The 72,089-nt window shown below is 37.0% G+C and overlaps 1 protein-coding gene across 1 annotated transcript; it reads right to left on the reverse strand.

The window, feature by feature from the left end:
- Positions 1-24,868: 24,868 nt before the first annotated feature.
- LOC137248279 (uncharacterized) lies at positions 24,869-59,863 on the reverse strand. Its single transcript, XM_067779151.1, has 3 exons — positions 59,333-59,863; positions 34,089-34,221; positions 24,869-25,185 (listed from the first exon to the last, which is right to left on the reverse strand). Exons 1-3 carry the CDS (start codon positions 59,577-59,579, stop codon positions 25,077-25,079), a joined length of 489 nt encoding a protein of 162 aa, XP_067635252.1. The 5' UTR covers positions 59,580-59,863; the 3' UTR covers positions 24,869-25,076.
- Between the last annotated feature and the right edge of the window lie 12,226 nt (positions 59,864-72,089).

Here is a 72,089-nt window from a genome sequence, read left to right on the forward strand (position 1 = left end):
GGATGGTGTAGTATTACCAGAATACGCTTTACTCACAATGCAGTCTTATGCATATCCAAATGCATATTCAAATTGACCACACACATTCAAGTTATAGCGACCTTAACTGTCTTGTGCATAGATGGTTACCCGGGTACCTTTTGCATATTCAAAAGCCATTTTTAAATAATCTACAAATAGAAACGAGTTAAAATTTTGTGGCATCGTATGGTATTAAGTTTTCTACAAAAAGGAGAGATATTTTTTGCCAATATAATTTCATAAAGATGATTTTTTTAATAAATTAGTTTTTTATTACTAGTTCTCATGGCTGGGATACCCAGGTACCACTAGTAGTTCTCACGTATGAACTGCCTTATGGTACCTGTGTACCCAGCCATGCGAACTAAGAAGAAAAATTATTCATGAACAGGACGGTTAATAAATTATATCGAACCCGGCATGAGTTTAACATCATTCGGACATGCCGACATACAATGCACATATCTGTTTACATTTGTCAACGCCAATTGTCACACTGACCAACACACTTATCGATCAGCGTGACTGATCGACATTGTCGGTTTGTCAATGGGACTGCCAAAATATTTCTCTTACATTATTCCTATAATTAGGTCGAAGTAATAATTGCTGACTTTACATGCATGTATTAGGAATGTAGGTACTTTTTAGTTTGTAAGTATTAGTGTAAACCCGCATTAGTCATAAAAGAATTTTTGTATAAAGGAGAAAGTATTTCTAAATAAAAATGAATGATATTCCAGACGCTAGCCACTGCGCGTCCTTCGCTTATTAAATTAAATTGTTTCAATAGTTTTTAAACAGGTCAATTACAAGTGAATCTAGAGAGTTAGACATAATCGATAAATGAGGGAACTATCCACATTGGTAGACATGAAACACATTGGTAGACATTGAGACCTTTAAAAGAAAGTGCATGAAGATCATGATCTATCATATACGTGACCACACTTGCTGGACCTGATAAGTACAACATAATTCCTGAAAACACTGAATTCTGCCGGTGGATGTGCTCGCAATCTAAAAAGGCGTATTGGCGATATAATTTATACACTCAAACAAAAAAAAGTACCACTATCAGTTTAATACCGGTTGTGTTAAAATGAAATTTTTAGCAGTATCATTTTTTTAGTATCAATGTAAAGATGAATCATATAAAAATGACAGTGAAAAGTATTACATCTATATCTTGGTTATTGAATTGCTGAGGAAAAATATTAATTTTACACCTCAAAAATGTCAAATTGAGACCAGTGTAATATCTTCAGTATTAATGTAGCAGCATAAATCATCGAATTGATCCTCAAAGATATTAGATTACAACTTAGCTTATTATTCTGATAACTAATTAATTCGATTTTATCCTCAACAATGTCAAATTGCTATTCACCTAATTATTTTAATAAGCAATAATATCAGATTGAAACTGTAAACGCATCACTGACTGTTCGAAAAGTCGAACTTCGCTGTTCGTACGTGACTCGATAGTTGTTCGGGGTTAATTATTTGTCGTTTGTTGACGTAAATAGTGTTGTCCTGATCGGTTGGTGTAAAAATAAAAAAATTAAAAATTGCCTGCAGGAATTACAACAAAACTGAAAAGGTGAGTAATAGTAAGTTTTGTTGCAAATAAAAAGTGATATACAAGTGTAAATGTTTGTGATAATTCCATTTTTGTTAAAAATTAGAATCAACACAATACTAACTGACATATGTACATATTTTTCAGATTGAAGAAGATTTTAAAGACATTTACCCTGAAAAACAATTCATATTAGCGTCGAAATGGGGTGAAGCATTACCATATCTTACTGCCTACTTTGAGCACAACGTAAAGGAAAAATACTTCAGGAATCTATTGACATCTGTAAAAGGCAAGGTCGACGAGTAAGTCCCATAATCTCCAATTTATAATGAAATACTCGTCTAAATTAATCTTTACTTTAGATTCAAGAAACTCCATTTATTTTATGCTACTACACACGATTTTAAAACCAACACACCGGTATATAATAAAAGAAGGAGATTTGAAAGTGCATTGTGAAGCACTCCATGAATAGTTCCATTTTACACATAGCAACGATAAATTATTTGCAACACCAAATAAAATTGCGTACTAAAAATTCCACCGAACCGAATCACCAATACAGTCGTTTATAATTGTAGTGGGTCTTGACCTTTTGAATTTAACAGATTTTTACGTGAGCTTTGGTTATCACAAATTTAAATTTAGCTCGTTCGTAGTTTCATTGGACATTTGCTTTAAAATTTATCAAATATTTTCCTTGAAATACACAGATTAATCCTATCAAGTATGGAGTTTCTTACAACATTTTTTTACGATATTTGGACTTCTTCCGATGTAAAAAACCCATGTGTAACTAATCTTATACGTAATTTAAGCCATTGTATGTAAATGCAGTAACACTGTTCAGTTTATTTGGGCAAAAATGTTTTGTTTTAAATGCCATAAAGATTTTGTTAACTTGAGAGATTTATACTCACATTTCAATTTATATCATGGGTTAAATGAAGTAGATATTTACAAATGTACTCACAAAAATTGTAATCAAGAATATGCAAGATTTAAAGTACCCATAAAAAGGCATATGAATTTAAAAGTATTCAAAAATACTAAAATCGTAAGCAATGCTGAGCTATTGAAAACTAATATTGACACCAGTGTAAAACATAAATATTCCAATAATAATTTTGAAAGAAAAATGTACTCCTGTAATGAGTCAGTAATCTGTTTTCAGACCACAACTAATAGTAGTGAAGATGATAATGATATTACTATATGTAAAGATGAAGTATTTTCAAAGTTTGAAAGTCTCATCACACAAGTTTGTCAAGATATTTTAATGATATTTTACGCAAGAGATAATTTTTGTAGAAAAGATGTTTTGTTTATATAAGAAAATATACACACTATAAATTTAACTATTGCAGGCGCTTTAAGACAAATTTTTTTTTTAAATCATCCCAGAAGAATTTCATATAAAAACAAAAAAAAACCTACATTTTTGCTCTAATCCTTTTACCAACATTGACAGCAAATACCAGTTATACAAAAAAAAAACCAAAAAAAAAAAAAAGTCAAAGTATAGAGAAGCCAAAATGTATTCCCGAAATGTTATGTGTACAAAGAATATTACATATTCGTTAAGTATAAAAGCTGATTTACAACATTTTTAGAACAATATGAAAATGGAATTTCGAATACATACCAGATCCTCCAAAAAAATATTGTAACATAGAAACGTCAGATTTTGCTTACGTACTGTCAAATATCAATATTTATTTTGAAAATACTACAATAACGCACTTAAATTATAATGGATTAATTTATAAAGAAGATTGCTTCTTAACTCTTAGAACAAATATGTTGACTTTGCACAAAATTAAACACATTCTGATAAGTCATAGTAATGAAATCTATATTTTAAGTCAACGTTATAATATAAAAGGTTTTAATGAGCACTACCAGTGCTACGAAGTTGGAATTAAAGAAAATGTTTCACAAATAAACAATATAACTGAATTCGAAGGACCATCTATTCACATTTACCAAAATGTAAAAGGAATTTTCTTTTTAAGAATAAAAAAATGTTAAACTGAAAAAAGTATTTTCTTTTTGGGAAATGGTAGAACAAAAAGTAAGTATCATATTAGAGCGCAAAAACTATCAATTTAATAAAAAAAAATTCAAACTGATACCAAAAATGTATCAATTGGATAAAAAAAAATTATCAAATGGATATTATGTTATGGCAGAAATAATAAGAGAGAGTATCAAGTTGATAACACATACAAAATATCGAATTGATAATTGTTAGTATCAAACCATAAAGTTCGAAAATATCAAATTGCCAATTTCGAAAATATCAATTGCATAACACGGTTGATGAAGAATAATTGATACTCGAAAGTAGCATATTGATATTTATTTAGCATCGCCTTGATACCAGCTTTTTTTTGAGTGTATATATATAGAGGGTTGTGGGTTTGTATGTAGCTTATGGATTCAAATATGCAGGACTATGAGCATTTTTTTTTCATTTGTTTCATTAGCCATTGAGTGCGCTTGAAGTCCCCAACTGAATAGTGAAATTTTCTTAAGACATAGATTCAAATTTATATCCCAAAGCAGGGATTTTGCAAAGCAAAATAAGGTGGCTCAACCCACAACCAATAATATAGAGCCCCCAGTTCTCACCTGCAATGAATACATACAAGGTGATACAGGTTCATAACGACCTCTCTCTAAAATAACACACATTCCACTAAAATAACCAATAATATATTTATAACAAAATAAAAATAAAACAAAACATATTTAAGCACTTCCTTTCTATAAACCTTTATATTTTTAATTCTCATAAATATTTTTGCAATTTCTACGTCAAAATTTAAAAGTCAAAGTTTAGCAAGAATATCTCTTTATATGAGGAGACATTTCTCTCTTATCTTTGTCCATTTATATAAAGGGAGTGCTTAAAATTTCTTATATTTTCTCGGTGTCTTAACTTATCTGTTGAGTTTTACCCTTGTAGCTCAATGAGAACTTACATAAAAATCAATCCCCAAATTCCCTCCGTTCCGTTTAATTTTTCTAAATACCTCAAGTCCGTGCGCCCTCTAGCTAAACTTTTCATGTTGAGTCATCGGCTGTAATGGTCCTCTAAATTAAGCTCTAAATTTTTAGCCTCTAACTCATCGAGAAGTTACTTAAAACCCGGTTTCAAATTTCCAAATTATTATCTAATTTTTTCGATCCGTGCGCCATGAAACGGAATTTTTACTCCTTTTCTTAAATTTTCTCGGCGTCTTATCTTATCTGTGAAGTTCTACTGTTGTAGCTCAATGACAAGTTACTTTAAAATCGATCCCAAAATTCCCTCCGTTTCGTAAGATTTTTCTAAATATCTCATCCCATGCGCCCCCTAGCGAATCTTTTTGTATCGTGTCATCGCCTGTCATATACCTCTGAATTAAGTTTGAGTCTCTAGCTGGTTTGAAAATTTTCAAATTCTTATCTAATTATTTCGATCCGTGCGCCACCTTACGGAGTTTTTCCTTTTGATGCATTGTCACGATGTTCTAACCTATGTGTAAAAGTTTCACGTTTCTACCTCAATGAGAAGTTACTTAAAAGTCGATTGCAAGATTTGTATGAAAAGCCGACAAACATTCAACCGACCAAATATAAAGAAAGTAAAAACTATTCGCCCGTCGAATCACCGAAGCTTAAACAGAGTGTACCTGTGAAGTGGGCCAAGGACCGATCTACTCGAATGAATTTTGCTCATGGTTCGATTTGCTTGAAATTTGATATATAGGTAACCCTTTGCATTCGTATTTACTGCACTTTTTCCGTGATGTGGATCAGGGACCGATCTATTTGAATAAATTCTGTGCAAGGTTCGATTAACCCGAAATTTGATACATTTGCTTAGATTTGTATTTACAAAACTTTATTCCGTGAAGTGGACCAGGGACCGATCTATTCGAACAAATGCTATTCATTGTTTGATTTGTTTGAAATTTGGTATATATGTAGCCCTTTGCTCAGTCTGGCATATACCACACCCTTTCTCCGTGAAGTGGATCAGGGACGGAACTATTTTTAACAAATTCTATGCATAGTTCGATTAACCTGAAATTTGATACATAGGAATCTCTTTGCCTACATTTGTATTTAAAAAAGTTTTTTTCCGGGAAATGCACCAGAAAACGCACGGAACTGGAACTGTGATTAGGACAAGGACTAGGATTGGGACTGGGACTTGGACTGGGACTGGGACTGGTACTGAACTAGGAATAAGTGATTGAGAAATATAAGAAGAACTACAGAGAAGAGGGATAACCGTTGTTTCAAATTCTTATAAGCTCTCGGGAAGAATTGTTCCACCAAAGCCAAAAGACATTTTGATACGAAAGCAACACAGCATTTGGAAATTTTTCGATAGGAATAGTAGTAGCCTGTATTCTAGCGATTAAACGATATTAGGGATTGGAAATACTTCTCTCAAATACAGATAAAAAATTTCAAACTGCAAATAGGCAAGTTAACACAGTCTGCATAACACCCCGAATTAAAAGGGTTATCTAAGGAGACCTACAAGCATCCTGATGTGCTGCTGAAAAGCGTAGGTGCAATCATCTTTGCCACTCAGTCCCATACTTGATATGGTTTATGTTGTGTGGAAAAATAAAAAAATAATCAGTTTAAAATCAAATTAAATTGTGCTATGACATCGCAGAAATTTAAAAATCATATGATACTCAAATCATATGCGTATCTTCTGCTTTGTCAATTGCACTCCTAATATTAGTATGTACATAGTTGTACGCATGTGTATCACTTTCGCTTTTCAGCTATATAAAACAACTATAAAAAAAACATCATGACAGTAAATCAAATAATAGAAATCAAGCTTTTGCATATAACTACTGCTCAAACTTAAATATTTATTCGTTTCTTCTGGGGATAACGATCCCGGGATACTATTATTGAGCTTTCCTCCTTCAAGGAGCCTGGCCCGCCGATGTTGGGCACTATTCGCATTAGGGCTCTACAACTTGAGAAACTTATTCTCCCACCGTCCTGAAATCCCCCTTAAAAGTTAGTTTTGAGTCAATATTTACTACTAAATATTTAAATTGAGGCTTATAATTTATTTGACTATCTGTTATGATTAGGACTTACTCAACTATCATACTTAAGCTCATCGAAACCACTTCTGTTTTATTGTTGTAATGCTTTTTTGGTTCCTCATCCATATAAAATGTCACTAAAATAACTACCAATAATTCATCGCAGATAAGCAGGTGTGCCAAAGTTTCTTAGCGCTGTCATTATCTGCATTCAGTTCGCTGTGTTAAACGCAAGGGTGTATGAGGATCTCTTGTCGGGCACCTTACCAAGTTTAAGCAAAAGAACCAGTCTTTTTCGTTTGCATGACCGGGGGAAGACGCCTTCCGGGATACAGGCGCTGAAGAAATCGGTAAATACTGATGTTCTAGACCTTATCGGCTATTCAAAGGCTATACTTGGCAGTCCATCGGGATCCGGCGGAGATATTCGTGTCTTCATTGCGAAAAAAATACCGGTTCTGCCTCAGCACTTAGAGTTCTTGAGCTATTCAAACCTAAATGTGCAATAAATATTTCTTTTTGGTACATTTGAAGTCATGTCTCTTCAAGAGTTTTTTTTAAGATCGTTTTTCCAAACGAAAACATTACTCTCACTCCTCTAAATCAATTAAGCATTTTTCGAAAATCTGAGAAATCGTTTAGATATTGTACCTGTGGTACAAGAAAATATGTTTCGTGCTTAGGATATGTGGTCAGAAGTAATAAGTGCCCAAGTCCCATGCCAAACGAAAAGACTTAGGCAATTACTCCTTGTGACTATAATAATGTAGGTAAACTTGTATATCCTTAAGAAATACCTGAAGGCAAAAAGTCTCGAAAACTGTCATCCCTAGCATGTACACACACATATTCGAGTATTTAATATGGTATTCAGCCACACGAACAGTCGTAGAGTAATGTAAAATAAGTTCTGAATGATTTCGCTATGTGTTCAGATCCGTAAATCCTATTGTTTATATTTGTGTCTTTAAATTATATATTGTCATTATTTATTCAAACAAACAATGTGTTACGCTCATATTTATAGATAGATACCCTACAGAAAATATGGGAGGCAATCACATAAAACGAATTTCTGGCATTGCAAGTTTAATGACTACCTAGGAAGTGTTGCTAGTCGAATACAAAATGGAACAAATCGTACGGATTTTTATAGTTTTCGACCTTAACTCTTTGATGTGTAAACATCTTTTCGTACATTGCAAATCCAGAACATAACCGTAAGCGTAGTGTAAGCATATGTGTAGGCTTTGGAAGTGGTATGAGGAAAACAGAATGGCTCAGTTGTTTTTGTTGTTGTACTAGTGCTTCGCCCCCGCCCGATTATGACGAAGTTAGAATAGCGATAATCAGATTTAAAAACAACAAGGCCTTGGGCGCTGATGGATTACCTGCGGAGCTATTCAAGTACGGCGGGGAGGAGTTGGTAAGGCGCATGCAGCAGCTTTTTAGCAAAATATGTGCGGACGAGTGCATGCCCGACGGTTGGAACCTAAGTGTTCTTTGCTCAGTCCACAAGAAGGGGGATACTGCAAAAGGCACCAACTATCGTGGAATCAGCCTTCTTAATATCGCATATAAGGTCCTTTCAAGTGTATTGTGCGAAAGGTTGAAGCCCACCGTGAACCGGCTGATTGGACCTAATCAGTGCAGCTTTAGACCTGGTTAATCTACCATTGACCAGATTTTCAAAATGCGCCAAATCTTGGAAAAAACCCGTGAAAAGAGAATCGACATACACCACCTCTTCGTCGACTTTAAAGCCGCCTTCGAGAGCACGAAAAGGAGCTGCCTATATGCCGCTATGTCTGAATTTGGTTTCCCCGCAAAACTTATACGGCTGTGCAAAATAACGTTGAGCAACACCATCAGCTCAGTCAGATTTGGGAAGGACCTCTCCTAGCCGTTCGAAACTAAACGAGGTTTCAGACAGGGTGATCCCCTATCGTGCGATTTCTTTAATTTGATGCTGGAGAAAATTATACTAGCTGCAGTACTTAACCACACTGGAACAATATACTATAAAAGCGTGCAATTACTGGCATATGCTGATGACATTGATATCATCGGCCTAAACACCCGCGCTGTTAGTTCTGCTTACTCCAAACTGGAAAAAGAAGCGGTAAAGATGGGTTTGATGGTGAATGAGGACAAAACGAAGTACCTGCTGTCATCGAGCAAAGAATCAGCGCATACGCGTCTTGGCAGCCACGCTACTGTTGGCAGCCATAATTTCGAAATAGTAAAAGACTTCGTTTATTTGGGAACCAGCATCAACACAAGCAAAAACATTATCACTGAAATCCAGCGAAGAATCAATATTGCCAATAAATGCTACTTTGGACTAGGTAGGCAACTGAAAAGTAAAGTCCTCTCTCGGCGAACGAAAATCATACTCTACAAGTCACTTATCGTACCCCTCCTGCTATATGGGGTAGAAGCATGGACCATGACAACAGCAGATGAAGCGACTTTGGGAGTGTTCGAGAGAAAAGTTCTTCGAAAGATTTATGGACCTCTACGCGTTGGCGATGGCGAGTACCGAAGAAGATTTAATGATGAGCTGTACGAGCTACACGCATACATCAACATAGTCCAGCGAATTAAAACGCAGCGGCTGCGCTGGCTAGGCCATGTTATGCGAATGAAAGATGATGCTCCGGTCAAGAAAGTGTTTCTATCAGAACCCGCCTATGGAAGCAGAGGTAGAGGGCGGGCCCACTCCGCTGGAAGGACCAGGTGGAAAACGATTTAAACTCCCTTGGTGTGATCAATTGGCGACGATTGGCGGAACAAAGGAGCGACTGGCACGCCTTGTTGGACGGCCATAACCGTTTAGACGGTTAAGCGCGAATTAAGTAAGTAAGTGCTTCGCCCCATTCAATAGGTGCGACTTCCCACTAAGACCGAGGAAACTTTTAGTTTCAACAGAGTTGGACCAGAGAGATAAGGGTGTTAGAGGTGTTGGTTCCACATTGCAACTGAAAAGATGGTTGGTTTCATGTCCGGACACAGTACAAACGCGATACATATGGTATGTCGGGGTTTACTTTGAATTAGTAAGTAAGAGTTTAATATTATGTTGGAGCCATGTTCGGGGTTAAATTGATGTGAGCGAAATTAGACAGCAAATCAAGACATTACACGGAAAAAAAGGAAACGAAACGAAAAGAAGAGAAAAGAAAGCAAGGAATTATTGGAAGTCAAAACCGAAGCCGGAACCAAGGCCAGGTGACGTGTTGTCAATTTGTTATCGAAATGTAAACGACTTGTTATCACCGAGATTTCGGTGATTTACAGATTGTAAATGGGTTACCGGTTTGCTATCAACGGAAATGGGCAATAATTTCTGATCGGCGAGCTATCGGCTTATGATCGGTGTGTTATCGCGCACATATTATTATCGATTTTTGTCAAAATGTTTCCATTCAACGATTTATAGGTTTGTTATCGATTTAAAATCGAAAAGTCGATTACTTATTGAAGATGTTATCACAAAGTTATAACCTGTATCCCGAAAGGCGTCTTCCCCCGGTCACGCAAACGAAAAAGACTGGTTCTTTTGCTTAAATGTGGTAAGATGCCCAACAAGAGATCCCCATACACCCTACTTTTATGTTGGATTCGATAGGAAAGATTATCGAGCGTATTATTAGTGAGGATCTACAACAGAGCATAAAAAGCTCAGTTGGCTTGCCTAATAGTCAGTTTGGATTGCAAAAATCAAAACCCACGATAGACGTAAACCGAACAGCTGTCAATATACCCCGTGAAGCCATAAATGGTGGCTAAAATATGAAGAAACTCAGTGCACTGAAAAACTTGGATTTTAGAAATGCGTTTAACACAGCGAACTGAATGCAGATAATGACAGCGCTAAGAAACTTTGGCACATCTGCTTATCTGCGATAAATTATTGGTAGTTATTTAGTGTTATTTTATATGGATGAGGAACCAAAAAAGCATTACCACACCGGCGACGTCCTTCATGGATCTATTCTAGGGCCAGCGCTATGTATTACGGTGTGCTCAGAATCGACCTTACCGAAGGCACGAAAGTTGTCCATATTGCGGATGATATTGTCGTGTAGCTGTGGCCAAGGATTTGGATCTGCTTCAAACCTTTAGTTATGGCGTTGTGGGAATAATAAAGGAATGGATTACGAATATAGGGCTGGAGATGGCAAGCAATAACACAGAAGTGATTTTGATGAGCTTAAGTATGATATATGAGTAAGTCCTAATCATACGAGATAGTCAAATAAATTCTAAGCCTCAATTTAAATATTTAGTAGTAAACATTGACTCAAAACTGACTTTTAAGGGTGGGAGAATAAGTTTCTCAAGTTGTAGAGCCCTAATGCGAATAATGCCCAACACCGGCGGGCCAGGCGAAGCTACGCGCGTTTGCCCAAATTATGCAGCTCGGTAATATTAAACACGAAGTTGAGTAAATCTTTCGGAGAACTTGAAGAAGAGTGTTGGACTGCTGTGAGTAAAATGGCATTTCAAGTTATAAAGCAATTGATGCATGCCGGGATGGAGCGCAAGGAAAATGCAAATGCGTAGATGCAGCGATTAAATCGCCTTTTCCCTTGTGACGTTATGTCCAACTGCGGTCCCACAGGGTGTGGACAAATGAACAGGATTATTCTGGTTTTATTAGGCCACTTGAGCCTAGTGCGCTGCCCCAACGTCTAAAAAAAGACACGAGCTTCTCGAACAATTTAGTAAATTTGTAAGATATGTATAATTTAAGATCTGCAATAAAAACCTGAATAATCCAATCCAAATCGTGCAACAGATATCTATTTTGTTCGCCAGTGTAAAGGGTATTTTGCTCCTTGAAGGATGAAAGCTCAATAATAGGATCCCGGGATCGTTATCCCCAGAAGAAACGAATAAATATTTAAGTTAGAGCTGTAGTTGTATGCAAAAGCTTTATTTCTATTATTTAATTTAGTGTCATGATGTTTTTTATATAGTTGTTTTATATAGCTGAAAAGCGAAAGTGATACACATGCGTACAACTATGTACATACTCATATTAGGAGTGCAATTGACAAAGCAGAAGATACGCATATGATTTGAGTATCATATGATTTTTAAATTTCTGCAATGTCATAGCACAATTTAATTTGATTTTAAACTGATTATTTTTTTTTTCCACACAACATAAACCATATCACGGCCTCAAAATTTAAAAATATAAAGCTTAGGCTATCGTTAAAGCAGGTTTTTTGTAGCTGACAAGAAAGCGGCGCTCAACAGCGTCCAAGTATGGGACTGAGTGGCATAGATGATTGCACCTACGCTTTTCAGCATCACATAATGATGCTTGTAGGTCTCTTTAGATAACCATTTTAATTCTGGGTGTTATGCAGACCGTGTTAACTTGACTATTTGCAGTTTGAAATGTTTTATCTGTATTTGAGAGAAGTATTCCCAATCCCTAATATCGTTTAATCGCTAGAATATAGGCTACTACTATTCCTATCGAAAAATTTCCAAATGCTGTGTTGCTTTCGTATTAAAATGTCTTTTGGCTTTGGTGGACCAATTCTTCCCGAAAGCTGATAAGAATTTGAAACAACGGTTACTTCTCTTCTCTAAAGTTCTTCTTATTCTTCTCCACCATTTATTCCTAGTTCAGTCCCAGTCCCAGTCACAGTCTCAGTCCAAGGCTACAGGGATAAATCTCCAAATCAGCACATATACAACTGACATTTTGGCCCAATTTAAAAAAAGGAAAACTGCATTATTACTCGCTCAACGTCATTGGATTTGCCTCTGTATTCTTTTTGCTTCTTTTAAACGAAAATTAGTTCAGAATAGAACCATATGTATATTGTAACGAATTTACTGCAAATCCTCTTATTTTCAACCTTCTGCTAAGTTCGAATCACTAAAATGTTGAATAAATAACTCCAATATTGTATAATGGAAAAATGGCCTTTATTAAAGTACTTCACAATAACACTTATACTTTGCAACTAGCTTGCTTAATAACCAAACTGACTGATAGCTTAAATGAAACTGATTCTCGCATCTACTGTGTCGCCTTTTTATACTGTCTGATTTCCTCGTTGCATATTTCTAGGCTTTTCTAATTACAGAACTTACTAGTTAGTTATATATTTCTCAGCTACAACTACAGATGTATAATTTCTATAGCTTCTCCCATACCCCATGCGCTTGTATTTGTGAGCGACACTTCCACAATTATAATTGCATACCTTTAGGAGCATCTCAGGTAAGATATCTGCATGTGTTTGTGCATCTCTTCTACGCTGCGTGTACGTTCATATGTGTAGACAAAATGATTAAATTATTGATGTGCATTCACGTCACTGCTTAGCATCGGTATAGAGATGGCAGTACCTCTTAGTGTTGCTAACATTCGTAACACTGGCCTCCACCTAAGTCTGATCGTCCCGATCCGAAAAATCTCTCGATATAAACGCTGCTAGCATCTCCAAATGAACCACCCTTCTACTTCGTGGTTTCCCAATTGTTTGTATGCGGTAGATGGTGTCACTGATCTTCTTCACAACTTTGTACAGACCTTCCCAACTGCACTGAAATTTGGATGGAACACCTTTCCGTCGGTGAGGGTTGTATAACAGTACCAAATCTCCCGCCAAGAAACCTTTCGAATTATTGTTCTCATCCTATCTGTGTTTCGTCGTACTACTCAATACCCTGGTTCGTTCCTTCACATTCTGTTGTTTGGCCAATGAACTACTTCGTAGAGCTTGCGGTTGACGGATTTGCTCTGCATAATCAGTATCGTTCCGACGCTTCACAACAGTAGTGTGCCCTGACTTGAAACCACCCTTTCATTCTTTCTGCGAAATTCTTTCCTTCGTTTTAGTACGTCTATTAGGGCTTACCAATGCCAGTCTTTCTCTCACAGGTACCTTCGGTTTTGATTTGTTTGGCCCATTCGTTCCATCAACCCTTGCCCGATCTGCTGCCTTTAACTTTTGCCGCTTTTGTCGGATCTCTTTCACCAGCACTCGATTACTGCTGAACCCTTCTTCCAAACTGATGGTAAGTGGCACATCCTGGTTCTCATGGCGCATAGTCTTCGTTGACATATCGATCCTGATGTCATGGTCAACTAAGAAGTCCACTCACAATACGACTTCATCAACGATCTCTGCCACAACGAATTTGTATAGAACCATGACCTTCCCAATTAGGACTTCACATATCACTTCTCCCTGGACTTGGTTATACTCGCCTGTGACCGTACGCAACCTTGCTCCAAGTAACTCTTTTACTCTCCTGTTGACTAAATCAGATCGAATCAAAGAATGAGATGCGCCCGTATCTACAGTCAGTACATGCTACTTGCCATCCACATTCCCTCTGACTGAAAGACTGCTTTATTTCCTTCCAATTTGCGACACAGATATCACAAGACATTCAATAGCTGGAGCTAGCTCTCGATTTTTACATCTGGCACGCTCTTGCTCATCTCCTCCAGCTTTGCGTTTCCGGCCACTCAAGTTGGAACTACCAGGAGCAAGATCGCAATGGCGTGCTATGTGACCGGGCTTCCCGCATTTGAAGCATTTGATAACTCCGCTTTTCCGATCCTTTTAGCGCCTCCAATATTGCATCTACCCACTCTGGCCTTTCTACTTCCACACGGCGTGCTTTGAAAATTGGCTTACACAGAAGCGACGCTGTTTCCTCAATCAGAGCATGTGATACCGTTTCTGCGAATGTTAGTTTTGGATTCGCATATGTAGCCCTCTTCGTTTCCACATCTCGTATGCCATTTATGAAACTATAGATTTTTACCCTTTCAGTGTATTCCACGGGTGCGTCCGCATTTGCAAGATGAGCCAATCTTTCAATATCTGAAGCAAACTCCTGTAATGTCTCATTTGCTTTTTGGTAGCGGTTTTGCAACTCTATTTGGAATATCTGTTTTCTATGCTCGCTTCCATAACGTCGTTCTACAGCAGCAATCAATGCTTCATAACTGTTCCGTTCATACTCTGGACTCGTCTGTAAGATTTCGCTGCAGGCCCTTTAAATGCCACGAACAGTGCAGAAACTTTATCTTCCGCATTCCAGTTGTTCACTGCTGCGGTCTTCTCAAATTGTAGCTTGAATACCTGCAAAGGAACAGAACCGTCAAAGGATGGTGTTTTTACCTTTGGATTACTTGTTGAAACTGCTGGGCGATTCAGTTGCAATTTCTCGATACGTCCTCTCGAAGCATCCACCTCGGCCTCGATTTTTTTCTCAAACTGTAAAATTTTTGTATCTTGCGCCTCCAACTTCGAGGAAATGCGTCCTTCTTGCTCTTCCAGTTGAGCAGAGATCTGCGATGATATCTGTGCTGAAATTTGCGCTGACATTTCCGATATTCGTGCCTCTTATGCTTCAATTTTCGCTGTTATACGGTTCTCCTGGGATTACAGTTGGGGTACCATATACGTCTTCTGTTCTTCCAATTGTGATGCCATACATGTCTTCTAAAGCAGCTAAAATCATGTTCAAGTCTGTGCTCGTAACTGTCTGTGGTGTTTCTTCCTTTTTTGTTGTTTCCTCGTCACCAAGATGAAAGTCATACTCTTCTACGTCAATTCCTTCTAATTCCATTGCCTGTCGTAGTCGTTCTTGAAGTTCTAGTTTAATGCCGGTTTTATTCAATGTAGGGCTCTCCAACTCCTTCAGTTGCTGGATCTTCAATTCACTTAACTTTGGTATGTCCAAGTTGTTTTTGAAATCTCCAGGATTTATTCAACAATTACTCTTGTGACACAAATTGTAACGAATTTACTGCAAATCCTCTTATTAGAAACCTTCTGCTAAGTTCGAATCACTAAACTATTGAGTAAATAACTCCAATATTAAATAATGGGAAAATGGCCTAGCTTGCTTAATAACCAAACTGACTGACAGCTTAAATGAAACTGATTCTCGCCTCTACTGTTGTCGCCTTTTTATACTGTCTGATTTCCTCGTTCTATATTTCTAGGCTTTTCTAATTCCAAAACTTACTAGTTAGTTATAAATTTCTCAGCTACAACTACAGATGTATAATTTCTATAGCTTCTCTCATACCCCATGCGCTTGTATGTGTGAGCGACACGTCCACACCTATAATTGCATACGTTTAGGAGCATCTCACATAAGATATCTGCATGTGTTTGTGCATCTCTTCTCCGCTACGTGCACGTACATAGGTGTAGACAAAATCATAAAATTATTGATGTGCATTCACGTCATTGCTTAGCATCGGCAAAGATATGGCAGTACCCCTTAGTGTTGCTAACATTCGTAACAATATGTATTGTTACGAATATTAGCAAAACTAAGGGGTGCTGCCATCTCTAGGCCGATGCTAAGCAGTGACGTGAATTCACATCAATATTTCAATCATTATGTATCTACATAAACGAATCAATAATTGCGTCTACACATACATATGTACGTATACGAGCAGCGGAGTGGCAATGCACAAACACATGCATATATCTTATCTGAGTTGTCACAAGAGAGGGCAATAATTTGTGCAAGTATTACTCAAATGATAAATTATACATCTGTAGTTGTTGCTGAGAAATTTATAACTAACTAAATAAAATTCTGGAAGCGCCTAGAAGATGCCACGAAGAAATCACAGAGTATAAAAGCATCAGCGGTAGAGGCGCTAGGGGCAGTTTGGATTAAGACGCTATCTAGCGAGCAATAGCAGTATTATTTTGAAAGTCAGTTTCATTTAAGCTATCAGGTTGGTTATTAAGCCAGCTAGTTACTACTTTAATAAAGGCCATTTTTCCATTATTCAATATTGGACTTATTTATTCAGTAGTTTAGTGATACGAACTTAGCAAAAGGGCAAATAAGAGGATTTGCAATTAAATTCGTTACAATTGGTGTCAGAAGAGGAATTGTTGAATAAATTCCAAAGTTGCAGAGCACAACGAGGACATGGCGAAGTTAAGTAATTTAAGGATCCAGCAACTGAAAATGAGTTGGAAGCTCGTGGAAGCAGAAGCAATTATCGTGGAAGAATATGTCTTTCATCTTGATGGCGACGAAACAACAACAAAAATTGAAGAGAAAAACGAAACATCGCAGACAGTTACCAGCACAGACTTGAACATGATTTTGGCTGCAATATCTGCACAAACATCGACAGTAACATCAATGTCGTCGCAAATGTCAGAAATGTCGTCAGAAATAACATCGAAGATTAAAGCACAAGAAACGGGTATGTCAGAAATGTCAACACAGATTACATCCAAGATGGAGAGTCAATTGGAAGAACAGAAAACGTATATGTTATCACATATGGAATCCCAAGAGACACGTATAACATCAAAGATTGAAGCACAAGAAACGCGTATTTCGGAAATCTCGGCACAAATTTCAGCACAGATATCATCTCAGATCTCCACGCAACTAGAAGAGCAGGAAGTTTGTATATCATCTAAACTTGAAGCGCATATGGAAGAAAAACTAACCCAGTTTAATGAAGGCTTCAGTGGTCGACAGGATAAAATCGAGGCCGAGGTGGATGCTTTGAGAGGACGTATCGAGCAGTTACAACTAAATCGTCCAGCAGTTTCAGCGAGTAATCCAAAGGTAAAAACACCATCCATTGACGGTTCTGTTCCTTTCGAGGTCTTTAAGCTACAATTTGAGAAGACCGCAACAGTGAACAACTGGAACGCTGAAGATAAAGTTGCTGCACTCTTCGTAGCATTGTAAGGACCACCTGCCGAAATCTTACAGACGATTCCAGAGTACGAACGGAACAGTTATGAGGCACTGATGGCTGCTGTAGAACGACGCTATGGAAGCGAGCATAGAAAACAGATATTCCAAATTGAGTTGCAAAACCGCTACCAAAAAGCAATTGAGACATTGCAGGAGTTTGCTTCAGATATTGAAAGATTGGCTCATCTTGCAAATGCGGACGCACCCGCAGAATACACTGAAAGGGTAAAAATCCAGAGATTCATAAATGGCAAATGAGATGTGGAAACGAAGCGGGCTACATATGTGAATCCAAAACTAATATTTGATGAAACGGTATCGTATGCGCTGACTCAAGAAACAGCCTCACTTTTGAGTAAGCCAGCGTACAAAGCTCATCGCGTGGAAGTGGAACGGTTACTGACTGTAGATACGGGTGCATCTCATTCCATCATTCGAGCGGATTTAATCAACAAAAAGATAAGACCATTGCTTGGAGCAAGATTACGTACAGCCACGGGGGAGGACACCCAGGTAATTGGAGAAGTAGAATGTGAAGCAGCAATTGGGAACGTCACGGTACTACACAATTTTATAGTGGCAGGTATTGTTGATGAAATTATAATTGGAGTGGACTTCTTAATCAACCAAGGCATAAAGATCGATATGCAAAGCAAGGCGATGCGATATAAGAACATGGATGTGCCACTTAATTTAGGCTACGACAGAGGCTACAGCAGTAAACGAGTGCTGGTGGAAGAGAGTCAGCAAATACCACCAAAATTCGAAGCAGTCATCTGGGCAAAGGTTGATAGAGATTGTGGACAAACAAATTGTGGATTGTCGAAGCAGCAAGCAAATGAACATACTTGTAGGAAAAACCCTGGCTATGACAAAACAAGATGGACGTATTCCGGTAAGAGTACTCAATGAGTTCAAGTCACCACTCAATTTGACCAAAGGAGCTATTTTGGGAAGATGCGAAGAGGCTGAAGTAGTTATTAACTGTGAACAGCTCCAGAAACACGTTCCATCTAGTAATACTGGTCTTTCAAATGACATCACGGCATGGACGCAGGGGCCGATGCTGAGCAGTGACGTGAATTCACATCAATAATTCAATCATTATGTATCTACATAAATGAATCAATAATTGCGTCTACACATATGTACGTATACGAGCAGCGGAGCGGCAATGCAAAAACACATGCATATATCTTATCTGAGTTGTCACAAGAGAGGGCAATAATTTGTGCAAGTATTACTCAAATGATAAATTATACATCTGTAGTTGTAGCTGAGAAATTTATAACTAACTAAGTAAAATTCTGGAAGCGCCTAGAAGATGCCACGAGGAAATCACAGAGTATAAAAGCATCAGCGGTAGAGGCGCTAGGGGCAGTTTCGATTAAGACGCTATCTAGCGAGCAATAGCAGTATTATTTTGAAAGTCAGTTTCATTTAAGCTATCAGTTTGGTTATTAAGCCAGCTAGTTGGAAAGTATAAGTGTTATTGTGAAATACTTTAATAAAGGCCATTTTTCCAATATTCAATATTGGACTTATTTATTCAACAGTTTAGTGATACGAACTTAGCAAAAGGGCAAATAAGAGGATTTGCAAGTAAATTCGTTAAAGTATGATTGCGCAGCCCTATAACACTATTAAACACACAAAACAAACAACAACAGCATTTCAAGTGTACACCTGGGTATGTAATGTTCGGTTTCACCCGAACTTAGACTTCCTTACGTGTTTTTTCTTCAAGTTGACACTAGTTTTAAATTCTTATTCTTTGGTAAAAGTGTCATTTGAAAGTTCTGCGAATGAACAAAATACGAACTAGTACCGCATCTTAATGCGATAGTTCTATGCTAGCTCGGAACTAGCGCGATTAGCTAGAGTACATGGTATACCTAAGGGTGAGGTATTCTTTGATTCTCTGAAATGGTTTCATTTTAGAACTTATAATTAAAAAATAAAATACAAACAAAAACAAATTATCAGTGACAATTGAAATGACATTGAATATGGGGTTTATGCCATTGAGGGGTTAGTAGCAATTTTTTGTTTAAATTTCAATACATAAAAGCCATAATATTGCTTGAAAATACGTCACATCTATCGCAGAGCAATAAGCACGATATGTGGAGAGTGATGTGAGTCCATAATGTTACCTGAAGTTTCTTTAATGACCACAATGAAAAAACCCAATCAAAACCCAGATAGACACCTGCTTCTCCCGATATGCGAGCTTATTCCCTTCAATATAGAAGTTGACGCCGCTGCAGTTTAAGCTATTTTCTGCCAGTGTTTCTTCTTCGTTGGTCACGGCTACTACTTTTGTCAGAAAAACATTAAATTGATCTGGCAGTTTCTAGAATATGGGCGAGAAGATTGGTGGGTACGTATGGTGGTCCCGGCTGTGGCTTGTCGGAGTTGAGGCGAGGTTTTTACCCCCTTACATGACGCACAGTCACAAAACCTAATTATAAATATCATAACTAGCTCGGAAAGAGAGAGGAACCTGTAAGAGCTAGAAAAAGAAATAAATAAAAACACGTAAGGAAGGCTAAGTTCGGGTGTAACCGAATATTACATACTCAGCTGAGAGCTTTGTAGACAAAATAAGATAGAAGGTATTAAAGAGTATTTTAAAAGGGAGTTGGCCTCAGTTCTATAGGTGGACGCCTTTTCGAGATATCACCATAAAGGTGGACCTGGGTTGACTCTAGAATATGTTTGTACGATATGGGTATCAAATTAAATGTATTAATGGGGGTTTTAAAAGGGAGTGGCCCTTAGTTGTATATGTGAAGGCGTTTTCAAGATATCGACCAAAATGTGGACCAGGGTAACCCAGAAAATCATCTGTCGGGTACCGCTAATTTATTTATATATGTAAAATACCACGAACAGTATTCCTGCCAAAATTCCAAGGGCTTTTGATTTCGCCCTGCACTACCTTTTCATTTTCTTCTACTTAATATGGTAGGTGCCACACCCGTTTTACAAAGTTTTTTCTGAAGTTATATTTTGCGTCAATAAACCAATCCAATTATGTACCATGTTTCATCCCTTTTTCATATTTGGTATAAAATTATGGCATTTTTTTCCTTTTTCGTAATTTTCGGTATCGAAAAAGTGGGCGTGGTTATAGTCCGATTTCATTTTAAATAGCGATCTGAGATGACGGCCCAGGAAAGTACATACCAAATTTCATCAAGATACCTCAAAATTTACTCAATTTATCGTGTTTACGGACAGACGGACGGCTGGACGTGGCTAAATGAATTTCTTTTTTCGACCAGATCATTTTGACATATAGAAGTATATATGTATATATCTCGATTTGCTTATGCCGTTACGTATTACCGTTATGCGAACAAAATTAATATACTCTGTGAGCTCTGCTCAGCTGAGTATAAAAATAGATGTAAGCGCGAATAATTTCCGTTGAGGTTTTAGGCCGAGCTTCTCTTCCAACTTGCGTTGTGCTCCTTCTAATTTTTCCTACAAATTGGAAGACCAGCACCTACTACCTTTCATGTCGATTCCGAATTACTTTATATTGCATTTTATTAGAACCCAAGCAATGTTCAAAGTTTCATTGTCTGGGTTACCGAAAAGTAACTTATAACTTGGACGCAACAATTCTCAAATTCCTGACGCGAACTAGCGATACTTTTTTTCCCTCTCTCTCATTCCCTTTCCCAGTATTAGTTCCTCTTCTACTACCTCTCTCCCATCTAAATTACTTCATATATGGAATCTACATACCAAATTTTGATACCCTTTTCAAAGAGGCATTGGTAATAAAACTTTTCTTTCATTCACACTTTCACTCATGCCCCCACTTTTACGATTTCTACCTCTATCACCAAATTACCTTATACATGGAATCAACCCTTTCACGGCGTCGTACCTCTCCCACCTAAATTACTCTATACATAGAATATATTTATATAATCTAGATATATACCAAATATAGCATAGTCCTTCAAATAATTAAGGAGATATATGGGTGATTCTCCGCGAGCTTACAGTTTTGTGTCTTTTCGAAATTTGAAATATATTAAAGCATTTTTTATGAATTGAATTATGTAATTGAGTTAAAATTATGTTTCTTTTAAAGTTTCAGGTTGAATTTTATTAACTGGTCATCAGTTTTATGAAGTTATATTTCATAATACCCTAAAAATGTCACAACCGTGGCATGTCCACAACCACATTTTTCATAACATTTTAGGTGGTAACTTTTTTAAGCTTTAATTAAACGAGTAATAAAATGTCATTGTATTAAATACTTGACTTAATCTGCAATACTAAATGTTGTTTTAATAATAACATTTCTGTTTTCGCTTTGTAATTTGATTTTGAAAAGTGTCCATAAGTTTTTGAGTAAAAAATGTTATTCAAATCGTTAGGTTGGTACTGCTTTATTGTAAACTGGTTTGTGACATGTGAGTGTGAATTTTGATCAGCAAATGTCCCCGCATATTCCCATGTTAATGTTTGCAGTCTTAAAATAACTAATATCCATTTTTAAACACTGAAGAACTGGAAAACGTTACGTATCAAAAAATTGTGTCACAACCGTGGCACTTGTATCTTTGTAGTTTTAAGTTAAGTACCGTCTATTGTACCATTTATCTTCAAAGTTTGCTGACATAACCTTAAAATTTTACGGAAAATCTTGCGACTCATACTAGATTTTTTTAATGAGCAATTTATTGTCAAAATATTACAACCGTGGCAGGTTTCAGTATCAAGAACAGAAATTAAAAGCTGTAGCTCGTCCACTTTGGCAATGTTTTTTAGCTATAAAAACTCACAGAAAGATGATTGAAAATATTTGAAAACCGAATATTTGTTTCCCAAAATTTTGGGTTAGTAAAACTGGGAGCTCGTAGAGATTCGCCCATATAGCGAATTTGAATATTTGTTCCAATCGCAATCTCATTTCCCCTAAGACACGCGTTTCCACTCCCAAGCCCACAACCTCTTCCACCTGAATAACCTTATATATAGAATTTATTTATTAGATATTGTTTACCTCCTTATATAGGGCCTTTAACTATTTGTTGTACTTCTACCCTGACGCTCATAAGTCACACACACACACGCCACATTTATTATACTCAGATGAGCAGAGCTCACAGAGTATATTAATTTTGTTCGCATAACGGTATCCCATAACGGCATAGCCTAATCGAGATAGATATAGACTTCTATAAATCAAAATGATCTGGGCGAAAAAAGAAATTCATTTAGCCATGTCCTTGATTAATTTTTGAGGTATCTTAATGAAATTTGGTATGTAAGTTCCTGGGCACTCTTCTCAGAGCATTATTTAAAATGAACGAAAACGCCTACTTTTGCGATATCGAAAATTTCGAAAAACCGAAAAAGTGCGATAATTCATTACCAAAAACGTATAAAGCGATGAAACTTGGTAGGTGGGTTGACCTTATGATGCAGAACAGAAAGTTAGTAAAGTGTTGGACAAAGGGCGTGTGCACCGTCCACTTTTAAAAGAAAGTAATTTAAAAGTTTTGCCAGCTGTAATTTGGCAGCTGAGTATGTAATGTTCGGTTACACCCGAACTTAGCCTTTCTTACTTGTTTTAATTTATAATAGGAAAAATACTTATACATTCATTTCTTTGCAAAACATATATTGTACCTCCGGGCCATTGTGCGATCATCTCTAGCGCTCATCGGAGACTAAACCGATGTGAATGACAGATATACATATAAGTGGGCGTGGCACCGCCAACTTTTCCAAAATATTTATATACTCAGCTATCAATGGTTTGAGGAAAATAGGCTAGGATTTACGACAAAATGAAATTTTTATTGGCTGTGGACATGACACCATCCACTTTTCAAAAAACTGTATATAGCCTGAAAATTTTCGGGTGACCACGTGAGCGTGCCTTGAAAAGGTTGTGAAGATTGGTTGTGTACTTTGGACGCCAATAAAACGCACACAAACATCACTTTATAAGATATATATTTATTAAGGTGCGGACAAAGCAACATCAAAAATTAAGAAACAACTCATTTACGCTGCAGATACCGTTCGGAGTCGGCGTAAAACATGTAGCTTCCGTCCCGCCAATTTGTAAAATATTAAAAAGAGCACGACGCAAATTGGAAGAGAAACTCAACCCAAATCTGTTCGAAGGTATATTGCGCCTTGTATATATATATATTTTTTCATTTTTATTTTATCCCAAAATATATTGAACTTTAAATGGATGGAAAGAAAATTACTCACTGAAAGCCTTAGTAACGGCTAACCACGTAAATAAATTACAGCACTAATCTCGCATAGCACATCATCTAAATGCGTGTTAGAGTGTAAGGACAGGGAGAAGCATACATCTATATTCGGTACCAAGGCATATGGGAATAGATGGGAACGAAAAAGCAGATGAACTAGCTGAAAAATAGACGTCCCAATTAGACTGGGCAAGATTAAGGGAGGCAAGAGGTGCATATGATCGACCAAGCGGAAAAGGCGTGGGTTTAAGCGCGGGGCTGTAAACTATCGAAGATTATGTGTCGGTCTTACAAACTTAGACTAACAAAGTTGCTTCCATCATTAAAAAGAGAGGACTGTAGACTCATGACGAGTATTCTGACTGGACACTGCCTTTTGACGTCACATGCCTTTAAATTAGGCTTGTTCAGTGCTAGAAGATATAGGAAGTGCGGGTTGGATGAGGAAATAATCGAGCACGTTTTGTGCTCGTGCCCCGATCTTGTCAGGCTAAGACTTCAGCTAATAGGAGTGAGACAGCTGTCAAATCTAGAAGCAGCAAATGGCTTAAGTACTAGAAAGCTTCTAGTATTTGCCAAGAGGACGGAGTTATTTATTATTTTTTTTTTTTTATTTTTTTTTTTTGGGTTTTTCAGTTTGGTCGTTAAAACAAACTTCTAGAAACACTACGGACTCATTCAGTCTATGTGAGGTCCTCATGGACCGGCCACTTCAACCTAACCTAACCACGTATATATGTATAGTCGGAATATGGAACGAACTTAAGCATAAAATGTTTTTAAGGAATTGGATCAACCAAGTAATTATTTCTTGTTGCTCAGGAGACATGGTGCTAGAAATATGGACAAAAAAAACCGCTCTCTAAATGATAAAAAGTTTGAGCTAAAATCTGATATACTCCATGGCGATATAGCCAAGCTAGATTAAAAGTTTGGACTCTGCCAGTTTTCGCGAATCTGTGTTTAAATTTTAAAGCGTTAATGCCTATTCTTGTAGAGAACTTGGTCTAAGTTCCAAGCCTGGGGGTCTATTTTTTATTAAAAAAAAAAAATTTATGTGCGGTCTTCCGCTCTACCCAAACCGAAAAATGGTTTAAATTTTAGGCTCAAATTTGTAACCGTATTGTTCTTCAATGTAGTATAATGTATTTGTTAGCATAAGAGTGTTTTTTTTTATTTTTTTATGTTTTTTTCGCATGTTGTATTTAATTTAATTTATTTTATAAAATTAACATTTAATTTACAACTAATTAAAACATTTACAAAAAATTCCTTACGTAATATTTGTTAAACAATCGTTTAATTGTTAATAATACATATACATACGTCTTTAATTAATCTATGAATATCTATATCTATATAGTTCAACTATTTTAAATTTTATGTAAAAAAGTTTAAAAGCGTACATTTTACCGCAGTACAGTCCGGCAGTGATGTAAATAAGTAGCAGGAAAGTTTGTAGTCATAAATGAACTCACATGTGGGAAAGCTGGAAAGAGATTAAATTCGAAATATATAATGTAATGTGAAATATATAATTTTTTTTAGTATTAAATTAAAAAAAAACTTCATAATTCTACGTTGGTTGAGGTCGTACTCGACCCGATTGTATTTTATATTGATAACCCTGTTTTTATACTCAGTTGAGCAGAGCTCACAGAGTATATTAAGTTTGATTGGATAACGGTTGGTTGTACATATATAAAGGAATCGAGATAGATATAGACTTCCATATATCAAAATAATCAGGATCGAAAAACAATTTGATTGAGCCATGTCCGTCCGTCCGTCCGTCCGTCCGTCCGTCCGTCCGTCCGTTAACACGATAACTTGAGTAAATTTTGAGGTAACTTGATGAAATTTGGTATGTAGGTTCCTGAGCACTTATCTCAGATCGCTATTTAAAATCAACGATATCGGACGATAACCACGCCCACTTTTTCGATATCGAAAATTTCGTAAAACCGAAAAAGTGCGATAATTCATTACCAAAGACAGATAAAGCGACGAAACTTGGTAGATGAGTTGAATTTATGACGCAGAATAGAAAACTAGTAAAATTTTGGACAATGGGCGTGGCACCGCCCACTTTTAAAAGAAGGTAATTTAAAATTTTTGCAAGCTGTAATTTCTCAGTCATTGAAGATATCATGATGAAATTTGGCAGGGACGTTACTCCTATTACTATATGTACGCCTAATAAAAATTAGCAAAATCGGAGAAAGACCACGCCCACTTTTAAAAAAAAATTTTTTTTAAGTAAAATTTTAACAAAAAATTTAATATCTTTACAGTATATAAGTAAATTATGTCAACATTCAACTCCAGTAATGACATGGTACAACAAAATACAAAAATAAAAGAAAATTTCAAAATGGGCGTGGCTCCGCCCTTTTTCATTTAATTTGTCTAGGATACTTTTAACGCCATAAGTCGAACAAAAATTAACCAATCCTTTTGAAATTTGGTAGGGGCATAGATTTTATGATGTTAACTGTTTTCTGTAAAAACGGGCGAAATCGGTTGATGCCACGCCCAGTTTTTATACACAGTCGTCCGTCTGTCCTTCCGCATGGCCATTAACACGATAACTTGAGTAAATTTTGAGGTATCTTGATGAAATTTGGTATGTGGGTTCCTGAGTACTCACCTCAGATCGCTATTTAAAATGAACAATATCGGACTATAACCACGCCCACTTTTTCGATATCGAAAATTTCGTAAAACCGAAAAAGTGCGATAATTCATTACCAAAGACAGATAAAGCGACGAAACTTGGTAGATGAGTTGAATTTATAACGCAGAGTGGAAAATAATAAAATTTTGGACAATGGGCGTGGCACCGCCCACTTTTAAAAGAAGGTAATTTAAAATTTTGCAAGCTGTAATTTGTCAGTCGTTGAAGATATCATGATGAAATTTGGCAGGGACGTTACTCCTATTACTATATGTACGCCTAATAAAAATTAACAAAATCGGAGAAGGAGAACGCCTACATTTAAAAAAAAATTTTTTTTTAAGTAAAATTTTAACAAAAAATTTAATATCTTTACAGTATAAAGTAAATTATGTCAACATTCAACTCCAGTAATGACATGGTGCAACAAAATACAAAAATAAAAGAAAATTTCAAAATGGGCGTGGCTCCGCCCTTTTTCATTTAATTTGTCTAGAATACTTTTAACGCCATAAGTCGAACAAAAATTAACCAATCCTTTTGAAATTTGGTATGGGCATAGACTTTATGATGATAACTGTTTTCTGTGAAAACGGGCGAAATCGGTTGATGCCACGCCCAGTTTTTATACACTGTCGTTCGTCTGTCCTTCCGCATGGCCGTTAACACGATAACTTCAGCAAAAATCGACATATCTTTAATGAACTTAGTTCAGGTACTTACTTGAACTCACTTTATTTTGGTATGAAAAATGAACGAAATCCGACAATGACCACGCCCACTTTTTCGATATCGAAAATTACGAAAAATGAAAAAAATGCCATAATTCTATACCAAATACGAAAAAAGGGATGAAACATGGTGAGGTAATTGGATTGGTTTATTGACACGAAATATAACTTTAGAAAAAACTTTATAAAATGGTTGTGACACCTACCATATTAAGTAGAAGAAAATGAAAAAGTTCCGCAGGGCGAAATAAAAAACCCTTAAAATCTTGGCAGGTATTACATATATAAATAAATTAGCGGTATCCAACAGATGATGTTCTGGGTCACCCTGGTCCACATTTTGGTCGCGATCTGGAAAAAGCCTTCACATATACAACTACCACCACTCCCTTTTAAAACTCTCATTAATACCTTTAATTTGATACCCATATCGTACAAACAAATTCTAGGGTCACACCTGGTACACCTTTATGGCGATATCTCGAAACGGTGTCCACCTCTGGAACTAAGCATCACTCCCTTTTAAAATACTCATTAACACCTTTCTTTTGATACCCATATTATACAAACAAATTCTAGGGTCACCCCTGGTCCACCTTTATGGCGATATCTCGAAACGGCGTCCACCTATGGAACTAAGCATCACTCCCTTTTAAAATACTCATTAACACCTTTCTTTTGATACCAATATTGTACAAATAAATTCTAGGGTCACACCTGGTCCACCTTTGTGGCCATATCTCGAAACGGTGTCTACCTGTGGAACTAAGGATTACTCCCTTTTAAAATAATCATTAACACCTTTCTTTTGATACCCATATTGTACAAACAAATTCTAGGGTCACCTCTGGTCCACCTTTATGGCGATATCTCGAAACGGCGTCCACCTATGGAACTAAGGATTACTCCGTTTTAAAATACTCATTAGCACCTTTCATTTGATACCCAAATCGTACAAACGCATTCTAGAGTCACCCCTGGTCAACCTTTATGGCGATATCCCGAAAAGGCGACCACCTAAACAACTACCACCACTCCCTTTTAAAACCCTCCTTAATACCTTTAATTTGATACGCATATCGTACAAACAAATTCTAGGGTCGCCCCTGGTCCACCTTTATGGCGATATCTCGAAACGGCGTCCACCTATGGAACTAAGGATTGCTCCCTTTTAAAATACTCATTAACACCTTTCTTTTGATACCCATATTGTACAAACAAATTCTAGGGTCACCCCTGGTCCACCTTTATGGCGGTATCTCGAAACGGCGTCCACCTATGGAACTAAGGATATATCCCTTTTAATATACTCATTAACATCTTTCATTTGATACCCATATCGTACAAACGCATTCTAGAGTCAACCCTGATCCACCTTTATGGCTATATCCCTAAATAGCGTCCACCTATAGAACTATGGCCCACTCCCTCATAAAATACTCTTTAAGACCTTTCATTTGATATCCATATTGTACAAACAAATTCTAGAGTCAACCCTGATCCACCTTTATGGCGATATCCCTAAATGGCGTCCACCTATAGAACTATGGCCCACTCCTTCATAAAATACTCTTTAATGCCTTTCATTTGATACACATGTCATACAAACACATTCCAGGGTTTCCCTCGGTTCATTTTCCTACATGGTTATTTTCCCTTATGTTGTCACCATAGCTCTCAACTGAGTATGTAATGTTCGGTTACACCCGAACTTAACCTTCCTTACTTGTTTATATTGATAACCCCTAAGATTAAAAGTTGTGGATTTTTGTTTGCAATATATGAATCCAGCACGCTTCAGAACAGCATATTCTGGTACTAGGCCGTCTGCCACGGAGCCCATCTATTCTCTGACATATTTTGGTAAATAGTAATTTGGTAACATCAGTAATACATCAAGAATTCAACTGTCAAGAGTTTGTGGAGTAATTTCTGATCAAGTTTGTATAACATATTAGAAAAACATATGTTTTACTTCCGACCCAATGGCAAATCAAGAAAGCAGTTGGAACTTTGTACGTCCATTTTTTTTTTTTTTTTTTTTTTTTTAATGAAAAACAAAGGTTTGGGAGTCCATAAGCGCATACAAACATACATCTTTCTTTATACATATAGAGACAGATAGACCAAATCTGCTTAGAGAACAAACATTACCGAAAAATAGAACTCTTGTATACCAATTTTAACGAAATGTTTAAAGGTTTTAACGAAAGAGTGTTTTTCAAGAGATATATGCATTCTTATGTTGCATTAACCTGGCAACACGCATAAATATGTATGTATGTCAAGGTGATATGAAATGAAAATACAGACATACATCTATACCAGGGCTGTGAACTGCATCCTCATTTTTCAACTTTCCGGATAAACGGGATATTCGAATAACCGTATAGCTAAGAAAAAAATCCTGCTCTCCGGATATCCGGATTCATAAATGGGAAATCCGGATATCTGCTGTTCGGCTATCCGGATACGTAAAAGGAAAATCCGGATATCCGTATGTCCGGATACTGGAATATATAAGTTGAATATCTACATATCAGAATTGAACGAAGCAAACATCGAAAAATTATTCAAAAAATATGTTTGTAGATAATTAAATTAACGTCAAAAATTAAAAAGCTACCATTTTACAAACAAGTGAAAATAAAAACAGTGTTTATATTGTGAAATAAAATAATTAAAAAAAAATGTTTAAGTTAAACGGTTTTATTGAAAACAATACTTACATGAAATAATAAAAATACGAAAAGCTAGAAAATAATTAGGTAGGTCCTAGGTACTAGTAATCACACTCCTCATCAATCTAGGGCGTTGATCAGACAATTAAATAAAAACGTTGGACGCGTGAAATTTCTAAAAATGTGAGGCGTAGCATAACCTGATTAAGGTTCAGTTGGTTTTACTTATGACTATCAATAGAAATATGACGCGTCCAACGATTTTATTTAATTGTCTGATCAACGCCCTAGATTGATAAGGAGTGTGATGACTAGTACCTAGGACCTACCTAATTATTTTTTAGCTTTTCGTATTTTTATTATTTCATGTAAGTATTGTTTTCAATAAAACCGTTTAACTTAAAAATTTTTTTTAAGTTATTTTATTTTCAAGTTTTTAGTCTTTATTTAATTGCCTATTATTTCTCATTCTATTTAGTTCATTTTGTGACTCATTATTACAAGGACTCTTTCCTGACAATTTGTAACAACCTAAGTCCTCAATACATAATCCTTCCAAAGACTTTACTCGACTCTGCGTCACGTATGCTTGTCCCTCCTCCAACTCAAAAATATTTTGATGTCACTTCTACTGGACTGTATGCAATATTTGTTCCAAATATGAGCCAAATCGGACCACAAATAAGATTTTTGTGAATATCTCGATCCATGCGCCACCTAGCGGCGATTTTTTCACAGGTCGATTTCTATTCTTGCATGTATTATGTGTTCCAAATATGAGCCAAATCGGACCACAAATTCGAATTTTGCGAATATCTCGATCCATGCGCCACCTAGCGGCGATTTTTTCACAGGTCGATTTCTATTCTTGCATGTATTATGTGTTCCAAATATGAGCCAAATCGGAGCACAAATGTGAATTTTGCGAATATCTCGATCCTTGCGCCACCTAGCGGCGATTTTTTTCTTATTATTGCATTGTCATCGGGTTCTGAACTATATTCCAAGTTTCAAGCTTGTAGCTTATCGGGAAGTTACTTAAATTTCAATTACAAGATTCGTTCACAACGGCCGTGCATGCGGCCGTGCAGCCTGTCAACTCAAGCTAAATAAAACCGTTTAAAAACGCTGTTAATTGATTTAAATGCCCTACGGATTTATTGATATTAATGTTAAATAAACATATATGGTACATCAATTTGTTGCTTTCACTGCACTGAAAGAAATGGTGCTAGTAAAATCAACCAATCGGTTCTCTTGTTCTTGACTTAACGGAGATTCGGTGAAATTGATCGAATTATGGTTAATTCGACCGAGTTCTTTGTCAAGCGAACAAATTAGTTTAGTCATTTCAACAGAAGAGAAATTTTCGCTCTTAAGTTAACAAAATTCTGTAAAATTTACAGATTTCTAATCAATCTAACTGATTTTTTTGTTAACACAACTGATCTCACTGCTCATTTTAACAGCGATCAGCAGTCAATACATGAGCAAATTTCGAAGAGAATTTTACGCTCACTGCGCTCTCTACTTTGTACTTATGTATGCTGTGTACTATATGTATGCACATATTTACGTATGTATATGGCGGCCGTCGTGGTGCGATGGTAGCGTGCTCCGCCTACCACAACGAAGACCCTGGGTTCACACCCCGGGCAAAGCAACATAAAAATTTTAGAAATAAGGTTTTTCAATTAGAAGAAAATTTTCCTAAGCGGGGTCGCCCCTCGGCACTGTTCGGCAAACACTCCGAGTGTATTTCTGCCATGAAAAGATCTCAGTGAAAACTCACCTGCCTTGCAAATGCCGCAACATAGGTACTTTCGCACAAAGCTGTCGCAACAACTTTTTTGTTCATTTGACTATTAAAACGGTCAATTACGAATCAGCGATTTGTGCGCAGTTGATTCAAGACCTTGTTGCGATGGATAAAAATTGACAGAAATTTCGGTTGAATTGACCGGTATTTCAGTTGATTTTACCAGTTTTTTCTTTCAGTGTGGATATCCAAAAATAGGGTTATTAACCGGATCTTCATAAATACGGATAGCTTCACAAACGAATATTAACCGGCTATCCATGCCGTCCGGATTTTATCCGTATGGATATCCGGATATTCGAATATGCGGATAATCCCAGCCCTAATCCATACCTATGTACCTACAATTTTACTATCGAAGTTAAATAACGCTAGCGAATCTTGGCCTTTTTCGCCATTCAATCTAATTCTACACATGAATATGTATGTGAAACATAATGATATGTGGTGGAAGCCCCACTCAAAGCAAGTTTGCTCGAGATGCGTGTCTTTGTATAGAAGAAATGTTAAAACCGATCTATCCGTTTTTGAAATTTAGCTTTGTAAACGAAAATTATATGACTTTTAATATATCTTGGATATTTTTCTTCGCCTCTGTAATATATCCCTTCGACTTATATTATAATATATATCTCAAGAAGCCAAGCTTTCAAATTCAAAAAACCGTTTTAAAATCGGAACATTTTGTGTAAAGTGATGGTCGTTCAACGCCATTTAGTGACTTCATTTTATAAGATTTATTTATATATATAAGTTTTTTTTTTTTTTTCAGATTTATTGAGGAATAAAAATTATTTGATGCGAGTCCTGCTTACGAAATAGATAACCGAAGCTAAATATATTTGATTTGCGTTATCTTTGCAACGCCCAGACACATGTAGATATGTAGCAAATAGAGAAAAAAAGAGCTTATTTGCTTCTATCAAACCGAATGGGTGTGTATTGATAAGCAGAAAAAACAACACACCCTGCAAAAAATGCGACTAGTCTAGGATGAATCCGGTATGAATCGCAAAGGAGTATGCGAATATAGCCAGTTCTGAAATCTTTATATGGGTTGGAGATGTCCCTTTTGTTTGGGCATGTCCTATGGAGAGACTAATTGTACCTGTTTATGCCTGAACGGGTAGTGTCGGACTGGTCCTACGGGTACTGTGGGACAAATCTTTTCTGTACTCTTTGTACCATTATGGGAAGTGTCCGACAGGCCCTTTTTGTATCCATACGGGTAGTGTCGAACAAATTCTCTTCGTGCCTATGGGTACTGTCTGACAAGTCCTCTTTCTTTTTTACGGATTTTATAATTTTTTAAACTCTATTACATATTCATATTACATACATATATTCTTAATTTTTTTCGTATTGGTGTTGTAGAATAATAGTAACAAAATAAATATTACAATAATGGCCCTAGTATTTTAGATGAGGTATAGAGCTCCGCATTTTTCCTAAATAATGCTATTCAATCACACACGATAACTTGAGTAAATATTGAGATATCTTCACCGAATTTGGTACACGAGCTTATCTGGACCCAATAATAGATTGGTGTTTAAAATGAGCGAAATCGGATGATAACTACGCCCACTTTATATATATAACACATTTTGGAAAACACAAAAAACCTAATTATTTAGTAAATAATACATCTGGAATGTTGAAATTTGATGTGTGGGCTGATATTGAGACTCGTGATAAAAATTAGAAAAAAAAATGTTTAAAATTGGCGTGGCACCGCCCGCTTGTGATAAAACAATTTTACAAATATTACTAATCAAAAATCGTTAAACCTATCGTAACAAAATTCGGCAGAGAAGTTGCCTTTACTATAAGGAATGCTTTAAAGAAAAATTAACGAAATCAGTTAAGGACCACTTTTATATAAAAGATTTTTAAAAGGTTCGTGGACGAATAAAATAAGTTATATCTTTGCAAAGAAGAACTTTATATCAATAGTATTTTATTTCTCAAGTGCATTTATAACAATAAATAGGACAAACTTCAAATCTAAAAAAATGGGCGTGGCACCGACCCATTATGACTAAGCAATTTTCTATGTTTCGGGAGCTATAACTCGAAGAAAAATTAGTTCAGAATAGAGCCATATGTATATGTAGTACATGAATTTCAAAATGAATGATGCCAAATATAACCAAAAGGGACTATAGGGGATCAGTTATACCCCAATGTGGACAAAAGAGATCAATCGCAGACTGCTCTCTTTAGGGATATATCGCATGATTTTTTTTCAGGGGTTTAAAGCGACATTATTTATGTATGTGTGCATTTCTGTGGGATTTTAAAGCCTTGTAACTCCTTTCATACTTAACTTTGAACAATTTTTTTTGCACAATATCCTGATTGAAATCTATGTTCATCGAAATTAGTAAAGCCGTTCAGCAGTTTTGCCCTGTTACCTTTTGGGTACTTCATTTTATAATATTAATAGATATATTTATATATGCATTTGAATTTCTCATTTACCTTATTGTAAAAAACCAGGTACATTTAAAATTGCACAATATGCCATAAGGCTTCTTCATTTGCTCTTTCTTATTCACCACTGTGCTTTGTAAATTATAGCCATCATATCGCCGCCAACAGTGATTGAGGTCGCCTAAAAAATAAATTAAATAATTATAACAAAAATAAACGTTACATCGAGCCAGTAAAAGGTCCTTAAGAGAAAAATTGTTTGATAAATAATTTTACAAACATAAAAAACCTAATGTCAGATCTCCTGCAATTCACTTCCGGGCAGAAAGATCTTGCTACCCTGCAAGAGTTGGTGTCCGCCCAACGTTTTCTGAGCTGACTCGTGGCCCATCTATGCAGGAGCAGACCACAAGTCGCCAGAGGAATCCTAAAATCCCTACAGCCATCTTTATCCTTTTCAATTGTACCGTTGTGGGCTAAGATATCCGCTTGACAGTTGCACGGGATAACACTATGGCCCGGGACCCAGATCAGGTCAGTCACTCCCAGACCGTCCTAAAGTTGAGCTGAAGGCTTTGATAACCACTTGGCTATCAAAGTTAATTTTAAACCCTTTAATCGTAGTAGCATTGGATAGCATTTCATCCATCGCATCCTCAATAACGGCAACTTCCGCTTGGAAGACGCAACTTAAACTTACGGCTTACATTTAGCTCACGAAAAAAGCCCGTAGCCCACATCACGAAGTCTGACCAACGGCGGGCCTCGGCCGCTTTTCCCGCAATATCTTCTGCATGTATGTTCAGCACGACATTCAATGCCAAAGTCGGTGTTGTCCAAAGATCGCTGCTGATACCAATCAGTGTAGTCCGTTGCGGTGAAACCAATATTTTGGTGGCGTTCGCGGTGTTCAGTACATTCAACCAGACCAGTACCCCATAGAGCAGAATCGGTTTGACTACGCTCTATTAAAGGCAATTTACTACTCTTGGCGAGAGCCCCCATCCCTTGCCGATAGACCCCAATCGGCAGTACAATGCAAACACGGCTCCTGGCCCAGTATTCCACATTGGGTCTCCAGACAGTTTCTTCTCCAAAACTACCAGCAAATATTTAATCCCATTAGAAAGTACCAACGAAAGTTCTGAAAGGGGACATCATATCTAAATCCTCAAAAAAAAAACAAGTTCTGTTTTCCCAGATTGACCGCTAGTTCATATGTTTCAGCGGACCTAGTCACAGTGACCAGATAGCCATGCAGAACATTGCGCAGGGTGCCCAGAAAGATGCCCCTGACAAGGATAGCCAAGTCATCTGCGTAGGGAACGACCCGACAGACATTGGCTTCCAGCTTTAGATGCTCGTTGAATTCCATTACTCAGAGCAGAGGTGATAGAACACCCTTTTTGGCGTTTCTTAATCATTCAGTCATGGGTGCTATGATATCTTAAAATTGTAGGTATAAGCTAAAAAGTATTTACGTCGGTTTGTTCTAATAACCAAAAAAAAAAGCTTCGTTATTGGCTACTGTAACCAAAAAAACTTTTGGTTAATATATTGCTTATATATAACCAAATATAGTTTTGGTGGTTGGTAATGATTATGGATGACCATAATGAATTTTATTACGATGATTTTTGAAAATTCCCCAAAAAATTGTATCCTTTTTTTTTTTAACAGTATGGACACAATCAGTTATATGTGGGATCTGGGTTACCCCCTTTATCCCCAAAATCTAAATCCCCAAATCAAAATTCCCAAATCAAAATCCCCAAAATGAAAATCCAATAATCAGAATCCCCAAAATGAAAATCCCATAATCAAAAACCCCAACACGAAATCCCCATTCGCGGTGATTTTAAACCTAATTTGAATGTTTTTCGCACAGAAAAAGGATAGTTATGTTTATTCTATTTCCAAACTAACACTTCAATATTGATGATTTCACAAATATTTAATGGGCACATTAAAGAAAATACAGTGCAACGCAATAAATTATAAATACAATTAATACAGTATTTACATGACAAAAAAATTCAAAATTCATTGCATTGTGGATAAACAACAGAATATTTTTTTTTTTTGTTTTTACAAATTATAAATATATATGTACATACATATATTTTTATCGTCTGTCGCCAAGAAGTAACTAATTCGATACATTTTAAAGCTAATAAGGGGATAGAAATTCATTTGAGAAACAAAACTTTTACTCTAACGGAATTTTTTCTCCAAGAAGATATTTAGGCGATGGAACTCTGTAATACTGTTTTCACACAGATACTTAATGATCTCATTTCACCTTCTAATGAAATCGTAAATTGTTTGCTTTCACACAGAAGTAACTGCTCGATTAGTATGAAGGATGAAATGTCAAGCGAATAAAATGACAATGCTATATGACAGACAATCATGGCGGAACGATACAAGGTGGCAGCATGCAGACATACCTATAAACATAAAAAAGTCTATGTACTTGTAAATTCGATGGACAAATGTCAAAATCGTACTGCGCCGGTAGTTGATGTATCAAATCAAATAAAAAAGGTTATGATCAGCTGTTCGATGCGGCCACCTTGTATCGTTCCGCCATGTAGACAATGACATTTACTTTGACAAATGACATTTTTAAGCACTGAACACACCAAAAACTAACAAACGGAAACGGAAGCGGAACGGTGCCAACAGAGTTGCATTGTGCTTTTGACTTCATTAGGCATTCGATTAGCTACTAATGAAATAATTATAGATTCGAATTTTGTAGGGAAGATTGAGCTCAATAAGCGTCTTAATGTAGAAAACTGCTTTTATTATTCAATAAGCCGTCTGTGTGGAAACAGTATAACGTTTTAAATTTTCCTTTTTTCAATTATTTTGAGAACTTTTGCAGTTGTTTTCGTAGTTTCCTTCTATTCTATATTAATGATATTATGCAAATTTTGCAATATTTTCTCATCGTGGGTTCACTACCAGATCTAGGTTTTTCATTTAAATTTTTTAATAACGGGACTCATGAAAGCATATAAACTTATAAGGTGTAAAATTATATCCATTTACACACACTGTTATATGAACGCACCTAGTAATATTCTTGATAAACTTGATTGCTGTATTATTGCCAAACAAAATTTTTTTGATTGTTATACAAATTAAAAAATGCCAAGATTAAGCGCAAAAATCAAAACTAAAACGTCTTTACTGGCTGATGTTGGAGATTTCTGATGAAAATACCTGCTGTAATGTCTGCAAGGTTGCATTCCTTTTAGTTTACAGCGTTTACACAATGAAATGTGCGCGTAAATTTATGCAAATTGTGTAAATGGTTTTTATACTCAGCTGAGCAGAGCTCACAGAGTATATTAACTTTGTTCGCATAACGGTAATCCGTAACGGCATAAACTAATCGAGTTAGATATAGACTTCTGGGTGAAAAAAGAAATTCATTTAGACATGTCCGTCCGTCTGTCCGTCCGTCTTTAAACACGATAACTTGAGTAAATTTTGAGGTATCTTGATGAAATTTAGTATGTAGGTTCCTGGGCGCTCATCTCAGATCGCTATTTAAAATGAACGAAATCTGATTACAACCATGCCCACTTTTTCGATATCGGAATTTTCGAAAAACCGAAAAAGTGCGATAATTCATTACCAAAGACGGATAAAGCGATGAAATTTGGTAGGTGCGTTGAACTTATGACGCAAAATAAAAAAATTAGAAAAATTTTGGACAATGGGCGTGGCACCGCCCACTTTTAGAAGAAGGTAATTTAAAAGTTTTGCAAGCTGTAATTTGGCAATCGTTGAAGATATCATGATGAAATTTGGTAGACACGTTACTCCTATTACCATGTGTGCGCTAAATAAAAATTGGCGAAATCGGATGACGAACACGCCCACTTAAAAAAAAATTTTTTTTTAAAGTCAAATTTTAACAAAAAATTTAATATCTTTACAGTACAAAAGTATATTATGTCAACATTCGACTCCAGCAATGATATGGTGCAACAAAATACAAAGATAAAAGAAAATTTCAAAATGGGCGTAACTCCGCCCTTTTTCATTTAATTCGTCTAGAATACTTTTAATGCCATAAGTCGAACAAAAATTTACCAATCCTTGTGAAATTTGGTAGGGACAGAGTCTATGTCTATGACGATAACTGTTTACTGTGAAAATGGGCGAAATCGGTTGAAACCACGCCCAGTTTTTATACACAGTCGACCATCTGTCCTTCCGCTCGGCCGTTAACACGATAACTTGCGCAAAAAACGATATATCTTTACTAAACTTAGTTTACGTACTTATCTGAAGTCACTTTATCTAGGTGTAAAATATGGCCGAAATCCGACTATCACCACGCCCACTGTTCCGATATCGAAAATTACGAAAAATGAAAAAACTGCCATAATTCTGTACCAAACATGAAAAAAGAGAATAAAACACGGTAGTTGGATTGGTTTATTGACGCAAAATATAACTTTAGAAAAAACTTTGTAAAATAGGTGTGACAACTACCATATTAAGTAGAAAAAATGTAAAAGTTCTGAAGAGCGAAATCAAAACCCTTGGAATCTTGGCAGGAATACTGTTCGTGGTATGATATATATAAATGAAGTAACGGTATCCGACAGAAGATGTTCTGGGTCACCCTGGTCAACATTTTGGTTGATATCTCGAAAACGCCTTCACATATACAACTAAGGGCTACTCCCTTTTAAAACCCTCATTAATACTTTTAGTTTGATACCCATATCGTACAAACACATTCTAGAGTCACCCCTGGTCAACCCTTATTGCGATATCTCGAAAAGGCATCCACCTATAGAACTAAGGCCCACTACGTTTTAAATAATCATTAACACCTTTCATTTGATACCCATGTCAAACAAACACATTCCAGGGTTACCCTAGGTTCATTTTGCTAAATTGTGATTTTCCCTTATTTTGTCTCCAAACCTCTCAGCTGAGTATGTAATGTTCGGCTACACCCGAATTTAGCCTTCCTTACTTGTTCATACAAAATTTGACAGCTCATTTACGTACTAGATAAATTTATACGTTTACACACTTTATAAGGCATTTATAAGGTTACATGAGTCCCCCTAATATTTTTTCACAGTATTTTTAATAATAAATTTATAAACCAAAATTAAATTAATATAAAATTAAATTTAAATACGTGATCTGGCATTGAACTGACGACTTTTGCAAGGTAGTTGAAGACCTAAGCCTCTGAGCCTCTGATGTAAATAAGAAGTTGTTGTCAAATTCGTAATATAACATCGATATGGTTAGAAGGGAAAGAAGATATGAAAACACAATGCAAATAGAATGTGTACCGTTAGGTTATTCCCCATCATTTTACTTTATGCTTATAGTCATACTTATATATATATAAATTCGTAATTATGTTTATGCGCGTCAGAACTTTACTTTATGATTTAATTAAAATTTTTGTGATTTTGTGTTCGAGGTTTTATAATATTTCCTCAAAAAAGGTTTGGGGATTTAGCCCCAAAAAGATGCGGGATTTTGTGTTGGGGATTTTGGTGATGCGATTTTAAATTTGGGGATTATGTATTTGGGATTTTTTTTTACCTGGGTATACTGTATCTGGGGATTTCTTTTTTTGGGATTTAGGGGCACTGCCGTGGGATGTTTAATGATAACGATTACTTTCCGTCTCTGAAAAAAGTTACGTTAAACCGGTTTTCATCTTTTCGTATGGTACGGACATGGCTGCTTTAAATTAATTCGGTTCGTTTTTAAAAATTCAACGTGCTTATTTATAAAACGGACTTCGTGTAGATCATTTCCGCTGATCGCAGGGCGTTGGTATTATTTTTTATTTGCAGCTAAAAATAGGCGGTGACCAATGGTCTTTGAATAATTTGTACGAAATTGGTAAGAGCATAACTTTGGGTCTTACAAAATATTGTTCACTGCTCACTGTACAAAGCTTATTGGACCTTATGAGTACGGCTTCAGACCTGGTAAATCTACCATCCAGCAGATGTTTGCAATTCTCCAAATCTTGGAAAAAACTGCGCGAAAAAAGAAGGCACATCACCTCTTCACCGATTTCCAAGTCGCCTTCGGCAGCACGTAAGGAGCTGCCTCTATGCCGCTATGCCTGAATTTGATTTCCCCGCAATCTTATACGGCTGTGCAAAATGACGTTGAGCAACACCATCAGCTCAGTCAGAATTGGGAACGACCTCTCGTAGAGTTAGAAATTAAACGAAGTTTCAGACAGGGTGACCCCCTATCGTGTGATTTCTTCAATTTGATGCTGGAGAAAATTATACTAGCTGCAGAACTTAACCGCTCTGGAACAATATTCTATAAAAACATGCAATTACTGTTGGACGAGCAAGTGGGCTTTTCCACTTGCCTTTGCTCAAAGGGAATTGAAACACTAAAACAAACTGATTGATTTTAAATAACTGATTTATTGGCGTATCCCTGGTGGGTGTACGCTAGTGCATATTTAGTGGACTGATGATGATTCAAAATTCTGTACTCTTTATATGCGCATTTGATTTTAATAATTTCTACTTTACCTTGCCCTTGAAATTTACATACTTGATTTCATGTACGTACGTTTGTGAGCTATGTTTGACCAGTGACCCACATCATATTACCGTTGAGAAGTTCTTTGTTTTGTTATCAGCCGAGCCGCTGCTGCCATACAGCTACCGATCTATCGACTGAGCTGTTTTGAGAGACGGTCAATGCTGCCTTTACCTACCGTTTCTTTAGATGTTACTTTGTATGAAATGCAACAGTCGGTGCAGCTGCAGCGTAACTATTGTATGCATGTAGGAATATATGTACATATTGTTACGAATATTAGCAAAACTAAGGGGTGATGCTATCGTCTCTAAGCCGATGCTATGCAGTGACGTGAATTCACATCCATAGATCAATCATTATGTATCTACATAAACGAAACAATAATTGCGTCTACACATATGTACCATGTACATATACGAGCAGCGGAGAGTCAATACACAAACACATGCATATATCTGAGATACTCCTGAAAGTATGCAATGAGTAAATCTATAAAATCATGCAATTGTAGTTACAGCTGAGAAGTTTGAGAGCTGCTGTACTAGTAGATTCTGGAAGCGCCTAGAAGATGCGAACGTTGAAATCCGAGAGTATAAAAGGCGGCAATTTTAGAGGCGCTGGAATTCAGTTTGTTTTGAGATTTCGATTAAGACGCTATCTAGCGAGCAAGAGCAGCATAATTTTGAATAGCAGAGTTTCATTTGAGCCAACAATCAGTTTGGTTATTAAGCAAGCTATTCGTTGCAAAGGTTGAGTGTTATTGTTATGTACTTTAATAAATGTCATTTTGCATTATTAAATATTGGAGTCATTTATTCAACAGTTTAGTGATTCCAACTTAGCAGAGGGTTGCAAATAAGAGGATTTGCAAGTAAATTCATTACAATATTTATGTTGGATCCTCAAGTGTAAATTTGTATGTTGTATGTAAAATTTAGGAAACAGCGTCGCTTCTGTGTAAGCCAGTTTTCAAAGCACGCCGTGTGGAAGTAGAAAGGCCAGAATGGTTAGACGCAATATTGGAGGCGCTGAAAGGATCGCAAAGGCGGAGTGAAAAAGTTATCAAATGCTTCAAATGCGGGAAGTCCGGTCACATTGCACGTCATTGCGATCTTGGTCCTAACAGTTCCAACAATGTGGGTGGCCGTAAACGCAAAGCTGGAGGAAATGAGCAAGAGCGTGTTGGATGTAAAGAACGAAAACTTGCCCGGCTATTGAATGTCCTGTGATATCTGTGTCGCAAATTGGAAGGAAATCAAGCATTCTTACCGTCAGAGGGAATGTGGATGGCAAGGAGCGTGTACTGACTGTAGATACGGGCGCATCTCTTTCCTTGACCCGATCTAACTTGGTCAACAGGAGAGAAAAACCGTTACCTGGAGCAAGATTGCGTACGGTCACTGGCGTGTATAACCAAGTCCAAGGGGAAGTGGTATGTGAGGTATTAATTGGAAAGGTCATGGTTATACACAAATTCATTGTGGCGGAGATTGTTGATGAAGTCATATTGGAAGTGGACTTCTTAGTTGACCATGACATCAGGATCGATATGCGGAGAAAGATTATGCACTATAAGAACCAGGATATACCACTTAACTTCAGTTTGGAAAAAGGGTTCAGCAGTAAGCGAGTGCTGGTGGAGGAGATTCGACAGAGACCACGAAAGTCAAAAGAAAAGGTTGATGGATCGAATGGGCCAAATAAAGAGAAATTAAAAATACCTGCGAGAAAAAGACCGGCATCAAAAAACCCTAATGGACGCACTAATATAACTGAAAGAATTTTTCAGAAAGAATGCAAGGGTGGTTTCAAGCCAGCGCGCATTACTGTTGTGAAACGTCCAGAAGATAATGATGATGCAAAGTCAATCCGTCAAGTGCAAGCTCTGCGAAGAAGTTCATTGGCCAAACAACAGAGTTTGAAGGAACGAACCAGGGTATTGAGTAGTACGATGAAACACAGGTACCATGAGAACAATAATTCGAAAGGTTTCTTGGCGGGAGATTTGGTACTGTTATGCAACCCTCGCCGGCGGAAAGGTGTTCCATCCAAATTTCGGTGCAGTTGGGGATGGCCCGTACAAAGTTGTGAAGAAGATCAGTGACACCATCTACCGCGTACAAACCATTGGGAAACCACGAAGTAGAAGAGTGGTACATTTGGAGATGCTGGCAGCGTTTAGATCGAGAGATTTGCCTGATCGGGACGATCAGACTTAGGTTGAGAACAGTGTTACGATTATTAGCAAAACTAAGGGGTGATGCTATCGTCTCTAAGCCGATGCTAAGCAGTGACGTGAATTCACATCCATAGATCATTCATTATATATCTACATAAACGAAACAGTAATTGCGTCTACACATATGTACCATGTACATATACGAGCAGCGGAGAGTCAATACACAAACACATGCATATATCTGAGATACTCCTGAAAGTATGCAATGAGCAAAACTATAAAATCATGCAATTGTAGTTACAGCTGAGAAGTTTGAGAGCTGCTGGACTAAAAGATTCTGGAAGCGCCTAGAAGATGTGAACGTTGAAATCCGAGAGTATAAAAGGCGGCAATTGTAGAGGCGCTGGAATTCAGTTTGATTTGAGATTTCGATTAAGACGCTATCTAACGAGCAAGAGCAGTATTATTTTGAATAGCAGAGTTTCATTTGAGCTATCAATCAATTTGGTTATTAAAGAAGCTATTCGTTGCACAGGTTGAGTGTTATTGTGATGTACTTTAATAAAGGCCATTTTGCATTATTAAATATTGGAGTCATTTATTCAACAGTTTAGTGATTCGAACTTAGCAGAGGGTTGCAAATAAGAGGATTTGCAAGTAAATTCATTACAATATTTATGTTGAATTCTCAAGTGTAAATTTGTATGTTGTATGTAAAATATGACTTGCGATCAGGTGATGTTTTCTAGAAAATTGGTTGCTTAATAAATCCAACGTTTGGAGTGATATGTGCTCCAACAACTGTCATATGCTGATGACATTGATATCATCGGCCTAAACACCTGCGCTGTTAGTTCTGCTTACTTCAAACTGGCAAAAAAAGCGGTAAAACGGGGTTTGATGGTGAATGAGGGCAAAACGAAGTACCTGCTGCCATCAGGCAAAGAGTCAGCGAATATGCGGCTTGGCAACCACGCTACTGTTGGCAGCCATAATTTCGAAACAGTAAAAGACTTCGTTCATTTGGGAACCAGCATCAACACTAGCAACAACATCAGCTCTGAAATTCAGCGAAGAATCACTCTTGCCCTTAAATGCTAGTTTGGAATAGATAGGCAATTGAAAAGTAAATTCCTCTCTCGGCAAACGAAAATCATACTCTTACAAGTCACTTATCGTACCCGTCGTACTGTATCGTGCAGAAGCATGGACCATGACCTGGAAGGAAAACGATTTAAACTGCCTTTTTGTGACCAATTAGCGCCAGTTGGTGGAGACAAGTAGCGACTGGTGGCCTTGTTGGACGGCCATAACCGTTTAAACGGTTAAGCGTCAGTTAAGTAAGTGAGTACAAAGTTTAGCATTTCATAACAACACTTCAACTGTCCACGATTCATCTTTCAATAGTTTATTTTTTTTACCACCGAAACGGAAATGCCGCGTAAATCTGTAGCAACATAATACGTTAACACGTAGCAACTTCCCAGAAATTGTGCAATTTCCAAGAATACGAAATATTACTAGTTTTATAAGGAACAATATTTCTTAGGAACTGAAGCTTTACCAACTCAGGAATCTGCGCACATGGCCGAAGCACACCTTGTAACCAGTTTTACCTTTTAATTCAAATTATTAAATTAAACTTCTTATAATGAAGTTCAGTAAAATGTATGTTTGCCAAGCCACTTTTCCGAAACGTGCGATGGTTACTTTCATCATAAAAACTGCTACTGTTTAGTACTGTTATTTTTAACTTTTTTAATTAATTCATTTTTTTATACACAGCGTGCTTTGCACATCGAGTATATTAACTTTGATTGGATAACGGTTGGTTGTACAGGTATAAAGGAATCGAGATAGATATAGATTTACATATATCAAAATCATCAGTATCGAAAAAAATTTGATTGAGCCATGTCCGTCCGTCAGTCCGTCTGTCCGTTAACATGAAAACTTGAGTAAATATTAAGATATCTTCACCAAATTTGGTACACGAGCTTATCTGGACCCAGAATAGATTGCTATTGAAAATGAGCGAAATAGGATGATAACCACGCCCACTTTTTATATGTATAACAGTTTGGAAAACACAAAAAACATGATTATTTAGTAAATAATACATCTAGAATGTTGAAATTTGACGTGTGGGCTGATATTGAGACTCGATAAAAATTTGAAAGAAAATTTTAAAATGGACGTGGCACCGACCACTTGTGATAAAATCAATTTTACAAATATTATTAATCATAAATCAAACATCGTTAAACCTATCGTAACAAAATTCGGCATAGGGGTTGCCTTTACTATAAGGAATGCTTTCAAGAAAAATTGACGAAATCGGTTAAGGACAACGCCGACTTTTATATAAAAGATTTTTAAAAGGGTCGTGGACAAATAAAATAAGCTATATTTCAATTTCAATTTATTTAAAAAAATTGGTTAGACAGAGTCTTTTATAGCATATCCGCGAATATACATTGCAAAATAATTACCAATTAAGCCAAAATTCTTATAAGACAAATACTAACAATAACTATAAATTTAACGAATAGAAAGTATCATCAATTTTATGGGATGAAGCAGAGTCAAGTTGACTGTAAAAGAGCTCTGAGTACGTTATGTGTGGAAGGATCGGCTGTATAGCTAGTTTTTTCCTAGTCTCTAGGGGAGTAAACGAAGCAGACATTTTCAATCTACGTAAAACAGAAAAAACATTACTCACAACTTTATTTACATGGTCGACACAGTTTAGTTTTGAGTTAATCACAAAGCTCAGATTTTTTATTTTGCTAGTAAACGAAAGCACGTTTTCGCCAACGAACAGTTTTGGAATATCTTCAGTATGCACAACACTATTGCTAATAGGCAAAACATATGACTTTTTGGCATTCAAGAACAGACCGTTTTCACAAGTCCATTTCGCGATAGCAGACAAGTCGCTATTTATTTTATAACACAAATCATTAACAAGACCAACACGATTAGATACATACAATTGAATGTCATCATCATATGCATGTGCATTAATATACTGGCACCTAGCGAACACATCATTGATAAAAAGAGTAAACAGATGAGGACCAAGGACAGAGCCTTGCGGTTCACCAGAAGAGACAATACATGACCTAGATGCAGAACCTTTGCATACAACTTTCTGAGTCCTTTCTGCAAGGTAGCTGGCCATAAGGTTAACTGATGTAACTGAAAACCCAAAAAAACATTTGAGCTTTTCACAAAGAAGTCTATGACTAACTAAGTCAAATGCCTTGCAAAAATCCAGGAGGCAAAGGAGAGTTAGGTCACCTTTATCAAAATTAATTCTTATGTCGTCCAGTATTTTCAACATAGCTGTAGAACAACTGTGCTTAGGACGAAACCCAGATTGTAGTGGATTGAGCAGATTATGTTCTTGAACGTATGATGAAATTTGAGTTGCCATCAAGGACTCACACACTTTAGCGAATGCTGGAATAATGCTGATTGGCCTGTAATCACAAGGTGTTGTTGCTGCATTTTTTTGGCGACAGGAACAATCACAGCCTTTTTCCATTCCACTGGGAAACACGAAGTTGTAAAGCAATGATTGATTATGTGTGTAAGGGTTTCTAGCACGAAAGGCAGTACAATTTTCACAAACTTCAAGGATATCCCGTCCTCCCCAATAGCATCGGACTTGATTCTCTTAAGGGATTCAAGAACATATTTTTCACTTACTGCGCTAAATTGAAATGTTTGTTCTAGGTACTCAGCTCTGTCCTGAACAATACCCGAACTACTAAAATAATCGTTAAAAGTATTAGGATTAATGTGACACTCAATCGTCTGTTTACCATGGACGTAGAGATTCTTTAAGTTGCGCAATAAATCTTTAGATGGTAGTGCTGGATTAACTTTCGGTGACAGTATATTTGCTTTGCTTGCCTAGTGATGTAGGTGCCCTGGTTGCGAGCGATTTTATACTGCGACCAAGCAATTCCAGTGTTGGTCTATTTCCACTTCGTGTACAGCTTATTGCATAGTTTAATAGCAGATCTAACTTTGCTATTGTACCAAGGACAAGAGTTTTTTATAATTCGGACTTCACGTAACGGTACGTGGACATCAAATAGATTGCAGAGGGTGTTATTTAAAAATCAAGCTTCTCATCCACGGTAGCTAGAAACCAATATGAGGCCCAATCGACATATGAAAAATCAACAAACAACTCATCTAAATTTAGAGAATTAAAATCACGATAAACAAAAGTAACGGTATCAGCTGAACAATTAACGTAACATCTAAAAAAAAAAAAAATAAGATCATGATCGGAGATGAAGCTAATTTGTTGAAATTTTAAAATGTTGTCAGGGCCTGACGTTATAATGATGTCCAGCAGGCTTGGAGTTGAATTATGTGAATATCTTTTTGGTACAATATTGTTAACAACGGTAAGACCAGCGCCTGCGACATGATCAAGTAGTTTTATAGTGTAAGCACCATTACACAAAAGATTTGCGTTAAAGTCCCCACAAATTACAAAACGCTCAAAATCAATTAAAAACTGGGATAACTCCTCAAAATATGAATCTAACAAATTACACCTATGGGGGTTGTACACGCAAGATACCAAAACTTTTTTCGCGTTGTCCGATATTTCGGCAATGATAAACTACGTGTCACTATTTTTTGATTTTGCCAAGACACTAATTTTCAAGTTGGACTTATACTGTTTTCACACAGACGGCTTATTGAACAATAAAGGCAGTTTTCTACATTAAGACGATTATTGAGCTCAATCTTCCCTACAAAATTCGAATCTATAATTATTTCATTAGTAGCTAATCGAATGCCTAATGAAGTCAAAAGCACAATGCAACTCTGTTGGCAGCGTTCCGCTTCCGTTTCCGCTTCTTAGTTTCTGGTGTGTTCAGTGCTTAAAAATGTCATTTGTCCAAGTAAATGTCATTGTCTACATGGCGGAACGATACAAGGTGGCCGCATCGAACAGCTGATTATAACCTTTTTTATTTGATTTGATACATCAACTACCGGCGCAGTACGATTTTGACATTTGGCCATCACTAGTGAACCAGGTTTCCGTGACCCAAATAAGATCAACATTAGAATCAGAAAATACATCCCTAACATAGTCCAGCTTATCATTATTTATACTGCGGGCGTTGAAGTGTTCTACATTAAGTCCATCAGATTGCTTACACAAGATATCTATTAATACCTTGTTGCTATCACTAATGCTGAAGGCGGATTTCTTACAGGGGTCTAAGTCCATTAGAGGTGAAGGAACGACTATAAAAGGTATGATACACATAAAAACCACAGGAGTGATGCAAATATATGTGACTTCAAAAATATAAAGCTCAAAGAGAAAAACAGCAGAAAAAAAATGAGTATGACTGAAATTAAAGCTAAACAAAATAAGAACGAAAAAATAGACGAGTTAAAAGAATTGAGCATAAAGAGAAAAGTTCACAGCATAGATCAGATTGAAAGGAAGAGCTTAGGTTTAACATACACATATACATAAACATTCTAAAAATTATTTGTTTAATATTGTAATTGCGCTCAAGTACCAACAACAGCATCCACCTTGGCGATGCTGCCAACGAATTCGGGCTCTTCGTCACTCTTAAGCCGAACAAATACTCTGCTTCGATTGGAAAACGCCGACGCTAACTTTTTTTGCCACCTAAGCTCAGATGCACGCGTCATCACCTCCCGCAATCTCCTAGGCAGACTTTCATGAATATTCGCCGACCCATAGCCAGTCAAATCAATGTCAGAGGGCGTCAGTGATCTCTTTATAGGCTTTCAAAATACAGCAACGATTTTAGCAACTGATTGTGGTCAAATGCAGATAACAACTTTATAACAATGGGAGGGGAAGTGTTGGGCTTGTTTTGTTTATTATTATTCCCACTGCTTCGCAATCGGAACGCATCGCGCAATGGTGTTGCTTTGCTATCAGTCACTCTGCAGATCTTCGAAAATAGCTCAGGTAAACACTCACTTTCTGCATGTGGGACGCCAGTAATTATTAAGTCAGTGGCAACTGCGCTGGCTTCGAATGCATTAATGTTGCCTTGAGCTGCAATCAACTCATTTCGCACCAAGAGAACATCAGAGCACGCGTTCTCAACTGCACCAACTCTCTTCTCGACTGCAGTAATGCGGATTTTCAAATTTGCAGTTTCAGCAGCCAACTCACCAAATTTCTGCATTATACGCTCTTCGGTTTTCCTTAATTCTGCAGTCAGTTCTTTGACAATTGATTGTCTCTGTACCTCCAGTTGCTTCGCTAATACAGTTGATGAAAGTGTGAGAGGAGTTATTGGGGGGAAACCGTTCCTCTTGCTGGGTATCTTTTAGCCATTGTTGTTGTTATAAACACCCGCTCGTTTAAAATTTAATTGTTTATTGCTTTTATTATTATCGTTCTTAACTCACTGATTTAGTTAGCATTTTTCTGACTAATATCAATTATCAGGAGCTCTTTTCAACTCAAAACAAAGAATTAACACAAAAATAGTTCACACGAGCAACAGCAACACAAAAGCTTTGGAAAATTTCAATATTTTACCGAGGTAAACAAAAATTATATTGGAGCGCACAAAAACACGTCCTATTCAGCCAAATGTTATATCTTTGCAAAAAAGAGTTTTATATCAATGGTATTTCATTTCCCAAGTGGATTTGTAACAGTAAAAAGGAAAACCTTCAAATTATTATTTACTAAAATATGTCAGGGGATATAATAGCCTCGCGGCAGTCGGCCTAGAATCAGAAGATGCTGATCCGATCGAGCCGGATTCATATATTCTAAATTACAATCCATAACTGAAATATCCCTCTTATCTTGTGTTCTGATTTTTAGGGCAAAACAACAAAAATGAGTAACAGTTTTTTGTAACTACATTTATAAATCCGTTGTTTTAGCGAATTTTTTACATAAATAATGTGTAATACGACAGTTTTGATATTCTTGATGCGGTAATAACAAAACATTTCTCGAAAGTATTGACCAGAGCAGCTCAACCCCTATACACTTGTAGCACTTTTGTTTTGCCCTGAATCATAGGCACAGATTCAAATTCACACTTTGAATATAAAAAAAAATATTCATAGCACTCCCATATGCCCTCATATATAATTTCGAATCATAGGAAAATGTTTGAATTTCTTATGAAAGTGCCAAGAAAAAGCATTCCCGTATGAAGCTTAGGCACTTGTATATGATAAAAAAATTTACACTAATAATTTGACAACTAAAATTATTCAAAAACATTATAGCACTGAAAAAAATTTGTAATCAAAATTGATTCATATATTAAGTTAAAATAGATAATTGACCGCGGAGCTGAAACATATGGTGCATATGGCCAAAGAATGTAAGCAAAACTGTACCAAAACAAGAGGAGCCTATTCTAACTTCATACGGTATCAGTTAAGTACCCTCAAGGGAAGTCAGTAACTAGTGATACAAAATTCTGGTTCCGAACTAGACCTAGAGTGCCAAATAAGTATTAGTTCGTTAATAGATTTTCAGTTACAAAATCGACAAAAAACTCCTACCAGCTTTAATGAGCTGCTGCTACAAATGAGTATGCCTCTTTCTCAACACTATTCCGCCAGTACGTAACTATCGAAAAAGTGCCAAAAAGAAATTTGTGTATGGTTAGGAACTAGTGAAAAATTAAAGCAGTGGGGACAATTTCCACCGCGTAGGACATCGCCATATTAAATTCGCCAATTGAAAACATGTAAAAGAGATAGATGGCGAACTATTAGTGGTTCAGAATGCAGTAGAAATACTCTTATTTTGACCTATTATTTCAATTCGATATATTATTTTTCTTGGTTATGAGACATTTTTTGACTGGAAGTGGGAACACAAATTTAAACAAACCACGCTGAGCCCTCTAATTAAGCATTTCAAAAGTTTTAAAATTCAATTAGCGGAAATCTCTACCATTAACTTTTAGTACAATTATTGAAACCCAAATTCTGACGATAAATGTATATATAATATGTTCCCACAAAGCTTTAGGCTAGAGGCAGGCCCGACGAGAGGGAAGGGGGGGGGGGGGGGGGGGGGGGGGATTCCCCCGGGCCCGGTGTTTCTCAGGGGCCTGCGATTTAGATGCACTAAGACATTTTTTTTAATTCAGGACAGTCTTTAGTTGTTTCATGTGCAAATTTTAAGCCGAATTTCTAAAGCAACGAATATTGATAATGATTTTTTGCCTTGGCCTTCGAGCAGTGAGGAGACAATAAAACCATCAAACAAAAAAATATTTTTACAACAAAAATGTATGTTTTAATCCGAAATCGTAAAGTTTTCGTGGTGACACTGATGAAGGTTCATCTTCAAAAAGTCTTCCAATAATACCAACAACTCTGTATCAAAATCCAGATTATTTAAACGACTTCGATATCGGTACCGTGAATAATTAGTTTTTGCGATCTGAAGAAGTCAAAGAAATAATTCGTCGAGGTCATCAAAAGTGGCCTCTTATTATTCCACGTGATTTTCATGATGAGGCATTTCCTACCTCGTTGTTAAACAGAATCTTGCCAAATGGAGAGAAAGTGGAGCGTGACTGGTTAGTGTGGTGTGCCAGTAGCAATGCTTTTTGTTGCCTACGATGTCGCCTGTTAAGCAACAATACTTTAAATCGACTTAAATTTGTTGCGCGGATATTCGAATTCCAGGTATGGAAGAAGCTATACGATAAACTGCCATCACACGAAAATACTCAAGATCACATTAAATGTTATATTCAATTGCGATCTTTACAAAATCTTATTCAAAAGGAGGCTACAAATGATACTTATGAACAGGTAATCACTAAAACTCAAAAGTGGAAAGAAATGTTATATAGAATTTTGGACACTATTTTATTTTTGGGTGAAAAAGGCCTAGCTTTCAAAGGCGAAAGTATATATCTTGGTGAACGAAATAATGGATATTTTTTCGGCATCTAAGGTCTCATAAGACATTATGATCCGATATTTAGAGATCATTTGGAGAAAGATAGGATTTCACAACAGCAGCACAAATGTTTACAAGTTCACTATATTTCCCCAGACATTCAGAACGAGTTTATAGAAATTTGTGCAAAGCACGTGAGGGAAACTATATTAGATTACGGCAAGAAAGCCAAGTATTTTGCTATTATCGTTGATGCTAAGCCTGATGCTAGTCACGTTGACTACGTTCATTTTGCGCTAACTCCATTTCAATTCGAAAGCAACAAATTTTACAATTGAAGAACGGTTTTAGGCTTTCGTGAATTGTCTGGTCAGAAAATCGCTCATCTAATTTGCCGTACTCTAGGTAAACATGAAATTCCATTAAAAGATTGTCGTGCACAAGGGTTCGATAACGGTGGCAATATGAAAGGAGCTTGCAACGGAGAACTACGTCACATTCTCGACAAAAAAATGTTGATTACTCGCCTTGTGCAACCCACAGTCTCAATTTATGTGGTGTTGATGCTGCAGAATGTTGTACGGCTGCAATTACTTTCTTCGGAGTCGTACGAAAATGTTTTACTATTTTCAGCAGCACTCCACAACGATCGGACACCCTCAAAAAAGATGTAGCGACCTCTCTGCATAGTCTTTCATAGTCTTTCAGCCAAATTTGACTGCGCAAGCATACGGCGATGTTACCGACATTCTCAAGTACATCAACAAGTTAGAATGTATCTTGCTGTCCTCAATTTGGTTCAAAATACCGACTACCATTAATGAAAGAAACGTGGTCCTCCAATCTAGAGACGTCACCATAGATGTTGAGGTGCGACATCTAGATGCCTTACTAGCTGATTTGATGTTGATCAGAAACCAATGGGAAACAATTTTAAACGAATGCAAAACAGTTGCTATTCAATTGAACATCTCGCCAAAGTTTCCGGACATTCGAAAGAGAAAACCCAAAAGAGGTTTTGAATATAATTTAAATGAGATGATTACGGATGATCCAGAGTCTGATTTTAAAAACAATACATTCTTGGTAATCGTCGATTCGGTAATCACTGCACTACTGAACGATTTGCAGCTACGCGAAATTTGAACGAGACGTTTTCCTTGTTGTAGCAATTTGAAGACATGGATGAAACTACGGTTGGGGCAAGTGCAGCAAAATGTGTCGAAAAATACAAGTCGGACATTTCTCAATGATTAGAATGCGAAATAATTCACTTGAAACACATTTACGAAGTAAATTTTGATAAAGGTCTGTCACCATTGGAATTGCTAAATGCCGTCTATGTTCAAAATCTGTATACGATTTTCCCCAACATTTGTATTGTTTTATGTATCTTTTGCACTATACCTGTCACTGTAGCTAGTGCAGAACGTTCCTTCAGCGTCCTTTCAAGAATCAAAAACTTTCAAAGATCGTGTTCATCTCAAGAGCGAGTTTCAGGACTTGCCACGCTTTGTGTTGAATCCGTTTTGGCAAGACAGTAAAATTTTGATATCATTATAAAAATGTTGCAGCGAATAAAGCAAGTTAAGCAACTTTTTGATATCCGAACTTTCTATATTGAATAATTATTTATAATCATCATTAAATTTATCAGAAATGTATTAAAATGTTACCAAATAACTACAGAGAACAGTTTATTTGGAACAATATGTGGCTGTTAGAAGGGAATTTTATTTCTACGTTACAATAAAATAGTTTAAAAAGTAGATATTCTGTGTTAATTTTATTGGCAACTCTTAGTCCAAAAATCATTTAGTTGATGTGGCAAATATTTTTTTGATGTAATCCATCAATAATGATTGATGAATGAGACGTCATTAATTCAAGTTAATCAAATGTATTAGTGGATTTTTTATAGGCGGCCCGTAAATTGTTTAGTCCCGGGCCCGGATTTTCTCTCTACGGCCCTGGCTAGAGGTCAATGTAATTTGTCGCTACTTTCAGAATTAAATTTATTGGCTCTTCTATGTTGGTGACATAACTATTGACGTAATATTTTAAGCAAATATTTTGTAATATGGAACCAAATATTCAACTTTTTCCGACCTCAAACAATTAAAATTTTTTAAATATACTTTTTTAAATACAAAAAAGTTTCAACGCACATGCAATTTTGTACATGTATTGTGATTCGCACTTCCATATAAAAAATGTTGAGCAGCACTAGTCTTCACTAGCGCTGCACAGGCGAAAAACCTTGTTCGATATGACTTGAATACAAATAGTTTGTTTTACCAAAGACCTCTTTCAATTTTTTTTGGAACAAATTAAACATATATATAATGGAAACATCAACAATATGACAATATATAATAGTTTAGCACGGCCCTACTTATGGAAGCCAAGACCAAAGATGCCCAAATGATGAATATCTGTAATTAAAACCAGTAAAGGTCTTTCGCTATTCACCAACTGGTTTATGTGAAAAAAGTACTAAAACTACCATATTTTACTCCTGAAAAATTAAAAAAATAACACTTTTTCGGGGACAACATTGGTGAAAAATTTTCAGATAGCCGAATGACAGAAAAATGAAGAATTTAGAGCGGGACAATTTACGGCTTACTTCAAAGGTTATTCCACCAGGTGTTGATGATACAAAAAATGGAGGTAGTTCCATTTAGTGTGACGTTAGCCAATTGACTTTTGCGGGGACTATGACAATTTTACCAAGCTACCATATTGAAATATGTTACGAATTTTCTAATTATAATGGATTTCATATTAACGGGTACGACTAATTTATTTCCATAGTTATTTCAAATAAAAAAGAAAAAAAAAAATGATCCGTTGGAAATATTTCAATACGAAATATCAACCTAGAAAAGAAGGTTTTTAATAAGTTTCTTGAGCTCCCGAAAATTGCTTTGGCGGAAGAAACATGGATCGAAGTATACAAAGCAACGGAATATAGCCTTCTTAAGTGTCCATACGTTTTCTCAGAACATGTTGACTAAACATACACGCTTGCCAATTGATTGCCAAAGGAGGCCCTTATAAACCGACACCGCAATTTCCAAAGAGTTAAGCATACTTGAACGCAATTTTTATGAAATTTTATGGTGATAAATTGGCTACAAGTCCACATTTTTTATTTATTGTATAATTCAAGCGTAGCGCTAGAGGAGGGAATTGTAAAACCATGGGGGTCACCTTGGGGCAAGCCCCGTCTATACACATTCTCTACCCTTTTAGCATTGACGTCCACAAACGTAACAAATTAAACACCTACCACTCACTGCAGACTTTGGCGGTAGACTTTTTCTCAACATACCTCGAGAAATATCCACTGTAGAGGAATGATAATAGGACCATGCTAGAACAGCAGGAATTTTCGTGTATTTTTTCTGTCTAGGGGTCAAGCTGCCATAAAGATATGAGTCATAACACCAATGTAGGACTCATTATCCATTATTTTTCAATAAAATTGCATGTTTTACTGTATTCTCAATCGATATGTATGCAGATAAATCGTGCTAAAGCATATTATTATTGTCTCAGATTATCATTGCGTTTTTATCCTGAAGGAAATTTCCATCCCGAAAAATCACAATTTCGCCTTAAAAAAAACCGTATGGCAACGCTTCTAGCAAAACAACAAAGATTATAAAACTTCAAAAATTCCCAAATACATCAAAAAAATTTGAGTGGAACTACATACCTTCTTTTTTATACCATGGGGTGTTGATTATGAATAAAATTTTTTCTCTAGAAATTATAGTGGTGTGAAAAATATTATTAACAAGTAAGGAAGGCTAAGTTCGGGTGTAACCGAACATAACATACTCAGTTGAGAGCTATGGAGACAAAATAAGGAAAATCAATCTGGGGTAACCCTGGAATGTGGTTGTATAACATGTGTATCAAATGAAAGGTATTAAAGAGTATTTTAAGAGAGAGTAGGCCATAGTTCTATGGATGAACGCCATTTAGGGATATCGCCATAAAGGTAGACCAGGAATGACTCTAGAATTTGTTTGTACGATATGGGTATCAAATGAAAGGTGTTACTGAGCATTTTAAGAGGGAGTGGGCCTTAGGTCTATCGGTGGACGCCTTTTCGAGATGTCCCCATTAAGGTGGACCAGGGGTGATTCTATAATGTGTTTGTACAATATGGGTATCAAATGAAAGCTGTTAATGAGTATTTTGAAAAGGAGTGATCCTTAGTTCCATAGGTGGACGCCGTTTCGAGATATCGCCATAAAGGTGGACCAGGGGTGTCTCTAGAATGTGTTTGTACGATATGGGAATCAAATGAAAGGTGTTACTGAGCATTTTAAGAGGGAGTGGGCATTAGGTCTATAGGTGGACGCCTTTTCGAGATATCGCCATTAGGGTGGGCCAGGGGTGACTCTAGAATGTTTGTACGGTATGGGTATCAAACGAAAGGTGTTACTGAGCATTTTAAGAGGGAGTGGGCATTAGGTCTATAGGTGGACGCCTTTTCGAGATATCGCCATTAGGGTGGGCCAGGGGTGACTCTAGAATGTGTTTGTACGATATGGGTATCAAATGAAAGGTGGTAAGGAGTATTTTAAAAGGGAGTAATCCTTAGTTCTATAGGTGGACGCCTTTTCGAGATATCGCCATAAAGGTGGACCAAGGGTGACTCTAGAATATTTGTACGATACGGGTATCAAACGAAAGGTGTTACTGAGCATTTTAAGAGGGAGTGGGCATTAGGTCTATAGGTGGACGCCTTTTCGAGATATCGCCATTAGGGTGGGCCAGGGTGACTCTAGAATGTGTTTGTACGATATGGGTATCAAATGAAAGGTGGTAATGAGTATTTTAAAAGGGAGTAATCCTTAGTTCTATAGGTGGACGCCTTTTCGAGATATCGCCATAAAGCTGGACCAAGGGTGACTCTAGAATGTTTGTACGGTATGGGTATCAAACGAAAGGTGTTACTGAGCATTTTAAGAGGGAGTGGGCATTAGGTCTATAGGTGGACGCCTTTTCGAGATATCGCCATTAGGGTGGGCCAGGGTGACTCTAGAATGTGTTTGTACGATATGGGTATCAAATGAAAGGTGGTAATGAGTATTTTAAAAGGGAGTAATCCTTAGTTCTATAGGTGGACGCCTTTTCGAGATATCGCCATTAGGGTGGGCCAGGTGAGACTCTAGAATGTTTGTACGATATGGGTATCAAACGAAAGGTGTTACTGAGCATTTTAAGAGGGAGTGGGCATTAGGTCTATAGGTGGACGCCTTTTCGAGATATCGCCATTAGGGTGGGACAGGGGTGACTCTAGAATGTTTGTACGATATGGGTATCAAACGAAAGGTGTTACTGAGCATTTTAAGAGGGAGTGGACATTAGGTCTCTAGGTGGACGCCTTTTCGAGATATCGCCATTAAGGTGGGCCAGGGGTATCAAACGAAAGGTGTTACTGAGCATTTTAAGACGGAGTGGACATTAGGTCTATAGGTGGACGCCTTTTCGAGATATCGCCATTAGGGTGGGCCAGGGTGACTCTAGAATGTGTTTGTACGATATGGGTATCAAATGAAAGGTGGTAATGAGTATTTTAAAAGGGAGTAATCCTTAGTTCTATAGGTGGACGCCTTTTCGAGATATCGCCATTAGGGTGGGCCAGGGGTGACTCTAGAATGTTTGTACGATATGGGTATCAAACGAAAGGTGTTACTGAGCATTTTAAGAGGGAGTAGACACTAGGTCTATAGGTGGACGCCTTTTCGAGATATCGCCATTAGGGTGGGCCAGGGGTGACTCTAGAATGTTTGTACGATATGGGTATCAAACGAAAGGTGTTACTGAGCATTTTAAGAGGGAGGGGGCATTAGGTCTATAGGTGGACGCCTTTTCGAGATATCGCCATTAGGGTGGGACAGGGGTGACTCTGGTATGTTTTTGTACGATATGGATATCAAATTAAAGGTATTAATGAGGGTTTTAAAAGCGAGTGGCCCTTAGATGTATATGTGAAGGCGTTCTCGCGATATCGACCAAAATGTGGGCCAGGTGATCCAGAAAATCATCTGTCGGGTACTGCTAATTTATTTATATATGCAATACCACTAACAGTATTCCTGCCAAGATTCCAAGGGCTGTTGATTTCGCCTTGTAGAACTTTTTCATTTTCTTCTACTTAATATGGTAGGTGTCACACCCATTTTACAAAGTTTTTTCCAAAGTTATATTTTGCGTCAATAAACCAATCCAGTTACCATGTTTCATCCCTTTTTTCGTATTTGGTATATAATTATGGCATTTTTTTCATTTTTCGTAATTTTCGATATCGATAAAGTGGGCGTGGTTATGGTCAGATTTCACCCATTTTTTATACCAAGAAAAAGTGAGCTCAGGTAAGTACGTGGGCTAAGTTTAGTAAAGATATATCGGATTTTGCTCAAGTTATTGTGTTAATGGCCGAGCGGAAGGACAGACGGTGGACTGTGTATAAAAACTGGCCGTGGCTTCCACCGATTTCGCCCATTTTCACAGAGAACAGTTACCGTCATAGAATTTATGCTCCTACCAAATTTGAGAAGGATTGGTAAATTTTTGTTCGACTTATGGCAATAAAAGTATTCTAGACAAACTAAATGAAAATGGGCGGAGCCACGCCCATTTTGAAATTTTCTTTTATTTTTGTATTTTGTTGCATCATATCATTACTGGAGTTTAATTTTGACTTAATTTACTTATATACAGTAAAGATATTAAATTTTTTGTTAAAATTTGAATTAAAAAAAATTTTTTTTTAAAAAGTGGGCGTGTTCTTCATCCAATTTTGCTAATTTTTATTTAACACATATAGAGTAATAGTAGTAACGTTCCTGCCAAATTTCGTCATGATATCTTCAACGGCTGCCAAATTACAGCTTGCAAAACTTTTAAATTACCTTCTTGTAAAAGTGGGCGGTGCCACGCCCATTGTCCAAAATCTTACTAATTTTTTATTCTGCGTCATAACGTCAACCCATCTACCAAGTTTCGTCGCTTTATCTGTCTTTTGTAATGAGTTATCGCACTTTTTCGGTTTTTCGAAATTTTCGATATCGAAAAAGTGGGCGTGGTTATAGTCCGATATCGTTCATTTTAAATAGCGATCTGAGATGAGTGCTCAGGAACCTACATACCAAATTTCATCAAGATACCTCAAAATTTACTCAAGTTATCGTGTTAACGGACGGACGGACGGACGGACGGACGGACGGACGGACGGACGGACATGGCTCAATCAAATTTTTTTTCGATCCTGATTATTTTGATATATGGAAGTCTATATCTATCTCGATTCCTTTATATATGTACAACCAACCGTTATCCAATCAAACTTAATATACTCTGTGAGCTCTGCTCAACTGAGTATAAAAAAGTTATTTCTCTCGAAATTTAAGGAGAACTATTTCATTAGATAGTTGGCATAACTCGCACTTCATAAAACAAATTTCCCATCATTCAACCGACGTAGAAACGTTTGCAGTATATCAGCGAAAATTATGTGCGCAAAAGCGCCCATCATGGGTCATAGCTAAGTTCAATTTTAACGTTTAGGTTTCTTCCACTCACGTCTTATGTGTCCGCCTCTTTCATGGTGATGATGATCGCGCCCTTCCAACTGACTCCCATGACCATTTGTGGCATCGACCGCGCCGTTTTCATAGCAAATCAGTAGTGAACTGGCAATCAAGAAATAAATAACAAAACGCGTCATTTGAAAAAAACTGTTTGAGGAAACACGAAAGAAAGTAACACGCGACACTAAATGGTTTTCTGTTTTGTGTTGTTTTTTTTTTAATGTTTTTGCACCATACATATATAAGTTTGAAGGTTCGCGCAAAATAAGATTTTCGCTTCCTTCTTGATTTCGTTTAAGTGCTAAGTTGTTGTTTTGTTGTAATAAATATGTGTTTTCTTCTTCTTTTTTCTTTTTTTACTCCCACTAGGCATGAAACTGATTTATCTATTTTGTGATTGTCTTTTGAATATTTTCGTTGTCATGCAGAAATTTTCTTTCGTATATCCACATTTGCCACCTTTCCGACATTTATGCACAACGAGCGACACCCCTATACTGAGCATGATTTTTCACAAGCATTAGTCTCGTACACTTATACTATGAACTGCTTTAAGCGATTGGAATAATTTTGAAAGCTGGTGCTGATGTGTGAGCATCCGAAAAACCATTTACATACATATGTGACGTTGAAATGGCATATCGTTTTTATATTTTTTCGACCATCATCATTCTCATCAAATGAAAATGTAATTTGTATAAAAAATTACACAAGTGGTCGCAAATGAGGGGGGAACAACCAACCAAGCTGAATGTTGTTAAGGTTAAATTACTACGAAAATGCATAAGTGTAACATTATTTTTAAAAATAACTACAACATTGAGTTTGTTTTTTTTTTCACTCTGCAATATACATACATATATGTATGTATGTATGTAATTTAATTTTAGTCAAACGGCACTTACGCAAATCCTCTTGTACATCCCGCGCAAAGCTATATGCCTTTATGCGTAAAACTTATCATTCCAAAAACTTTTATTTTCAATACTACCAAAGATGCCTAGTTAGATTTTGGGAGTGACCATGCTGCTCCACCATATAGCAAGGCAGGCACTATGATTGACTTTTAGACGTCAAACCTCAACTATTTTCGAACGGTTTCGAAGAGGTACCTCCCGATTATAATTGATCTCGTGGTGCTCCTCAAAGTGGTTTTGAGTGGAGACTAAGCTTTGATATAGCGTCATTAAAGCAGCCCTTTTCGTATTGTTGTAAGCGGCTTTAAAATCGACGAAGAGTAGATGGCTGTCAATTTTTTTTGTGGTTCTTTCCAAAATTCCGTGCATAGTAAAATTTTGGTCGATGGTAGATTTGCCAGGCCTGAAGCCGATTCATGGTGGGATTCAATGTTTCGCACTATACGCTTCATAGGACTTTATATGCGATACTAAGAAAACTTGTTCTGCAATATTTAGCACAAGATCGTTCCTTGGTAATTCTATATGACCGCATGACACTGCTAATACGCGTCTAAAAATATCGAGGAAGACGCGTATTGACCTCGACAACAATAATCCGAAGGCGGAAAATAAAAATGTTAGCTCGCTCAAAGGATATTAACGAAAAACCGAATAATGACCCCGGAGTGTTCCGAAACCGGAGGAGGGATCCATAGTATATTTACGCTGAACTTTTTTCTGCGTTAGCGGCCTTCGGTCGCGATTATAAAAAATTATCCTGGGTGGGTCCAATACCGGTCTGGAGACTATAACTATATCCGTGCAAAACACTTACAATTTTTTTTAGGGTACAACAAAATCATAAAAATTACAACAACCACATGAAAATTTTCAATTTCTTTTGCAAATATCTATCGCTTTCGTATTCGCGATCTTGGATCCAAAGCGCGTGTTTTGATATCCCTCTTTATATTTTTGGACTTGTATTATGTCAATCAGTTGCGTACGCTTTAAACGAAGCCCTGTTATTCGTTGCAATGCGGCAATTTTTATCGTATCAGTTGTTTTTAGTGGTCGGCTGCCGCGGTACGTTGTGCTTTATTTATATGCTCCCAATACTCCTCCATTTCCTCGAGTTGGCTTGTGCTCTAAGAAAGCAGGTTTGAAAATCAAGTAGCGAAATCGTTCACAGCCTGTTGCGATTGCAGCCATTCCATATCTACATTTCCTTGTGTTTTTGCTTTTAGCAGCCCAGAAGAAAAAGATCCAAGTCGATAATAAGTCCTCAACTGGCGCATGTATATAAAAAACTGACAACAACAACTTAGTCGATCTGATGGCGTATATTTCCATCGGGACAGAGCCATGTAGCTTGATGTATATGCTAACGGCTAAAACTCATGCTGGTTTTGATCATGTTTCGTACACCGGCACAGTAAATCAGGCTAAGCCCGTTTGGGTCGGTTTCATTTTGAAGTCCGGACTTTCCGACCATGCGGCCAAAAACATGGCGTTAATGTCGCTGAGCAGGAATTTTATATCATACTGGAGGCAGCGTTAGTATATACCTTTTAGACGCTCGTAGAATGCATCCTTCACCTCCTCGTGCTTCATCTCAATCGGTGCATGAGCGCAGATAAATCAGTTATTAAATTATTTTGTCATACCAGGGGAATGGGTTCTTCATCTCATCGTCCTTCATCTCTGTCTGCACATGAACGCAGGTGATTGAATTATTAAAATATTTTGATCATGCCGAGGACAGCGCTGGTATGTGCAACGCTCGTAGAATGCATCTTTCACCCCATGTTCCTCCCTGATTTTATGGAGAAAGTGGCGAGACACCCGACATGAATTATAGTACTTGGGGAAGAAATCGCTCTCCCACACCGAATCCACCACCGAAGCTATGCTTATTTGCATGGCCCCTCCAGTAAATATCACAGTTTTAAATTGTATTTTTTAAATTCATTAATTAGTACTTGGGCGACCGAGCTTTGCTCGGCAACGTTTCGTTGTGCTGGCAACGTTTCTCGACTATCTTCATGCGCCGAATTATTAACTTCAAACATGTTTTTAGTTATACACTATGAAGTCTCACAATTTTATTACATTCCAAAAACTTGTAAATTTCACAAGTGACAACTATCAGTTAGTTTAATTAAATGTCAACTTACTTCCCTAAGCGCCATCTGTTGGTATGTAGTTAAATAATTAGATGTCGTTTTCAAATTGAACATATGCCTCTAGTGTTCAACGGTAGAAAATTAGTGCGATATCTTTTTGCTATAGTGAAAAATCTTTCTAATAGTAATATGTGAGAAATTGCAATTATTCATTTCATATTTGCCAAAAATATGCATTTAAATACATTTTGCTAGAATTTTCCACGGTGCCTTGATATTGCATTTCAATTTTATTAGCGTGTGCGAAATTAAGAAAATTAAGTCGAATCATGTGTAAGATGTTTTGGCGAAGATTTTTAACTTTAATGTTCTCCTTTAAAGCTTTAATAGAATAAGAGTAAGTAGAGTAATATTTCGTCTAACTACCGCAACCCTAAATGGCAAACCTACTCAAAAATGTCCCTATTGTAATGCGGAGTGAAATACCTTTCGTTTGATACCCATATCGGCATATCCCATGCAATTTTTTTTTAAATTTCGAATAGGTGGCAACCCTAAATGGCAACCTCACACAAAAATGTCCCTATTGTAATGCGGAGTGAAATACCTTTCGTTTGATACCCATATCGGCATATCCCATGCAATTTTTTTTTATTTCGAATAGGTGGCCAACCCTAAATGGCAACCTCACTCAAAAATGTCCCTATTGTAATGCGGAGTGAAATACCTTTCGGCTGATACCCATATCGGCGTATCTCATGCAATTTTTTTTTAATTTCGAATAGGTGGCAACCTTGTGAAATATTCTGAGTGACAACACCTAGGCAGAAAGATGGTGATACGTTATCTCTGTGCCAAATTTCATTTAAATCGGTTGAGCCGTTCCCGAGATCGTTCGGCTATACAAACAAACAAGAATTGCTCGTATAAAGTTATAAGATACTTCTGAATAAAATAATTTAAATAAAACTTTTCAAGTTAAACGGTTTTATTGAAAACAATACTTACATGACATAATAATAATACTAAGATCTAGAAAATAATTAGGTTGGTCCTAGGTACTAGTCATCACACTATCAGACATCATAGGTCGCTTTCTATTCATATATGTATTATGTGTTCAAAATATGGGCCAAATCGGTCCAAAAATAATATTTTTTTGAATTTCTCGATCCTTGCGCCACTAAGCGGCGATTTTTTCATAGGTCGCTTTCTATTCTTGTATGTGTTATGTGTTCCAAGTATGAGCCAAATCGGACCACAAATACGATTTAATTGAATACCTCGATCTTTACGCCACCTAGCCGCGAGTTTTTTTCATAGGTCGCTTTCTATTCATGTATGTATTACGTGTTCCAAAATGAACCAAATTGTACCACAAATACGATTTTTTGAAATATTTCGATCCATGCGCCACCGATCGGAGTTTTTTTTTTTTCTTATTATTGCATTGTTGTCGGGTTCTGAACTATATTCCAAGTTTCAAGCTTGTAGCTTATCGGGAAGTTACTTAAATTTCAATAACAAAATTCGTGCAGGCCGGCCGTCCACCCTGTCAAGTCAAGCTAAATTAAACCGTTTAAAAATGCAGAGAAATACTAACCGCACTCTAGCCTTCCTACCAGATTCAGCTTTATCCCTGACGGGACAGACTATTGTGTGTCGATAACTGTTCCCTGTGCAACCGTCAATCTAGTAATTCACCTGATAGTAGAATGAAGAAGGTGAATAATCTGGGACAAGGCACCAGTTAACTTGTTGACGAATATATCGACGTTGGAGGGAAAGGTTGGTGCGGAGATCTGTTTTCACGAGATAAATGTAAGCCGCAAGTTTAATTTGGACGATTGCTGCAGCGTCTTCCCAGCGAAAATGTGAAATTGAAAGAAAACAAGAATTTTCTGTGCGCGGCAGTTTCGTAAACTTTGTGAATGTATACCACTGTAGAGAATATTAGCAATTTCGATACGTTACTATGCCGCTGGTAATAAATGATGGACACAACAACAGCAAGTCAAGCAGAAGCAATAGAAAACAGCCACACATATATGTACACAGCAATAATGAGCGCAAATTACTCAGGCATATACACACATATACACCAAGGCAAAAGACAATATAAGAAACAGAAACGAAAAATAAATAAGCAACTCTTCGAGACGGCTGTTCGCGAAAAGTGTAGACCATGTGAAAAAAGGGGAACGGAGAGACTAAGAGTATGAAAGCAGCGCAAGCTAGGGAATAGTCAATCAGTTAGATTTTAAAACTTTGTAAATGAAATACGCGAGTAATAAAGTTTTGAAGTACTACTACCATAGTTGTGTAAGTGGCGCGTTTCCTAAGTGTTGTACATTTGGCCTGGAAAACGTGGAATATTTCCTACCCTTACAACGTTTCCTTGACCTGAGAGATTTTTCCTAATATTTGAAGAATTTATATGTATGTAATTAGCGAGTTTGGCTCATATTGCTTTATACAATGGCTTTTGTTATTGATATTTTAGAGAAAAATTGCAAAGTTTACAAACGGCGATGGTTACTAGGACATGTTTCTGAATTTCACTTCTTCGTCAGCTAGTTTCTCGGGAGCTGAGTATTGAACTCGCATCTCCAACATTCATATCAGTGTAAAGGGAGATGCCTTTAACCACTCAGCCATATGAATTCCCCTCTTTTCGCGTTTTCTCTAAAATATCAATGAAAAATTTATAGCAAAAAAAAAAAAAACATAATATACAAATTCTTTTGACGTTGACTGTTGTTTAATAGAGCAAAACTAAACCACTCTTACTTTCGCACCATTTATTCACAGCGCACTCAAAAAGTAAATACAAAATATATCACTTCAAAGCTAAAATGGAACTGCCATCGTTATGCCTTAGTTATTTTAATGTAAAATATGCCGTTATTAAATGAATTCAGCACAGGTTGAATAAAACGAGATCAAGTGTAGAGAGCACATAAATTTTCGCAAAATGAACGTGTGATCTGATGATGATATATGCATGACAGGAAGACAACATTATTTTACTACATTTAGCATGAATCATACTGGCGTTGTCAATGCTGTTGCCAGATTCAGATTCTTTACGCAAGCTGCATAACAAAAAAACAAGTTATTATTTTACAAAATTTCTGTGATGGTGTCTGGCTCAGAGATATAATAATGCCTGATACTAAAATTTTTACCACATCCACTTAATGAGCCATCTTTGGAGTATCAAGTTCAACTAAATAAAATAAATGTAAGTCGCGACAACCTCCATGAGGAGTAAAGTACGAGCTTCTTTTACAATGAGTCGTGCTCCTTCTTAATTTTGCCTAATTTTGGCGCGTCCAACGCTTTTATTTAATTGTCTGATCAACGCCCTAGATTGATGAGGAGTGTGATGACTGGTTCCTAGGACGTACCTAATTATTTTCTAGCTTTTAGTATTATTATTACTTCATGTAAGTATTCTTTTCAATAAAACCGTTTAAATAAATTTTTTTTTTAATTATTTTATTTTCAAGTTTTTAGTCTTTGTTTAATTGTCCATTATTTCTCATTCTATTTAGTTAATTTAGTGATTCATTATTACAAGGACTCTCTTCTACCGGACTGTATGTAATATTTGTTCCAAATATGGACCAAATCGGACCACAAATATTATTTTTTGAATTTTTCGATCCTTGCGCCACCTAGCGGCGATTATTTTCATAGGTTGCTTTCTATTATTGTGTTTATTATGTGTTCCAAATATGAGCCAAATCGGACCCTCGAGTTTTTATCATAGATCACTTTTTATTCATGTATGTATTATGTGTTCCAAATATGAACCAAATCGGACCACAAATACGATTTTTTGAAATATTTCGGTCCATGCGCCACCGATCGGTTTTTTTTCTTATTATTGCATTGTCGTCGGGTTCTGAACTATATTCCAAGTTTCAAGCTTGTAGCTTATCGGGAAGTTACTTAAATTTCAATTACAAAATTCGTGCAGGCCGGCCGTCCACCCTGTCAAGTCAAGCTAAATTAAACCGTTTAAAAATGCAGAGAAATACTAACCGCACTCTAGCCTTCCTACCAGATTCAGCTTTATCCCTGACAGGACAGACTATGGTGTGTCGATAACTGCTCCCTGTGCAACCATCAATCCAGTTATTCACCTGATAGAAGAATGAAGAATGTGAATAATTTGGGACAAGAGACCAGTTAACTTGTTGACGAATATATCGAAGTTGGAGTCGTGCTCCTTTTCAGTTTTTCCTACAAATTGGCGGAACGGGTTTTTGACGACTCCAAACAGCATCTGCAAGGCAGATTAGTTTCCATTGAGAAACCGAGGGGCACCCCGCTTAGAAAAACTTTCTTATATTTGAAAAAATGTGCTACTAAAACTCGGATGTTGCTTTGACCGTGGTGTGGACCCAGGATCTTTGGTGTGGTAGGCGGACCACACTTCCACCACACCACGGCGGCTGCAAATATAATACGGCTGTGCAAAATGACTTTGAGCTGATGGTGTTACCTCAGTCAGAATTGGGAGAAACCTTCCAAGCCATCGAAAATGAACAAGTTTTCCGACATGTTGATCCCTTATTGTACGATTTCTTTACTTTGATGCTGAAAACTTACCAAAGCGGCTTGAATACTCACTCTGTAAATTCTACAAAGAGCGTAAAAAATAGGTTCAATGATGAATATGGACAAACCGAGTAACATAATGTAATTTCGAAAAAGATAGAAAATAAGACTTCTTTTATTTGGAAGCCAGCATTAAAACAAACAGCAACGTCAGCTTGTAACAGCAGCAAAAAATCACCCTGTCAAATATATGCTATTTTGGAAAGGGTAGGTGATTGAAATTGGCGGCCACCGTGGTGTGATGGTAGCGTGCTCCGCCTATCACACCGTATGCCCTGGGTTCAACTCCCGGGCAAAGCAACATCAAAATTTTAGAAATAAGATTTTTCAATTAGAAGAAAATTTTTCTAAGCGGGGTCGCCCCTCGGCAGTGTCTGGCAAGCGCTCCGATTGTATTTCTGCCATGAAAAGCTCTCAGTGAAAACTCATCTGCCTTGCAGATGCCGTTCGGAGTCGGCATAAAACATGTAGGTCCCGTCCGGCCAATTTGTAGGGAAAAATCAAGAGGAGCACGACGCAAATTGGAAGAGAAGCTCGGCCTTAGATCTCTTCGGAGGTTATCGCGCCTTACATTTATTTATTTTATTTTTTAGGTGATTGAAAAGTAAAGTCCTCTCTCTACAAGTCACTTATCTTATATGGTGCAGAAGCATGGACGATGACAATATCAGATGAGGCGGCTCTGGGTGTATTCTAGAGAAAAGTTTTTCGAAATATCTAAGGACCTCCACGCGTTGACTACAGTTAGTACCGAAGAATATATAATGATGACCTGAGCGAGCTTTATATACACATTAACATAGTCCAGCGAATTAAGACTGATCGATTGCGGCGTCAAGTCCATGTTATGCGAATAAAAGGCGATGCTACGGCTAAGAAAATATTTTTATCGGAACCCGGTTGCGTAGGCAGAGAGAGAGGACAATACAGAGGGAATGAACAAAATAACTTGTATATCAGCGAACCAACTGTAAACAGATGTTCCAGTTTTGATTGAAATGGACAAAAGTGGCAACCATGTTTGGCATAAAAGTTATGTTATGGACGCTACTGTGTGTAAGTGTGTTCCCTTTTGTGTAAATCACCCCCTTTATGAGAATCTGTTTTATTTCAAAGCCACATACTAACGCCTACTTACAAACATTTAGAAATGAATGGGTTCGGTAATTGAAATGACATTGAAACTACAACATTTCTGTGATAAGTACCAAAAACAATTTGCCAAATAATTATTTTTGGGGAACTCTTGTGATTGGATGTCATGTGCCAGTGCCTTGTATTAAAATGATCTCCCCATCTCCGCGCTCTTGAGAGATTTATAACAGCGATTGGTAGATGTGCGAGCAAAATGTTTTGAAAATTCAATAACGATACAAAATAAGAGTAAGTAAAAGCGCGAAAAATCTCGGAAGATATTTAGGCTGAGCTTCTCTTACGATTGGTTCGTTCTGTTTTTTAATTTTTCCTACAAATTGTCGGGACTATACCTACATGTTTTATGGCGACTCCGAACAGCATTTGCAAGGCGGATTTATTTTCAGTGAGTAGCTTTCCACGACAGAAATAACTCGAAGTGTTTTTCAAATCATAGCCGAGTGGCGACCCCGCTTGGGAAAATGTTTTTCTAATTGTAAAACTTGTTTATAAATTTTTGATATTTCTTCGCTCGGAACTTAACCCCAGGATCGTTGATCACGCAACCTCCACATCGAGACAGCTGTCATTCAATATTTAATATTATTCTGTCATTTATAGAAACTCGACATGCAATCAGATATGAAAAAGCTAACATATTCAAAGCGGAATTCGCGGCTACAAAGGCCAAACTATTGTAGCAGTTTCATTAAAGGCAACATTAAGCACAGAAAGCTTGCTGATGAAGAAAACTCTCGGTTTCGCGTTTAGCTAGCCATACTATTTAAAAATTAGATACGCCGAATCAGACCATCAACAATTCTGATCTCAATCCCAGATGAACTTAACGTGGGTTAATTAAATGAAGAAGACCTACGAAGAAGCCTTGCATAAAATGAATATTTCCAAGGCCCATTACCTAAGGCAAACAACTAATTAAATGTTCAGATATGGAAACAGCACCAGATGGTATTCATAGAAGGTGGAGAAAGAGCGTTCCATTAAGCAAGAACCATGGCGATCACTAATGTGTTTTCGTCGAACTATGAGTACTGGTACGCTCCGAACTGAAAAGCGATATTTCCTATAAGTATAATGGCAATGCCTGAGGTATTAATTTTGGAGGTTCTAACGCACTAAAGGTCAAAAAAGGTTAAGATGACCAACAGAGAAGCCAATGCTGCTTTTCTTCCGCCTGCTAGAAGGCGCCTTCTTTGTAGGTTTCGCACATTACGATTCTGCTATTACAACACTACGAAACAGCAAACTGGCATAGCTCCTATAAAACAAGTTATTCTAGCTGAATGAATTCAAAAACAGATCGTCAAAGGCACAATCCTTAGTACCCGAATAAGGGACAAACACGCAGATCTGAGGAATATTTGGACGTGCAATTAAGCATGGGGGTCTACCAAACCGAGATCCTGGGTTTACGTTTGGGGCAAAGCAATATCAAAACTTATAGAAACAAGTTTTTTTAATAGATGGAAATTTTTTTAAGCGCGGTCGTCCCTTGATAGTAATTTTGCAAGCACAAGCGTATTTCTGCGATGAAAGTATCTCAATAAAAAAACTCATCTGCCTTACAGATGCCGCTCTGAGTCAGCATAAAACATGTAGTTCCCGTCCAGCCACTTTGTAGGAAAAATTGAAAGGAGCAAGACGCAAATTGAAAGAGAAGCTTGGCCTAAAATCTCTTCGGAGTTTAGAGAGTTTTACATTTATTAATTTATTTTATTAAGTAAGCTAATCTTTTTAAAGACACATATGTTTTGGTGATTATTATCGATTATTATGGTTCTCTGCCAAACAATGGCCCGGTACGTTCCGGAAATTAACATCATTAAGCTACTGACCACGTTGAAGTTTCGATGCTTCTGGATCTGGAAAAGCAAAATTCAGTCAGGTCCAGCATTGGGACTTCCTGCAAAATATATTACGAAATTGCGTTTAGAGTCCTGTTGAATTGCTCTACATCTAGCGCTCCTCTACGATTTTGCTATTCATCTATTCTACATTTACTTCATCTCACTGCTCCAATGTATGTCATAGAGACAACATGGTATGTCACTGTCGTTGATATGTGGGGTCTTCTCTAGCATCTGCTGCAACGATCACTTTTCCGATCAGGTTCATCAAATTATCTTCAAGAAGCTATATATTGTCTTTGACAATTTTAGTTATATCATTTAGGGATAACTGGCATCTGGCTATTGAAATATAACCTTAATATGATTCGCAACACTGTTTTTAGCACTCTTAGTCTTCAAAAAACATTATTGTACTCAATGTGCTAACCATTTTTTAACTCATAAAGTTCAGAAATATTGCATAAAAGTTTGAGAGCTTTCAGTGCCATAAAGCGATGGAAGGAGCCAAAATGATTAGCATCGCGGACGATATCGTAGATTCGTAGTAGTGATCAAAGCTAAGCATTTTAATGAGATATACGAAAAATGCGAGAATAGCAAAAATTCAACCGTATTCACCCCAGACGGACTACAGATTTTGGAAAAAAAAAGATTATATTAAGTAGGAAGAGGGTAGAGTTATGACATCGATACGCTGCTAGCGTGGAAGTATCTGATAGCGTGAAAGTATAGATGATGAAAAAGTATCAAAAACCGTATCATTTTTGTTGGGGACCAGCGTACCCGGCGGACTTTTTTCTTCCAGAAAGCTGGTTTATCTATATTTAAAAATGGATATCCGCTTCAAGCTTTCACTCTCTATCCCATTTATTTTTACTTTATCTTTCATGCTTCTCCTTATTGGTCTCCATACATTATTCCAATTATATCCCTATCACTCCCAATCCCCGTTCACTTCCACTCCCACCACCACTAACAATCCCACTTACACTTTCACTCCCAATCCCAACCCTACTTCCAATCCAACTCCCATTTCCACTCGCTATCCTACTCCAGTTCCCAATTCAACTCCCACTACAACTCCATCTCTCTCTCCAATTCCATTCTCACCCCATTTCACACTTCCAATTCCAACCCAACTCCCTTTTCCACTCCCAAATTCAGTCTCCCTCCCACTCCCTCCGCAGTCTTCGTTCTCTATCCCACTATATGTATATCACATGTTTTACGAGTTTTTTAGATTACATAGTTCTAGACGCAAACTAGGCAGTGTTTTAAGAGAAGACTACGCCCCGAAAAAAAATGCGGTTCATGCTAAAAAGCAACATAAAATAGTCAATGATGTAGCTTCAAAGCCTAGAAAGGATCCGACGTAGCTACGAGCATGAAGCAGCTAAGTTTTGCGAGCGTATAGCAGAAAGAACAAGGGATGGATTGGTGATAATGCCTCTTCAACTATTCAATAACATCAGTGCAATAGTGACTCTTCAAGCGAAGGTAACAGAAAAAGCGGTACGGCCCGTGAGTTCAGGGCATACTAAGCATGAAGGTTTTCTAGCTCAACATTTTTTTGATTCTGCAATGAAACATACTGAACTAACTAGGACTTTTCCCAGTCAAGTTTTCTTTTTGATACATACCTCGCCACCTTATGTGCCATGAACGCGTCTCTTTTTCTTTTTGTTAACACATAAGATAAACTAAGCACAGTTTTACACACAGAAACTGCTCAAATCATCAACATAATGCAACGAGTCACTCCAGATACAGCTTGTTTCGCGATAACTGACGCCAAACGAAGTAACCTCCAACTGCTTCTCCCAACTCTGTGGAATTCTCCCCCTTGATCTGATTTCAAAGTGTGGTGTTGTAGAAATAGTTCTTGAGGCGGACTGTCTTCCTACATTCCCAAAATATGACCCAGTTAGCGAAGCCTTTGGGTTTTTATTCACTGTACTATGCCATATCTCCGCAAAGCTTATACAGCTCATCATTATACGTCCTTCAATATTCACCGTAGGCATCATGGACAGCACCATAAATCTTCATGAGAACTTTTCTCTCGAATGCTCCAACAGCCATTTCATCTT

This window comes from Eurosta solidaginis, chromosome 4, assembly GCF_040869045.1.
Source record: "Eurosta solidaginis isolate ZX-2024a chromosome 4, ASM4086904v1, whole genome shotgun sequence".
Taxonomy (NCBI): Eukaryota; Metazoa; Arthropoda; class Insecta; order Diptera; family Tephritidae; genus Eurosta; species Eurosta solidaginis.

What these genes read in the sequence shown, in the direction of transcription:
- LOC137248279 (XM_067779151.1), bottom strand. Translation starts at nt 59,579, where the DNA reads ATGTATGGTGCAAAAACATTAAAAAAAAAACAACACAAAACAGAAAAC. An exon ending in AAGAGGCGGACACATAAGAC is followed by an intron (nt 34,222 to 59,332) that starts GTGAGTGGAAGA and finishes TTTATTTTTTAG; the next exon opens with GCGACCTCAATCACTGTTGG. An exon ending in ACCTGGTTTTTTACAATAAG is followed by an intron (nt 25,186 to 34,088) that starts GTAAATGAGAAA and finishes ATCTCTTTCCAG; the next exon opens with CTTTCCCACATGTGAGTTCA.